The 72089-nt window shown below is 41.0% G+C and overlaps 4 protein-coding genes across 5 annotated transcripts; 3 read left to right on the top strand and 1 right to left on the bottom strand.

Moving 5' to 3' along the window:
• The first annotated feature begins 6701 nt into the window (after positions 1-6701).
• LOC311041138 (tubulin alpha-1A chain-like) lies at positions 6702-10729 on the top strand. The gene is made up of 4 exons (XM_084051643.1): positions 6702-6761; positions 7865-8087; positions 9067-9215; positions 9313-10729. Exons 1-4 carry the CDS (start codon positions 6759-6761, stop codon positions 10288-10290), a joined length of 1353 nt encoding a protein of 450 aa, XP_083907769.1. The 5' UTR covers positions 6702-6758; the 3' UTR covers positions 10291-10729.
• Positions 10730-12694: 1965 nt separating this feature from the next.
• On the top strand, positions 12695-20311 carry LOC311040439 (tubulin alpha chain-like; the record flags this gene model as incomplete). Of its 2 annotated transcripts, XM_084050728.1 has the most annotated exons (4): positions 12695-12750; positions 16587-16809; positions 18288-18436; positions 19085-20311. In XM_084050728.1, 4 exons carry the CDS (start codon positions 12748-12750, stop codon positions 20063-20065), a joined length of 1356 nt encoding a protein of 451 aa, XP_083906854.1. In that variant the 3' UTR covers positions 20066-20311. The 2 variants fall into 2 exon arrangements, with proteins under 2 accessions (XP_083906854.1, XP_083906853.1); XM_084050727.1 differs by lacking the exon at positions 12695-12750 and having other exon boundaries at positions 16581-16809.
• Positions 20312-24844: 4533 nt separating this feature from the next.
• Positions 24845-32219, top strand: LOC311040850 (dynein light chain Tctex-type 3-like). The gene is made up of 5 exons (XM_084051220.1): positions 24845-24983; positions 25685-25726; positions 29169-29292; positions 29951-30028; positions 31074-32219. Exons 1-5 carry the CDS (start codon positions 24957-24959, stop codon positions 31145-31147), a joined length of 345 nt encoding a protein of 114 aa, XP_083907346.1. The 5' UTR covers positions 24845-24956; the 3' UTR covers positions 31148-32219.
• Positions 32220-33381: 1162 nt separating this feature from the next.
• cybb (cytochrome b-245, beta polypeptide (chronic granulomatous disease)) lies at positions 33382-48364 on the bottom strand. Its single transcript, XM_084051183.1, has 13 exons — positions 48133-48364; positions 47382-47474; positions 46282-46392; positions 45152-45236; positions 44362-44507; positions 42565-42746; positions 41525-41657; positions 40828-40920; positions 40068-40321; positions 38439-38601; positions 37472-37618; positions 36472-36596; positions 33382-35944 (listed from the first exon to the last, which is right to left on the bottom strand). The coding sequence occupies exons 1-13, from the start codon at positions 48172-48174 to the stop codon at positions 35827-35829; spliced, it is 1692 nt and encodes a 563-aa protein (XP_083907309.1). The 5' UTR covers positions 48175-48364; the 3' UTR covers positions 33382-35826.
• Between the last annotated feature and the right edge of the window lie 23725 nt (positions 48365-72089).

The following is a 72089-nucleotide window of genomic DNA, read 5'->3' as shown; positions in this document are numbered from 1 at the left end:
AGACAGATGGAAAAAAATACTTAATGATTGTAGATTCTTTCTCAAGATACGTTGAAGTTGCCAAACTGGAAAGGACAACGTCTGAAGCTGTGATCGTGCATTTCAAGTCCATATTTGCCCGGCATGGCATCCCAGCGGTGGTGCGGTCAGATAATGCGGGCCAGTTTGCATCAGAAAGCTTCCACAAGTTTGCACGGGACTGGGGCTTCAGCCATGTGACTTCCAGTCCTCGTTTCCCACAGAGTAATGGGGAGGTGGAGCGAGCAATAAAGACAGTCAAAAAGCTGATGAAGAAGTCAGGTGACCCCTATCTCGCTCTCATGGCCTACCGTGCTACCCCACTAGCTAATGGATATAGTCCCACGAGCTCCTCATGGGGAGGAGAATCAGAACACCTGTTCCAGTCATCCCGTCCCTGCTCGACCCGGTGTGTGTGGACATGAGACAGCTGAGAGAGACAGAGCAAGCGTACAGGCAAAAGCAAAAACACAACTACGATCGACGACACAGGGCACACGACTTGTCTCATCTGCACCCGGGTGCACATGTGTGGATCAGAGACAGAGAGACACTATGGAACGAGGCACAGTGGTCTCTACAGCAGACACACCCAGATCCTACATCGTGGAGACACCAGGAGGAACCCTACGGAGGAACAGGTTTCATCTCTCTCCAACCCCAGTGGCTCCGGAATCTGCTACAGGCCCGCCTGACACATCGGCAGAGACAGACACCGCTCCAGCAGCAGCGACGTCGCCGCCTGTCTCACCAGAGGTCCAGGGTCAACATCTGCAGCAGTCACCAAAGGTCCAGGGTCAACATCTGCAGCAGCCCAGTCCAGCAGTGGTGAGCTGATACCCATCCAGGGTGGGGAGGCCTCCAGTGTACCTACATATGTATAACACTGAGTGAGCATGGGGCAGAATAATCCCCACGCTCCCTGGGATACAATGACTTTTCCTCACGCTAAATGCACTGTTATATTGTTCAGTCAAAAAAAAAAAAAAAAAAAGAAAGACTGACGGTTATGTCGTTTAATATTATTCTGTTTATTATACTGGAAAAGAAAGTTTTATAAGAAATGTTTTGATGTTAAGAAACCTCCAGAGAAAGAGACTCTATCCCAGAAAGGAGGATGTAGTATTGGCTTATACTGTTTGGTAGGAAGTAGGAACCTTTGTGGGGAACCTTTGTGAGGGAGCATTTGTGCACCGGGGGGGATACTCTAATAAAGTACACCAGACCTACAGTAGCATCGTGTGGCTCTCCGTCTATATATATATATATATATATATATATGTCACTGTACATTGTGGTACACATAACCACTCAACACTAGGGATAGTAGGGATGCCAGAAACTGACTGATGGAGCTGTTTTTTCCTTATCACCCACACAAAGTACCATACACTTTCTTAAAGGCGACAAAGAAAATTCAGATGCGGAGTCAAGCAGCCATGGGTTATAACGATTATATTCAGACAGAGAGACTGGGAAGGTTACAGTATCACAGGCGTTGCAAGGCATCATCGGTCGTGTCTCTCTCACGTTGAACAGAGAAAGCACTGGATTTTAACAGCATCCGTTAACATAAACATATGACATCATGGAAGACAGATCGAGCGTCCAGCCGTCGGAGGTGTAATCCTGAACACTATTGCATTCATCACAGTCCCCTTCACGCTTGCGACTTTTCCCCCCCTTTTTTTTCACAGGGAACTCTTCTTTGGACATGCTGCCGGGGGCGTAGCACCAAATTCTGGGCCCTGGGGGCAAAGATTCACTGTGGGCCTCCCTATGATTTCTTTCTCTAAAAAAAGACAAAAAAAAATAAATTCTTTTTTAGGCCCCCCTCCCTTACCTGGGGCCCTAGTAACTCTGGAAGAACACAAGTCTGCTGGCGGAGACTTGTGCTCCGTGGAGCACATTTTCTACAATAGGACCCAATTTCCTCATTGGGTCCTATTGTTTCTAGTTTAAACAATAGGACCCAATGAGGATTTAGAGGTGAAAAAAATAAAAAATAACAGAAAAGAAAAATTATTTAAACTAATTTCTTTATAAAACATACATGTGATCGTGCGATCACACTGGGCCTTGCAGGGGTTAACTCTGAGAGTGTAGCCTACAAATGGAACCAAATGGACCTTTACGGGTCCATTTGGTTCCATTTGTACACTCTCAGAGTTACAGACCCATAAGGGTCCATTTGGTTCCTAACTTATCCATCATTTAGCTGGGGACCCCCTGGAACTCCCTCAGGGGACCCCTGGGTCCCCTGAGGGAGTTTGAGAACCAATGGAGTAGAGCGACCCCGACCCTCGCCCATAGGGATGCCCCCCCTTGCACCCATCACCCCCGCACCCCCGCTTTGCCCCATCCTTCTCTCTTCTCTTCTTAAGTACGTGAGGTGAGGAATTTTCACTTTGCTGGAGTATTTCCAATTTGCAGCACTTTTACTTCTACTCCACTAATCTCAGAGGCAAATATTATGCTTTTACTCCACTATTATTTGAAAACCTTTGTTACTAGTTACTTTTTGATTATTACAAAACATTACCCACTTCAGCTCTATTGCTCACAATGTGACGCATTGTGAGCTTGTACATTTTGTACATTTGAAAACTTGTGGAATGGGACATTCTGCATAATGAGTACTTTTACTCAAGTAAATTTAGAATTCCTGACTTTTCCTTGTGTAACAGAGTATTTCTACATTGCGGTATTGATACGTTTACTTGATTAAAAAATGTGAGTACTAGTACAACTTTTTCCAGTACTGTAAATAAACATAACTTTGTATGTGGTTTGTCCGTCAGGGTAACCAGGATCTTTGAACAGTGCTTTTAGGATCAGCTGACAACCAAGTGTAAACAGTCTGCTGCCATGGTAACTATAGGAGCTTGTTCTTCAGTCCCAACAATGCAAGTGTTAAAAGTTTGTCCCAGTGTCTCTACGGTTACAATTCTAATGCTTTGGATAATGTTACAAGACGTTAGCATTCAGAAACATTGGTGGCATACGGTGTCTTATTTTTGTGTCTTAATTCTTTGTACATTTCATTGGGAGATTTGACCCCAAGCTTGAACGGTCTACCTTTTTTTTTTTTTTTTTTTACTTCTCATGACTTCAGTTTTGCTCCTTTGATTGTACAGTAGATGGAGACATCTTTATTTTAGTTATTGTATCCTTTAGTTTTTAGTTGCCAAAAAGATGATGAAAATTAATAAAAAGAAAATCATGATGATCATCAGAAATGAACTTATTGAAACATGGATATGGCATGTGTGGAAACATGCCATATGCATGTTTCAATAAGGTTAAGGTAAACCCATAAATGCTATTTAGAACCTAATGGATTAATAACAGAATGTAATGACAATGGCCGATCTACAACTCACAACGCGTCACGATCATCATGATGCATTGTGAGCTTGCAGATCGGCTATTTTCAATACTTAAGTGTGAAGTAGGGCATTATAAAAACAAGTTGAACAGTGGAGATAGGCTACAAGGTTTCTACCAGACAGCAATGATTTTGTACCACATTTTAAGCTCTGAATCTGTAAATGTTTCTCCATTTTGTTTCCTCAGAATCAATTATACAACTGAGGTGAGTAGTGTTAAACATTTACAGTATGTGCCTAGTGATGCTAGGTTTTCTGATACATGCAGCTGCTAAAGCTAACATGATTGAAAACTGCTTTATTAAAGGGGAATTTTGCCCCACAGTTTTCTTACCTTTTCTATGATGTTATGATAGCCTAGGATGAATGGTACAGTAGAAAGATTTCATAACTCGATCCCAGGTCCGCCACAGCTAAAAACGCTCGCCAATAGGCCTTGCGCTAGATCGCATATTTTGATAGCTTTTTTTAGTTTTTTGTTTGTTTGCACCAAACATCTGCACTAAGTAGGGGATTCTGTCTGTGTCTTTGCTATGGCAACTGCCTGGAGGCAACTGGAATGTGAGAAGGCCACCATAAGGTTTGTGTTGAGTTGATGGTTTCAGGTGTTTTCTCATTTAGATGATGAATAGATGGAGGTTTAATTGTGAAATGTGCTACGGTTAATCCCCAGGAGCCATGGCCCTGTACAGTAGGCACACCACAGCATGAAATGCCTAATAGCTTATTGATCCTAGATCAATCTTTGGTACTATTTAGTGTTTCAGTGTGTTGCTTGAGGTTGACTTGGCATTTCATCTTACAGCTTGGTGTCTTATTGAACAGACTCTCTCTTATTGAAAATAGATGATCTACAGTACAAGCTCACAACGTGTTGCAATGCGAAGCGTTGTGAGCTTGTAGATCTGCTATTTTCAAACATTTTAGTGCTTTTACTTTTAGTTCTTTAAGTACATTTTGATACCATTACTTTTGTACTTTTACTCAAGTAAATGTTTAATTCCGGACTTGTAACAGAGCACTTCTACATTGCAGTATTGATACTTTTACTTAAGTAAAACATTTGAGTACTTTTTCCACCACTGCTCCTGACTATAGGTTGCACGTGGCAGGTGTTGTTATTTGCTATTGCTGGCCTACCATTTGAAACGTGGTTGTGAGCCGCATTCTTACTTATGTGGGACAGACGTTTCATTGGAATCTTTTGTTTTGTCGTTGTCCCTCTCTGATAATTAACTGATTGTATTTTAATCTCTAAATTGTTGAAGGGGCCAAAAAAAAGGAGGACTCGCCTTACATGAGAAGCCCATGTTTTGAAAGCAATTTGGCCTGATAAAACTCGCACTGAAATGCACACACACACTTCCATCAGTTAGTGTTCTGTTACACTCAGGATAGAAGCATTCATCTCAGATGTCACCTGGCTTTGAGGGAAGCGCACGTTGAGGTTTTCCCCTATAGGCGCTTGTCATGTCCACCATCACGTTTGCATTGCAAATTAATCTCAACCCGCATGCAGTCACACAACAGTGATCTGTTGCTGCAGACTATACTCAGGTCACCAGAGGGAGATATCCATGTTCCTTCCTGAGAATGAATGTGATCCTACCTGTAGATAATGGACAATTGGTGTTTGAGTCAATGGTCTAACCTAAAGTTGAATAGAATTGTGTGAGTTGAAACTCATTAGTTAAATCAGGGGTCTTCAACAGGGGGTCCGGGACCCCTAAGGGGTCCTCAGAGTTACTACAGGGGGTCCACCAAATCTTTGTGTGATATATTATTTTTTTCCTTAACTTGAACCCTAGCATCCCTATTCTGAAGAGAACTTTAGCCAAAAATGGCAGATCTACAACCTCACAACGCCTCGCGCCGCGAGGCGTTGTGAGCTTGTATATCTGCTATTTTTGGCAAAGAGGTATAGGTGTAGAGGGGTAAAAAGAGCAGACCAAGTAAACAAAAAAACTTTAATCTGAAACTACATTTTATACATATAGAGGGGGTCCATGCTTCATCTCTCTCTCAACTAGGGGGTCCTTGGGCTGAAAACATTGAAGACCCCTGGTCTAACCTAAAGTTGAATAGAATTGTGTGAGTTGAAACTCATTAGTTAAATGATGACTTATGACCTGATCAATTCTCATTACTTCTCAGATACAGTAGCTGGTTAGAATTTCATGGCTCATTGGATTAATGCCCAGACAAGCGATAACATAATTGCAGTGGTGTATAAAGCAAGCAACCATGTACATTTACTCAAGTCCTGTACTTAAGTCCAATTTTGAGGCATCGCGACGCGTTGTGAGCTTGTAGAACTGCTATTTTCAAACATTTTAGTACTTTTACTTTTGGTACTTTAAGTATAGTTTGATGCCAATACTTTCGTACTTTTACTCAAGTAACATTTTGAACACAGGCCTTTTACCTGTAACAGAGTATTTTTTATATTATGGTACTGCTACTTTTACTTAAGTAAAATATCCCAGTACTTCTTCCACCCACTACATAATTGGAAGGTCACAGGCTTCCCAGATCAGGTCCTAGACACCATGCAGTTCATCTGGGATGCGGATGTACAATGAGTAAATTGGGCTTTAAATACCCCAAATCTAAGATGTTTTGAAATTCACATACATTTTTCCAAGTACGTAGCCTATACAGCAAGGACCCCCAGGGGTCCTTGGGGGGTACCAGAGGGTCCCCAGTAAAATGTGTTAATACAGCGTCGCAATAATTTCAACCTCTTTAACCACTTTTATACTTTGGCTATTCAAAAATAGCAGATATATAAGATCATAGCGTGGCACCGAGTGTCGCGCTATGAGCTTGTATATCTGATCTTTTTGAAAAATGTGTGCAAATCTTTGAATACGTATATTTTTGTTCAACTCAAATCTTTGCTTCTGGGGGTCCCTGGAACAACATATTTTGAGATGGGGGTCCGCGGCCAAATACATATCATTTTGGGGGTCCTTGACATGAATACGTTTGAGAGCCACTGGCCTAAAGTATATAGGCTAATCCCAGTGAATAATATTGTTTCTCGCAGACACATGGTGGGACAAGGGAACAATATATGGGTCACATTTCACAGCTGCCGTAATCTTGGTTGCCAGGCAGCCATCTGTGTGACCAACAGCCGTCATTCCTTCGATCTGTGCAGGAGAGCGTAGCAGCGGATTTTCTGTTTGCCCCGCTCCTTGGTCTCTGGTTACCACAACATGCCGAGCCGGTTGCCTAGCAACCCCCGGTCCTATAAAGGTGCTCCATGCACTTTTTACCTGACACAACAAAGGTCCCAGAGCCAAGCACATCACAGCTTAGCAAGAGACTACTTTGAAGCAATCAAACATGGTAAGGCCTTTTTCATTTCATGGTCAAATATTAATACAAATACTAAATGATAACGTTAGAATGCATGTTGATATTTGTGATGCAACAAAAGGATAGGCCTAAATGTTTCTATATTCTGTGAAAATTAAGTTGTCAATTTCTTAAGGCATTAAAGACATGCACTTCAACCTTGTGTACCTGTAGTATGTCCACTTCAAAATGAGCCGGCCACCATTTGGGGAAAGTGTCATCTTATGTTAGAAAACGATTGTTTGGGTAAAAAGCACAATTCATGTTAGACAGCTAACATGATCTTTGTCCTTTTTTGTTACCTATTACAAAGTGTCGTGTCAGATGAGGCATAAACTGCGGTTAGCAGGCAACAAAACCTAATTATAAGCAATTCTATTTTGATGATGAAGTAACTAACCTTTATGTATGACATATGTTTGTTTGTTCAGTAATACATATAAAGTAGGTCTAGCAACTATTTCTTAAAACTGACACCTTACCTTGGAAGCTACTGTACAACTCAACTCATGATGGACTACCATAATTATTTGCTATGGCCTAAGAACTTTGCTCACTTAGAATAAACGCATACAAGTATAAAACTATACTTGTGAAATATTTAATCATGAATATACTGTATACAGTGCGTGCGTGTGTGTATATATATATATATATATATATATATATATATATATAAAATAGCCGATCTACAAGCTCACAAAGCGTCGCATCGCGTAGATCGTCTATGTTTAAATGGCCCATGTATAATATAGAGCTAAAGTGGTTAATGTATGTTTCATAATATCGTAATTTATATTTGAAAAAGTAACTAGTAACTAAAGTTTTCAAATAATTGTAGTGGAGTAAAAGTACACTATTTGCCTCTGAGATGTGGTGGAGTAGAAGTAAAAGTATTGGAAATTAGAAATACTCAAGTAAAGTACAAATACCTCAAAATTTTACTTAAGTACAGTACTTAAGTAAATGTACTTAGTTACTTTCCACCACTGTGTGTGTGTATATATATATATATATATATATATATATATATATATATATATATATATAATAATAATGCATTTTTGTATGTAAACACTTCACTTTTCCCGTAGCGTGAATGTATCTCTGTCCATGTGGGCCAAGCCGGAGCTCAGATTGGCAATGCATGCTGGGAACTGTATTGTCTGGAGCACGGCATCCAGCCGGACGGTCAGATGCCCAGTGACAAGACCATCGGAGGCGGAGACGACTCCTTCAACACCTTCTTCAGCGAGACCGGCGCAGGGAAGCACGTTCCCAGGGCTGTGTTTGTAGACCTGGAGCCAACAGTCATAGGTAAATCAGTTGTTTTCAAAGTGAAAGTGATCTGGTAACAAAAAAGCATTCATTCATTATCCTGTCCATTGAACAGAACAATCAATGTTTTGGATTAACCCATTTAGACCGGGGAAGCATCTGTGTCATTTTACATTTCTTTGGGCTGTTCAAAAATAGCAGATCTACAAGCTCATAGCGCGGCACTCGGTTTCTTTTGAAACCGTGAAAGTTTGTGCAAATCTTTTTTAAAGCGATTGCTTCTGGGGATTCTACAAAATGTCTTCTAAATCCTAACAGTTTTTCCCCAAAATTATATGTATTTGGCCACAGACCCCCATCTCAAAATATGTTGTTCCAGGCAGGGACCCCCAGAATTTGAGTTAAAAATGTATATATATTCAAAGATTTGCACACATTTTCACGATTCAAAATAAATAAATAGCAGATCTACAAGCTCATAGTGCGGCACTCGGTGCCGCGCTATGAGCTTGTATATCTGCTATTTTTGAATAGCCCAAAGAAATCTAAAAATGACACACGGATGCGTTCCAGGTCTTAATGGGTCAAAACTGAAGCTGCGCCGTGTGCACTCAAAAGATACTTCTGTAAGAATTAAAACAGAATGTTCATTGTAACATCAGAATGCCAGGAAAGATCATGTTTTCTTGGTGATTGGGTGGAGGGACATACAGTATGGACAACTGCAGCCAGTAACTATCACATAATCACTCAGTAGGTATGAGTGATTATCAAGTATCCAGTTTCATGAAAAACCACCGACTCATTCTCGATGTTGACCATGGCGGTCGATATTTTCGACCCAAAAGTTAGCCATCTCTTCGAGACATCCTTGGAATGTATCTACTTTAAGTTTAATAAAAATGCGCCTGTTCTCAAGTTCTCAAGTCATTTTGTTGACAGACAGACAAACACATAAACAACTCAGCTGGTGGAGGTAACAGGCATGTTAAATATAATGGATGTTTTCCCATTACAGATGAGGTCCGTACAGGTACCTACCGCCAGCTGTTCCACCCTGAGCAGCTGATCACCGGCAAGGAGGACGCGGCCAACAACTACGCCCGTGGTCACTACACCATCGGCAAGGAGATCATTGACCTGGTTCTGGACAGGACTCGTAAGCTGGTAAGCTTTTATACAATAGTATGAAATCGATTTTTGATATTGTAATTAACTAGTTTGAACAAAATATGAAATGTTATTCCCTGTTTCATTTATTCAGGCGGACCAGTGCACTGGGCTCCAAGGTTTCCTCATCTTCCACTCCTTCGGTGGAGGAACCGGCTCCGGTTTCACCTCCCTGCTGATGGAGCGTCTCTCCGTCGACTACGGGAAGAAATCCAAGCTGGAGTTCGCCATCTACCCCGCCCCTCAGGTGTCCACGGCCGTGGTGGAGCCCTACAACTCCATCCTGACCACGCACACCACCCTGGAACACTCTGACTGTGCCTTCATGGTGGACAACGAGGCCATCTACGACATCTGCCGCAGGAACCTGGACATTGAGCGTCCCACCTACACCAACCTCAACAGGCTCATTGGTCAGATTGTGTCGTCCATCACCGCCTCTCTGCGCTTTGACGGCGCCTTGAACGTGGACCTCACAGAGTTCCAGACCAACCTGGTGCCGTACCCTCGTATCCACTTCCCTCTGGCCACCTACGCCCCGGTCATCTCCGCCGAGAAGGCCTACCACGAGCAGCTCTCCGTGGCCGAGATCACCAACGCCTGCTTCGAGCCAGCCAACCAGATGGTGAAGTGCGACCCCCGCCACGGCAAGTACATGGCCTGCTGTCTGCTGTACCGAGGCGACGTCGTGCCCAAGGACGTCAACTCAGCCATCGCCACCATCAAGACCAAGCGCACGATCCAGTTCGTGGACTGGTGTCCCACGGGCTTCAAGGTGGGCATCAACTACCAGCCTCCCACCGTGGTCCCCGGAGGAGACCTGGCCAAGGTGCAGAGGGCCGTGTGCATGCTGAGCAACACCACGGCCATCGCCGAGGCCTGGGCCCGCCTGGACCACAAGTTTGACCTCATGTACGCCAAGAGGGCCTTCGTCCACTGGTACGTTGGCGAGGGCATGGAGGAGGGAGAATTCTCTGAGGCCAGAGAGGACATGGCCGCCCTGGAGAAGGATTACGAAGAGGTGGGCACCGACACCCTCGCGGACGAGGGAGAGGAGGGGGAAGAATATTAGGCTTCAGAAGCAAACATCACAAAATCAATGACTGTAAGGTTATTTTTTTGTTCTGCCAGTTATGTTACAGTAATTCATATGGAAATGTAAGAAATAAACCTTCAATATTTTACATCAACTTTGTGACAGAGTAATGTCCCATTAAATCAAACATGATTTGACATGGAGAATCAAACAGCCAGACTCATTGTGCCGTGACTTTCAGAATTCAAGAAAATAAATGTTGTGTCAAATCTGTCTTACCATTGTTTCCAAGTTTAAATGACAATCAACATTATACTCTCTATAGAATGCTAACTTAAAGCTAAAATTGTTTTAAAAATAATCCAGTCACTCAGTGATTGCCTGCATTATATCGCCTGAGCAGTATACTATTCAGACTTTTCATAATCTGCTTAGTGTATTTTGGTGCACAAATATGTCCTTTCTGTGTGAATAAATTAAGCCAACTAACAACAAAACGAATCTCAAGTGACATGGTTCATCTAACACTCACTGCTTAGATTAGTTTTCTCTTATCAGGGTCAGTCGCGTAATGCCATTTAAATGCCTTGTGCACATGCAGTGGTGGAAAAGGTACTAAAATTCTTTACTTAAAAGTACCAATACTGCAATATAAAAAATACTCTGTTACAAGTAAAAGTCAAGAATTAAAAATGTACTTGAGTAAAAGTACAAAAGTATTATAAAACGTGCAATATTTGCCTCTGCACAATGGAGGGATTGTGAGTAGTTGAGTTAAAGTAGTTTAATGTGTGCATGACAGACAAGCACAATGTAGGCTACACACAAACAATGAGATCATTTTTATCTATTTTAAATTGAGGTATATTGTCAGATACATGTTTGGTGATTGTGTGGTTATACATCAATAACAAGTTAGTAGAGGTGGAAAACAAACAAAACAACAACATCATTGGATGATATTTGTTTTCAATGTTGGGTTGAGTTAAAACCCACCTATATTTTTACTTATGTACAATGTATATATTGTGTGGCAAAAATAGCTGATATAAGTTCAATGTGTCACATCGTGAGCTTGTAGATCAGCTATTTTTGCTATTTTAAATTTAGAAGATTGTTGTTTTTCAGAAAATGTTCACCAATAATGACATAGCCCAAAACATAGGGACAGCAGCTTAAATCAGTTGGTTCTCAACTTGTGACCCTATAGGGGTCCGCCAGGATGCTTGCAGGGGCTCCAAATGGACCCTATTACAGATCTGTAACTCAGAGAGTGTACGCATGGAACCAAATGTGTCCGTAAAGGTCCATTTGGTTCCATTTGTACACTCAGAGTATGGGGTCCTTTGAGAACCACTGGGTTAAATGATGGATCAATTCATATCCACAGTGGTGGAAAGTAAGTACATTTGCTCAAGTACTGTACTTAAGTACAATTTTGAGGTACTTTTACTTTACTGGAGTATTTCCAATTTTCGATACTCTTACTTTTGCTCTACTAAATCTCAGAGGCAAATATTATACTTTTACTCCACTACAATTATTTGAAAACTTTAGTTACTAGTTACTTTGTAGATTATGATTTCAAAACATACATTAACCACTTTCGCCCTATATACATTTCGGCCATTTGAAAATAGCCGATCTACAAGCTCACAATGCTACGCATTGTGAGCTTGTAGATCGGCTATTTTCAAAAGTTTTTTGTACATTTTCCACCACTGCATATATGGATATGGTTATATAAGGTCATACAGCATGAAATATGATCCTCTCAAGGTTAGGCCTCGCCCCTCTGCTTCCGGTGTCCTCCCTCTTTATTTGGTGTTTCGCCCAGGTGGGCGTGGTTTACGCCTAATCCCGAACCCTAACCCTAACCTTGGCTTTTAACCTCACAAAAACTATGCCCTAAACCAGGGGTTTTCAACGTTTTCAGCCCAAGGCAAGGACCCCCTAGTTGAGAGACAGATGAAGCATGCAGGGACCCCCTCTATATTGTATAAAATGTAATTTCAGATTAAACTTTTTTTGTTTACTTGGTCTGCTCTTTTTTACCTCTTCACCTATACCTCTTTGCCAAAAATAGCAGATCTACAAGCTCACAACGCCTCGCAGCGCGAGGCGTTGTGAGTTTGTAGATCTGCCATTTTTGGCCAAAGTTCTCTTCAGAATAGGGATGCTGGTTCGAGTTAAGGACAAAAATATTATATCACACAAAGATTTGGTGGACCCCCTGTAGTAGGCTAACTCTGAGGACCCCCTAGGGGTCCCGGACCCCCTGTTGAAGACCCCTGCCCTAAACCCTAAATTTAACCTCACAAAAACTATGCCTATAAACCTAAACCTCAAAACCACGCCCACCTGGTCGAAACACCGGGGAAATAGAGAGTCCCGTGTATATAAAGGCTGCTCGGAGCGCCTCAGCCTCATTCAGCCTTCATTCACCGAATCCTCAACGTCGGCAAGAAGGGAAGCATAACAACCTGTTCAAAAATGGTGAGTGTTAAGCAAATTAAATCCTATTTCCATAGAAACAAGAATTAAGGGACGTTTAGCCCTGCTGTGTTTTAGAAGTCTAAAATGTGGTGTAGGGATGTTTTAGTTTGACTATAACGGTCGTTAAAAGGTGATGCCTGGACGATTTCAGTTAGAATCAGGCCTATTATAGCAGCATAGGCTATATTCTTGAATAGGAATAATGTTTTTTTTTGTTATTCTAACTTAACCCATTCAATCCGGGAACGCATCTCTTGTCATTTTTTAGATTTCTTTGGCTATTTAAAAAATAGCAGATCTACAAGCTCATAGCAGTGCATCTGCTTTTTTTTCTGTTTTTTTTTTTTTATTGTGAAAATGTGTGCAAATCTTTGAATATATACATTTTTGAAAAGAGAACATTTGTAACTCAAATCTTTGCTTCTGGGGGTCCCTGGAACAACATATTTTACAAAGATTATATATATTCAATGATTTGCACATTTTTCACAATTTTTCAAAAAATAGCAGATCTACAAGCTCTGATCTAGTATGTATATCTGCTATTTTTGAATAGCCAGATAAAATGGTCTTCATCCCTCTGCAGAGGCTGGAGGATGGCCTTGAGAGCCACATGGTCTGAGCACATTACTACATGTAGGCTACTGTAGGCCTACTACTGTACTACTGTACTACTTATCTGTAGTAACATAAAAGAATGTTTGTGAAACATCTAGGCATTTTTTTAATCAGGTTTTTGCGTTCATTTAAAACGTGTGTCCTTGCGGTGCGGTGATGCATGTAAGTGGAGGGAAAAATCAATGCGGGTGTTAATGTAACGTTACACGAACTGTCTGGAGGAGAGGCGCAACGTGATGCCGCACACACGCACACACACGCACACGCACACGCACTATGATGGATACATGGACCTTTGTTGGTGGGTGGTGGGGGGGGGGCTGGCTGTCTCTATAGCATTTGGGGGGGGAAAAGCAGGTAAGAGTACAGATACGATTAACATCAGTATATGGGAATATAAGTAAACGTTTTACAAATAAAAAAAGACAAATAAAAACAGGGAGACTCAAGTCTGACCTTGCCATCAGCAAAATGATACACACAGTCACCAGCTGTCTGTGTGTGAATACACACCACCACCACACCAGCACTTTGTTGTGTACTGTAAACACAGATGGCATATTGTGTGTAGGTTTAGAACACAAACACACTGGCAGAATACACAACCTGTGTGTATGTGTAATACTGTCTGTATTACACAAAAATCTATCGAAATCTTTCAGGGAAAAAAAAAAATCTTTAAAGAAATTCATTTTTTTCTGAAATTGCATATTTTCAAGTAGTGAAAATAGCAGATCTACAAGCTCACAACGTGTCGCATCCGGCTTGTAGATCGGCTATCGGCTATTCACTATAGTGCTGGGTCCGGTGTGTATTCACCAGTACAAGTCAATAGGGGTGTATTAACTACGAAGCAACTATTTTAAATGTATCTCACCACCAATATTTGGAGTTACAACAAAGCAAGGTAAATGCACAGCCCAAACCTCTACCAAAGTGTCAGAATGATGATGCTATCAGCATCTGTGTTGCCAGCTATCAGTGTTGCCAGCTTTTGCTAAAGAAACAAGCGTCCAGGTCTATGAAAACGAGACCAAAAGAAGCGACTATAGGCTACATAAGCACTTCAAACCTATATTCATCGGCTATTTCCCCAACAAAATATTGCAGCGCAAATCTTGTATGGCGGTCCCTGGCTGAAAATATTTTCAGATGGGGGTTCCACGGACAAATGCATATTATTCATTTGGGGGTCCATGACATGAAAATGTTTAATGAGAACCCCTGGTTTAAACAACATTAGGAAAACAAGCCCAAAATAAGCAACTATTAGAAACATGCCCAACAACCTGCAATAATTTACAAGCAGCTTTACAGAAAAAACAAGCCCATAGTCGCTGACAATAAGCAGACATGGCAACACCGATCAGCAGTGGGGGGTAGGGCAGATACTAGGGAGTGGCTTTTCTTTGTAGCACAAGGTTTCCATGATCCGCTGACACAGCCTATATAGCCTACTGTGTCCATTTTGTGGGGGAGGGGATGGGGATGGGCGTGGGTATGGGGATGGGGATGAGGATGGGGTCGGGCTGATAACACCACACCGGCTGCTGCAGGGAAATTCTGCAAGGTGACTCAGCCTGCATCATGTATTTGACTGGCAGATGAGTCCCTCCCCGTGGCCTGAATTAAACATGACCTAATATATATGCAATTACAACGGCGGTCTATGTTTCCTTTAGTCCCTTTTAAGATACGCAAGTGGATACGTGGCGAATAAATATTTCATCTGTGTCATGCGGCACTCAGTGGCCCATCCCGTAATGGGATTATATGACACATATACTGGTCAAAGAAATAAAATGATGATAGACGTGGTACTTGTGAAGTAAAACGTCATTATGGCTTTTTAGATGGGGAAAGGTTTAACATGTTGTAAATGGATTAATACAGTCTTTTGTTTGAGTTATACGTGACTGCATTTCACATGTTCACTCTTTATGTTCATAATCACATTTTTTTGGGACATTTGTGAGGTTTTACGCTACATTCAAGATCATAGTTGGGCTGGGCAATATGGACGATCAAATAAAACATAATTTTTGACGTACTACCTCAAATTCTGTATTGTGGGGATGACTATTGCTGCTTCTGCAAAATATTTACACAATGAGATTTTTGCTACAATAATCAGTAATGCCTAAAGAGAAAATTTGCAACGGTTGAGCTAGAATAATCCGGTAATTAGTAACTTTTTACTGTAGTGCAGTCTTTAACCCATTAAGACCTGAGGCGATTCTTAAAAATGTTTTCTGAACAAAAAAAAAAACAGGATTTTTCAAAAATAGCAGATCTACAAGCTCATAGCGCGGCACTCGGTGCCGCGCTATGAGCTTGTAAATCTGCTATTTTTGAATAGCCAAAGAAATCTAAAGTGACACAGATGCGTTCCAGGCTTAAAGGGTTAAAGCCAGGAAAAGATGACACTTGAGGTCATATTACGACGATGTCCAAAATCCCTGACAATTCTAGTCTCAAATCATGATATTGATGTAGCATTTTTGTTTTGTGGCCTTTTATTCTAATGGAACTATTTTGCTGCTTGCTTTGTTTAAAAATGGGCCAGGCGGACGCAACGTCTTGAAGTGAAATTGAAGTCAGGCTGTGAGGAATATTTTAAAAACCCGATCTGGGTCATCAAGTGCAAACTTGGTTCCTCTTGCACGACTGCAGAGCATATCTGTAAACTAGACGTGTTCTTTTCATGTTTATGAGTAGCCTACATAGTGGTTTTCAACCCTTTTCATATCAAGGTCCATTATTTATTCGCCATTTGAGCCACAGGACCACCATTTAAATGGTAGACTCTCACTCAGACCCAAAACTTTGAATATGTTGTTATTGGATAAGATTTTGTCCACAATTCCATCCATGCTGTGTTGATGTTGGTACCATTAGGAGAGAAAACATGCACACGTTGAACAACGTAACAATTCTTCTACATTCTCTAATTGTGTAGACTTCTTGCACATTAAGTAATGCAGATGTTTAACATAATTTGGTTTCATTTTACGCTCTCAAGAGTTAAAGATCTCTAAGGGTCCATTGTGTTACCAACTCTCCATCATTTAGCTGAGGACCACCTGGAACCCCCTCAAGAACCACTGGTGGTCCCCGGACCACTGGTTGAGAACCACTGAGCCTTCATAATAACGAGGCACACAGGGACAATATTTATTGAGACAATAACATGCTCTTAATTTCTCCCCCTTATGCAGCGTGAGTGTATTTCAATGCATGTGGGCCAGGCCGGAACCCAGATGGGCAATGCATGCTGGGAGCTCTATTGTCTGGAGCACGGCATCCAGCCCGACGGTCAGATGCCCAGTGACAAGACCAGGGGCGGAGGAGACGACTCCTTCAACACCTTCTTCAGCGAGACCGGCGCGGGGAAGCACGTTCCCAGGGCTGTGTTTGTAGACCTGGAGCCAACAGTCATAGGTAAGAAGAGGTCAAAAGGAAAGCCGCTTTTTCACCAGGCAGATATTTCTGTTACAGGTTGATTCTAAGGCAGGGGGGTGATGCAACTTTGATGATGGAGAGGGCCACTATATTTCCACACTCACTCCAGAGGGCCACATTTCGGGCAGACGCCTCTTATCTCCGTATTTTAACTTTTTTTCGTAAATTAATTCTATGTCACACAAAAGTAGCAAAAATAGCCGATCTACAAGCTCAAAACGCGTCACAGTGCGACGCGTTTTGAGCTTGTAGATCTTTTGCTGTTTTTGAATTGGAATCCAGATTTCTTTTTGTTGCTATTTTTGAATTGGAATCCTGAAAAGTAACAATTTTATTTAATTTTAAATGCATTTAGTTATACTTATGTTAACTTTATGAACTTAAATACAAATACATTGGACATAAAAAAGACACTTGAATTGTAATACTAGTCATTAAGCTACTAATATAGACTGAGATAATTAAAGCGGGTCATGTTTGTTTGGAATTGTAATAGATGAAATCAATAATATATCAGTATTCCGATATTAACCTGCGGGCTGCATTAGGTGAAGGTGGGGGCCGCATGTGGCCCCCGGGCCGCCAGTTGCCCATGTATGATCTAAGGCCTGCCACAATTATTACATAATCGCCTGATCGTGTTCATGTGAGATAATCGCAGTTATTTTGTCACAATCGTTTCCGTGTTTAAAGGGCAAGAGCACTTTGGTAGAGGTTTGGGTTGTGTTACCTTGCCATGATGTAACTCCAAAGGTGGACAAGAAATCAAAAATAATTGCTCCATTGATTAGAAATTGATAATTCAAAATATGCTCCTCATTGACTTACATTGTACGGTAAAACAGCTCTCAAAGTCACTCTTTTAGCACATAAACGAACACAAACAAAGTTGATTCAGACAATATAGAACATCACCAAACCCAGTACTGTTTGTTTTTTAAATTAAAATGTTAACTTCCCATTGATATTGCTATTTCTATTAAGAAGAAAACCCGGACTGGATCCGTGGATCCGGATCTTCAAATAGTAAAATCAGCAGGAAGTTGACATTTTTATTAAAAAAATAAACAGTACTGGGTTTGGTGATGTTCTATATTGTCTGAATTAGCTTTGATTGTGTTCGTTTACGTGCTAAAATAGTGACTTTGAGAGCTGTTTCAGCGTACAATGTAAGTCAATGAGGAGCATATTTTGAATTATCAATTTCTAATCAATGGAGCAATTATTTTTGATTTCATGTCCACCTTTGGAGTTACATCATGGCAAGGTAAATACAAAACCCAAACCTCTACCAAAGTGGTCTTGCCCTTTAAAAGTGTTCATACATTTTCAAATATAAAAATAGCAGATCCACAAGCTTACAACGCGTCACACGTTGTAAGCTTGCAAGACTGCCACATTGCCTCGAGCGAACGATGCACAGACTAAAAGAAACATGCGTCCATGTCGTCCCACAGACGAGGTCCGTTCAGGTACCTACCGCCAGCTGTTCCACCCTGAGCAGCTGATCACTGGCAAGGAGGACGCGGCCAACAACTACGCCCGTGGTCACTACACCATCGGCAAGGAGATCATTGACATGGTTCTGGACAGGACTCGTAAGCTGGTAAGCCATGCCAATTGACATACTGTATGGCCTGCTCTGTGTGTTAGTGTGTGTTGTGTTTTTCCTGGGTGTCTGTGTACGTCTGTTAACTAGGCAACAGTAGGCCTGGATCGCTGGCGTACCGGTCCAGTCACCTAGGCTCAATGAAACCTGACAGCGCGTCGCGGGTTTGCCTCCCGATTGCCGCGCTACGAGCTTGTAGATTTACTATTTTTGAAAAATCGTGAAAATGTGTGCAAATCTTTGAATATATATTATATTATATATTATATATTATATATTATATATATTATTTTAAAGCGAACATTAACTCAAATCTTTCCTTCTGGGGGTCCCTGGAACAAAATATTTTGAGATGGGGGTCCGCGGCCAAATTCATATCATTTTGGGTCCTTGACATGAAAAAGTTTGAAAACCACTGATATATAAACATACGTTTTTCAGAAAACCGTTCAGAATTTAGAATACATTTTGCAGAATCGGAACCTCAGGCCTCAATGGGTTGATGTAGTAATATGGTCATCGCCTGGCATTGTGCACACATGAATTACAAAAACAATACTAGTGATGTTGTGACATGTAGAACATGTGGAGACTGGTGTTACAGGGGAAGGCCAGAGCTTGATCAACTCTTTGTTCTTCGTTTAGGCGGACCAGTGCACTGGGCTCCAAGGTTTCCTCATCTTCCACTCCTTTGGTGGAGGAACCGGCTCCGGGTTCACCTCCCTGCTGATGGAGCGCCTCTCCGTCGACTACGGGAAGAAATCCAAGCTGGAGTTTGCCGTTTATCCTGCACCCCAGGTGTCCACGGCCGTGGTGGAGCCCTACAACTCCATCCTGACCACGCACACCACCCTGGAACACTCTGACTGTGCCTTCATGGTGGACAACGAGGCCATCTACGACATCTGCCGCAGGAACCTGGACATTGAGCGCCCCTCGTACACCAACCTCAACAGGCTGATTGGTCAGATTGTGTCCTCTATCACTGCTTCTCTTCGCTTTGACGGCGCTTTGAACGTGGACCTCACAGAGTTCCAGACCAACCTGGTGCCGTACCCTCGTATCCACTTCCCTCTGGCCACCTACGCCCCGGTTATCTCCGCCGAGAAGGCCTACCACGAGCAGCTCTCCGTGGCCGACATCACCAACGCCTGCTTCGAGCCGGCCAACCAGATGGTGAAGTGTGACCCTCGCCACGGCAAGTACATGGCCTGCTGTCTGCTGTACCGAGGCGACGTCGTGCCCAAGGACGTCAACTCGGCCATCGCCACCATCAAGACCAAGCGCACGATCCAGTTCGTGGACTGGTGTCCCACGGGCTTCAAGGTGGGCATCAACTACCAGCCGCCCACCGTGGTTCCCGGAGGAGACCTGGCCAAGGTGCAGAGGGCCGTGTGCATGCTGAGCAACACCACGGCCATCGCCGAGGCCTGGGCCCGCCTGGACCACAAGTTTGACCTCATGTACGCCAAGAGGGCCTTCGTCCACTGGTACGTTGGCGAGGGCATGGAGGAGGGGGAGTTCTCTGAGGCCAGAGAGGACATGGCCGCCCTGGAGAAGGATTACGAAGAGGTGGGCACCGACAGTGTCGGAGAGGGAGAGGAGGAGGAAGGCGAGGAGTACTAGAAGTACTTGTTGTTTGCTCCAAGACGGTGCACATGATATCCAAGTTCTTCAAGGTCATCGTTATTATCCCAGTTTGACATGTGTTGTCTTCATTTTGCCGTTTTTTCCCCAATACATTGTGTTATGATGTTCAATTCAATAGCACAAGGCTAAACACCCCCCAAAAATGTTAATGGATCGGACATGTTTTATTAAGAAGCACATTCCTGCCCCCACCCTTTTAATAAAGAAAAGTACTTCAAGCAATTATCCGACTTGTGTTTTCACTGGGTTACTGTTGTAGAATCAGCAATCAATCCACAGAATCTGTGTAGAATCAAGTGATTAATGTTCTTCTGTGTAGAATCAAGTGATTAATGTTCTTCTGTGTAGAATCAAGTGATTAATGTTCTATCATTAGCAAGGAGTTGTTGGAATGGGTGCCATTAGGACAAGTTCATGTAATTCCCCCGCTAAGTGATTTTGTTTTGTGAAATATGTATATTGTAGCCTGGGCACCTAGGCTGCAATGGGGTGCTCCTTCCATTCCGACATCTCACCACTCCGACTAGTGGCTTCCGCGTGCGGTTAAGGTTAGGGTTAGGGTTAGGTATAGGGTTAGTCAACGTCGGAAAGGCGACATGTCGGAAAGGAGAAATGCACCCGGCTGCAATGCGGCCGGCCTGGCAGCGTGTCACGGGTTCGAGTCCCGATCCCGACGACTTTTGCTGCGTGTCACACCCCATCTCTCTCTCCCCATTTCCTGACAGTGTACTGTCCTATCAATAAAGACATAAAAGCCCAAAAATAAATCTTTTAAAATAAAAACTATATATATATATATATATATATATATATATATACATATATTCGTTGCTGTCCGGCAGGAACCAGCTAACTCCATTTTTCCGCTTTTGCATTTTTCCACCATAAATCAGTGCTATTGAACGCCCTTTACGTCTGTGTTTTGTTTAAAAAGATATTGAACCAATGCCAAAAAGCGCTTCTGACAAAACCAGCTAACTCCATTGGATCCTCAAGCTTTCTGCAAAACCAGCTAACTCCACCAAAGGAGGGTGGAGTTAGCTGGTTTTGCTGACTCCAGGCTCCACCCCCTTTTGACCTCCAACCTCATTGTGAGCTTAGAGGTCCATTTAGCTGTTCTTAACTCCATTTTTTGTATTTGTCATTTCCTGAAAAATGTATATCTTGACTTAGAGTAAGCTGGCTTCTGCCGGACAGCAGAGTAATATATATATATATATATATATATATATATATATATATATATATATATATATATATATATATATATATATATATATATATATATATATATATATATATATATTTCTGATAGCAATTCTATCAAATCAAAAGATGCTCATACCAGGATGCAGGACAAACAAGTGAAATTGGAAGTGATGACAAAGAAATGAGCAGACAAAATTGGAGCTGGAAGATAAAATGTGAAGCTGATAAATGGGTCCTCTCTCCTGATTGGCTGAAAATGTATTTTCTCTATTTGCGAGATTGGGAGACTCTGTTACTGAACAAACACTGTAGCAATGATTACTATCTGGGGCCTGTTCCTCAAAAGGTGAATAAACTAAGCCTGGACTTAAGCCAAATCCAGACTTGACAAAGTCGGGTCCATATAAGCCTCGTTTATTCCGTTCCTCGAAGCAAAGCCAGGCTGAAAAGGAGCGACTTTGTCGAGCTAGGCCTTGTCAAGCCAGGCTATGTCCAGTCAGGATAATGAAGCCAGGCTTCACGTATTTCTATAAAAGACCATGAAAGTCGATAGCAGAATCCTTGAACTTGACCAATCATGGAGTCCAAAACCAGAGCGGCGTTCCTCTCTGTGGCTGAACAGCAGCATTGCAGCAGCTCATGAAATCATACAAGGAAGTAAAATCTAAAATGTATTATAAGCGAGAAACGCGACCGCAATAAATAGATCCAGGGAGAAAGCGTGGCAAGGTATTGCAAGCACACACAGAGTGTGTGTGTGTGTGTGTGTGTGTGTGTGTGTGTGTGTGTGTGTGTGTGTGTGTGTGTGTGTGTGTGTGTGTGTGTGTGTGTGTGCGCGCGCGACGGTACGGGACGGCAACGGGACGCACGGGACGGGACGCCGCGGGGGGTTGACCGCGACTGGGGGCCGCGACGGGATGAGCGGGGGACAGGGGGACAGGGGGACGGGGGGGGGACGGGGGGACGGGGGACGGGGACGGGGGGGGGGGGGGGGGGCGAGACACTCAATAGCCCCACATTTGCAAGACCACTTTGGTAGAGGTTTGGGTTGTGTAGTTACCTTGCCATCATGATGTAACTCCAAAGGTGGACAAGAAATAAAAAATAATTTCTCCATTGACTAGAAATTGATCATTTAAAATATGCTCCTCATTGACTTACATTCAGTGAAAAAAAAAATCTGTTATATATTATCAAACATCTAACAACAATATGAACTAGTGTTAACAGAGTGACAATGACATCCCATGAGTCATTGTGAAACAATTATGATTCATGGTCACACACTATTTCAGTAATATAATTAATTTGATTATATCTGATTGTATTTATTTCATTTTATTTGAATGCAAGGTCATTAAAATGAGTCCATATTCAAACACATGTGTTGAATTAACTGTGGAAAAACTTGAAGAACAAGGCACTGGATTAAGTAAGCTTGGCTGTTAGCCTGCTCCTGACCAGGCTAACTTCACAGCTAAATTGCCATGGTAACTAAGGTAGGATTGCTTCAATTCTCTTTTGAGGAATCGGCTCATGGCTAAACTTAGCCCGGGTGAACTAGCTAAACTAATCTTCAAGCTAATTCAGCTTTTGAGGAACCGATTCAGCCCTAATCCTGGCTAAATTAAGCCAGGATAGGTGTTAAAGCCAGGCTTAAGCTTTAATTCTCTTTTGAGGAACAGGCCTCAGAATGTATAGTTTTAACCTTTTATCAAAAACACTTGTTTTTAAACCCAAAATATCACTTACTCTTTCGACCTTATAGCAGCATCTTTGAGCTAGCAAGTGCAGCCAGTGTCTGTGTCGGACCATTGCATATAAAATGGCTAGAGGACGCCCCCTACTGACATAAGAGAATACTGTGAACATTTCACATTCTTACCTTCAACGTATATGCCTTTAAACCTTCATAACATAAACTTCTGTTGAACAATTTTAGTATGCCGGACAAAACGAAGGAGCCAGCTGTGACAGATCACCCAACTAACTGCAAACCTATAGCCCTCACTGGAACTGTTTGATTCAAAGATGCAGTGAAACGTTTTTAAGCAATGAACACCATTTAAAGTTGATCTCAAAATGTGATTCAAATTCCCATTATTCAGTGGTGTAAGGTTACTGAGTACATTTACTCAAGTACTTAACTTAAGTACAAGTCTGAGGTACTTTTAATTTACTGGAGTATTTCCAATTGTCTATACTTTTACTTCTACTCCACTACATCTCAGAGGCAAATATTGTACTTTTACTCCACTACAATTATTTGAAAACTTTATTTACTGTACCAGTTACTTTGCAGATATAAAGTATTATTATAAAACATACATTAACCACTTTAGCCTTATTTTATACCTAGGCTATTTGAAAATAGCCGACGGGTTGTGATCTTGTAGATCTGCTATTTTGAAACATCTTAGTACTTTTACTTTTGGTACGTTAAGTACGTTTTCATACCAATACTTTTGTGCTTTTCTCAAGTACATTTTTAATTCTGGACTTTTACTTGTAACAGAGTACATTGCAGTATTGATACTTTTACTTAAGTAAATAATGTGAGTACTTTTTCCACCACTGTAAATGAACTAGCCTGGGCAGCATTCCATTTTCGGGTATATGATCCGGTCGGAAAAAAAGAAAAAGTGGCCGGATAGGCAGAACCGGAAAGACGTCTCACCCCAAAATAGGTCCGTGCTAATAAAATCCTTGATACGGCATTGTTTAGCTTATTTTTTAAATGTAAATGTGCGTGCACTATCCGGAGACTATTTAGCGTCGGTATTATCCCAAGGGGAAATTCTATTCCATTTAAACCGCAAAACCGGATAGGCAGAACCGGAAAGAGGATTATTTTTTCTTTTTTTTTTTCAGTAGGCGTGGTCTAGACCGGATCATATGTTGTCTTCTGGAACGCAGACCAGGCTTTCCTCCGAGGTGGAAAGACTGGTGATGCGAGGTTATAAATGAACAGGGGCGACAGTGAAAACCAAACGCGTCGATAGGGGGCAGCATCAACACATCATAGTCATGAATGTGTTTCTCCTTTTTTCCCACCAGTCGTTGACCTCCCCTAACACCAGGAGGGAGTGTTGCCATGTCCGCTTATTATAGGCCACTTTGGGCTTGTTTCTAAAGTGTAGTTACTTATTTGGGCTTGCTTCTAAAGTGTTAAATTATTATCTAACCCAGTGGTTCTCAGATATTTTCAATGCAAGGAACCCCCAATTTCATATGTATTCGTCCGCAGACCCCCTCATCTAAAAATATTTTGTGTCAGGGACTCCCCCATACAAGATTTGTTGCAAAATTGACCTATTTTATTTATCAGGATCTGCTATTTAAAAAAGAATGCTATTTGAAAAAAATAAATAGCAGATCTACAAGCTCACAACGCGTCGCGATCGCGATGCATTGTAGTCGTGCCGTTGTGAGCTTGTAGATCTGCTATTTTCACAAAGTCACTTCTTTTTGGGCTCGTTTTCCTAGACTCTGGTTGCTTATTTCTCTCGCAAAAGTCTGGCAACACTAAGCAGCGTCGATCAGGAAGTCATCTGCATAACATTTGTCTTCAGATCATATAGTAGGAATCTAAAGCAACAACAACAACAAGCTACTTCTAATCCTACTGGTTTTCATCTGAACCCTGGAGACAGACAGAATGGAAGAATATCATCCCAGCGATGAGGTTTGAATTGGATGTTTAATACAGTCACATTTTCAACATGGACATAATACATGTTTCTATGTGGTCAGACCCTCAGACAGAGAGCCTTGGTCATCAGCCATGACCGTCTTGGATAATCTTCAAAATAGTGTTTGCACTTTCTCCCTTTTTGGCCCGTACGTCTACATAAACGTTCAGATTTCAAATATAAGGTGCTTACCCCATGACCACGGATGTTACAATTATGTACGGGCCCTCAGAAGTACCCGTATCGTCCGTATTGTTCAATATAAAGCATTTTAATCCGATCGGTGACCATTTTCTCATAAGAATTATTATGTATCAGCGTGCAATACACCTCCCAACCGATAGGCTCACGCAGTTGAAAGCATATGGAGAAAATGACCAACAATCGGATTAAAATGCTTTGTATTGAACAATACGGAAGATACGGGTACTTCTGAGGGCCCGTACATAATTGTAACATCCGTGGCCATGGGGTTAGCACTTTATATTTGAAATCTGAACGTTAAATGTAGATGTACGGGGGAATTAGGGAGAAAGTGCAAACACTATCTTGAAGTTCATCCATGACGGTCATGATGACAGTCGACCGATTTTTGAAAAAGTCAGACTATAAAATACAACTATGAAACAAGGCTAATATATACGAATTATTATTATTATTATTATCATCATTTCATATATGTTTTTTTTTGCAGGGCTCATTCAATGCTGACGACGCAAGTAACACCGTTAAAGAGGTATTAAACATATTTCATTTTAGCTGTGTGTCATCACGGTCGTGATGCTGTGTGCTGTCCCATTGTCAGTGGTGGAAAGTAACTAAGTACATTTACTTAAGTACAATTTTGAGATATTTGTACTTTACTTGAGTATTTCCAATTTCCAATACTTTTACTTCTACTCCACTACATCTGAGAGGCAAATATTGTACTTTTACTCCACTACAATTATTTGAAAACTTACTAGTTACTAGTTACTTTTCAGATATAAATTATGATATAATGAAACATACACTAACCACTTTAAACCTATTTTATACATAGGCTATTTGAAAATAGCAGATGCGACGCGTTGTGAGCTTGTAGATCGGCTATTTTCAAATATTTAGTGCTTTTACTTTTGGTACTTTAAGTACATTTTGATGCCAATGCTTTTGTACCTTTACTCTAGTAAATTTTTAATTCTGGACTTTTACTTGTAACAGAGTATTTTTATATTGCAGTATTGGTACTTTTACTTAAGTAAAGAATTTGAGTACTTTTTCCACCACTGTCCATGGGCCAGACTCACTCAAGGTGGCAAAGGTTGCTTATCATTTTTGAGAAGCTCTATGTCTGTAGTAGCCCTAGAATGTCTGTGATCTTACATACGTTATATACAATATGTTTGAAATACATGAAATGTATGTAAGATGACAGACATTCTAGGGCTATGTCTGCAGATAATATTTTTTTGTATGATAACCCTTACTGAGTCACAGCTAAATGAAGTTACCCTCCCCCATTGAAAATCTGCCTTTTAGATGCGGGACGGGTGCATATCTTGGTATTGGCTCATGTTCAGGACATATCTAAATATTGTTTACTATAGTGTTTGGTGTCATTTTTAAGGGGACACTTTAAAGGACAACTTTAGTTTTTTACAACCAAGGTTTATGTTTTAGATTGTAATTAAAGTAAATAAAATATGAGTGTTACATTTTTTAAATGTACTGCTTTCTATAGTTTTAGCAATTTTCGCAATCTTTTTTACAGTGGGCGGGGGCATTCTGTCCGGTGGCTAAATATATCTTTTTTTACACAATAACCTGTCGTTTTCTTTATTATTATTTACAGTAGCTCTTCTAGCCCCCAATAACTCACATCTGGCCATCAAAGACCACAGGACCTTTTTTATTGTGTAAAAAAGGCATATTTAGCCACCGGACAGAGTGCCCCCGCCCACTGTAAAAAATATCGCAAAAATGACCAAAACTGTAGAAAGCAGTAAATGAAAAAAAATAACACTCATCTTTTATTTACTTTAATTACAAGCTAAAATATAAACCTTGGTTGTAAAAAAACTAAAGTTGTCCTTTAAGCTTTCATTCAAGCCCTTTTGTGAATATGTATGACAAGTACAGTGGTCACTGGAGCTCTTCAAACCTTTAATAGCACAAATGTTTCCACCATTTTCGCCTAAACCATATATTTTATTTTAGTCCTGTGGCATCAAGAAACATCACAGGCACAAACCACAATAACTGGAATACTGACATGACACTAAGGATTCAGGAAATATATCATTTACCCATATTATTTAATTCTGAGGTGGTGATTTTCAGCCTTATATTAAACAAGCACTTTTTATGAGAAATAGACAGGGTCATAGGCCTATATGAAATAACATCACTTAACCTCCCAAAACATTGATACAAAAGGTTTTTCAATTGATTCTGCTACCTCTACACATGCTGCCTTGAGAACATCCAAACAAATCCAGATAACTGGTCAAACATTGGCCAAATTGTCAAATAATAAGAAATAGGCAAAAATTGTGAAAATAACAGATCTACAAGCTCACAACGCCTCACAAAGGAGACTCTTTGTGTCTCCTACCGGAACCGCTGCCGCCGGTCATCAAAATTGGCTTAGGAATGTGACAAACACAAAAACAATATCCATGAATTCAAGTCTCCATGGGGTGACTAATCGATAGCAAAAAGAAAGTCATTTTGGGGGTGAACTATCCCTTTATTGTTGCACACTGCAGACAGCAACTAAAGAGTACAGTTTCCTCTTGCATAGGAGCTGATGTCGGATAATGTTGGTCCATTAATGTAATCAATATCTGGAATGAGAGCATTTACAGATGTCTTTTCAACATCAACGTCTATATCCAATCTTCAGTACTTTTACTTCTACTCCACTACATCTCAGAGGCAAATATATACTTTTACTCCACTTCAATTATTTGACAGCTTTAGTTACTAGTTACATTAACCACTTCAGCCCTGTATTGCATTTCGGCCATTTGAAAATAGCCGATCCACAAGCTCACAATGCGTCGAACTTGTAGATCTGCTATTTTCAACAGATATATACATTTGAAAACTTGCAAAATGGGACATAAAGAATAATGAGTACTTTTACTTTTGTTACTTTAAGTACATTGAATGATACCAATACTTTTGTACTTTTAGTCAAGTACATTTTTAATTCAGGACTTTTAATTCCGGACTTGTACTTTTTTTTCCAGCACTGCTCTTTATTATATTGTGTAATGTTGTGTTTATGATCTGTTCTGTTATGTTCACACACAGCTATTAATAGTATCAGTAGCCAAACACAAGTGAGGCTCAGTTTTATTGACGCTTTGAGATTTGCCTGAGGTGCTTGCAACAACCAGTGACTACCACATGACTGTAAATACACGCACTGTCCCTTTAACCCGTTAAAGCAGGGGTCTTCGACAGGGGGTCCGGGACCCCTAGGGGGTCCTCAGAGTTACTACAGGGGGTCTGCCAAATCTTTGTGTGATAGGATTTTTAATTTTACCTTAACCACTTGAACCGTAGCATCCCTTTTCTGAGGAGAACTTTAGCCAAAAATAGCAGATCTACGAGCTCACAATGCCTCGCAAGATTTGAGTTAAAAAATGTTGCTTTAGAAAAATAATAACATATATATTCAAAGATTTGCATTATAGCTAAAATCTAAAATGACACAGATGTGTTCCCGGTCTTAACCCATTGAGACCTGAAGCCGATTCTACATGTCTCCTAAATCTCAACAGTATTCTGAAAAACGTATGTTTCTATATCAGTGGTGCTCAATCTTTTTCATGTCAAGGACCCCCAAAGTTATATGTATTTGGCCACGGACCCCCATCAAAATATTTTGTTCCAGGGACCCCCAGAAGCAAAGAATAGAGTTAAAAATGTTCGCTTTAAAAATATAATATATTCAAAGATTTGCACACATTTTCACGATTTTTCAAAAATAGCAGATCTACAAGCTCGTAGCGCGGCACTTGTAAATCTGCTATTTTTAAATAGCCAAAGTATAAAATATGGGTAAAGGGGTTCAAATGATTGTGACGCTTTAGGAGACCCCCTGGTACCCCCCCCCCCCCCAGGACCCCACTTTGAGAACCACTGTTCTAAGTGTGTGTGTGTGTGTGTGTGTGTGTGTGTTGCAGTGTATTGACAACATCATAGGTGCGGTAGATTACAACCAGAACCTGGTTAACAAATGGACGGCCAGTATCGTCGAGGTGTCCCTCGCCCAGCTGGTCAAACTGGCCAAGGCCTACAAGTACATCGGTATGCTGTGTGTGTGTGTGTGTGAGTGGGTCTTAAGCAGTGGTGTAAAGTAACTACTGTAAGTACATCTACTCAAGTACTGTACTTAAGTACAATTTTGAGTTACTTTTACTTTACTGGAGTATTTCCAATTGTCTATACTTTTACTTCTACTCCACTACATCTCAGAGGCAAATATTGTACTTTTACTCCACTACAATTATTTGGAAACTTTAGTTACTTTGTAGATATAAATTATTACATTATAAAACATGCATTAACCACTTTAGCCCTATTTTATACCTATAGGCTATTTGAAAATAGCCGATCTACAAGCTCACAACGCGTCGCATCGCGACGCGTTGTGAGCTTGTAGATCTGCTATTTTCCAACATTTTAGTACTTTTACTTTTGGTACTTTAAGTACATTTTGATACCAATACTTTTGTACTTTTACTCAAGTAAATAGTTTACTTGTAAACACTTCTGCCATAGTAATTGCAAATGGCGTCCCTGTGCCTCAGGAAAATCAATCGTGTGTGTGTGTGTGTGTGTGTGTGCGTGCGCACGCTGCTTTCCTGATGTTTTTTTTTTAAAATCCTGTCCTCAATGCATGATGTAATATGCCTTAATGAGTGAGATGTGGTTGATATGACACGTGGCACCTCTGTGACTGCAGTGACGTGCGCTGTGATGCAGAAGAGTGGTGCGGGACTCCATGCGGCCAACTCCTGCTACTGGGACACCACCACAGATGGTGAGAAACGACCCATTTTAAGTGATTAGTATTATTTATTTATTTATTTATTTATTTATTTATTTATTAGTGTCTTGTCATTTGTCCTGCTATGACCTTGGGGGGAGGGTTGGGGATTGGGGGAACAAGTTGTCATATATACAACCATATGCATGTATCTTGTATGAAAAATGGAAAAATAAAAAACAAAGTGTTTAAAAAAAAATAAAAAAGTTAGTCGCAGGGTTCTACCCCAAAAAAAAAAAAAGAAGAAAAAAAAAAGAAAGAAACGACCCATTTTAACCCATATGAACTCATTCAGTGCCCAGCTTATTTATGGAATTTTGTCTCTGAGCCAAAATTCATTGTAAAAAAAAAATCACACCCTGTGTGAAGAGAGTGGTGCCTTTGATGAGCCCCGTATTGATGTTGTCATCAATGTTTGTTTATTGGACGTACATACATACGGACGGACGGACGGACACACAGACAAAGTCAGATATACTGTAGGAGTGGTTGGCACCACTCAAAAAAGTGCTTAGGAGCCGAGATACAGCCAACAAAGACTGAATGGAGCAGCAAATCTTCAAATCATCATATCTTGGGTTCTGAACATGTTTTTCCAACATGTTTTTTTGACGTCTTAGACGTCCAGTGGCACTGAATGAGCTAAGAACGGGAACGCATCTGTGTCATCTTCAGATTCCTTTGGCATAAAAAAAAAACTGCTATTTTTGAACAGCCAAATAAGTCTTAAAATGACACGGATGCGCTCCTGGTCTCCATGAGCACTTTCTACTTTTGTACTTTTACGCAAGTAAATTTAGAATTCCGGACTTTTACGTGTAACAAGAGTATTTCTACATCGCAGTATTGATACTTTTACTTAAACAATTTGCTGAGTTTTTCCACCATTGGTGAACACAATGTGTTTCATTTAGTTTCGGAAAGAAAGAGAGGATTTGTGTTTTCAATTTTTGAAAAATGGAGAAATGTCATTGACAAGCTGTTGCATGGACTTGTGTTATATACTTATAATCTCTCTTTTTGTTTTCTCTCCATCCAGGAAGCTGCACTGTAAGATGGGAGAACCGTACTATGTACTGTGTGGTTAGTGTCTTCGCTGTGGCAGTAGCATAGGAGGGGACACACTCACACACACACACACACACACACACACACACACACACACACACACACACACACACACACCCAAACCGCTCAAAGACAATGCAATGCGTTCCCACCGCCAGCAGGGGGCCCCCAAGTGCCACAGATTCTGCAGTACATACATCTTGTTGACTGGCTGTCCTTTCTTTATACCCTAAAAACTACCCTGAGACAGTTCAAGGAGAGATGCTGTGTTTATATTTCTTTTCTTTCTTTCTTTTGGTTCCTTCTTTCTGGTTATGTAATCATGAATGTGTAAAGAGACGAACCAAGGTTGCTTTGAGGTTAACCGAAAGGAGTTGCTAGGGAAGAAATGGCCAATTCAAAGGATGATGTTTTCTTACCACAGTGCTTTAAAAGCTTGCATCGAAGGTCATTATGCATCAGTTATATTCTTTAGTATAGTTATATTCATGTGGCCTCCATCAGTGAACAATACGGTTTTAGTGCACTGAAGTATTTCGTCATCTGTTCATTATATCAGTGGTTCTCAAACCTTTTCATGTCAAGGACCCCCAAATTGACACTTATTAGCCTGCGGACCCCCATTTGAAAAGATATGCCAGGGAGCCCCATAGGAGAAGATTTTCACGGCTCTAGCAGTGATTCTCAACCATCATAATTTCAAGGACCCCCAGATCGACATGCATTAGGCTACGGACCCCCATTTAACGGCATTTGTATCTCTGGGACCCCGATTTATATTGTACAATCAATGTTAATTTAACTCTGAGAGCGTACAAATGGACCGGACGGGTCCATTTGGTTCCATTTGTACACTCTCAAGAGTTTCAAACCCATAAGGGTCCATTTGGTTCCTAACTATCCATCATTTATCTGGGGACCCCCTGGAACTCCCTCAAGGACCCCTGGGGGTCCCCGGACCCCACTCTGAGAACCAATGCATTATATCATGCACTACTGACATATTGAAAAGATGGTTAGTGCCATGTTGCATATACTGTTGTGCCATGTTGAAACGATGGTTAGTTAGGTTTTATAAAGTTAGGAGTGGGAGGCAATAAACTGGAGTTGAAAACAATCCTCTAGTGTGAGTCATTTGTTTTGAACTAATATTACTCCAGCCTGGTTCCAGACGAATCTGCCATTGCAATAAAAAAAATCACACCCTGTGTGAAGAGAGTGGTGCCTTTGATGAACCCCGTATTGATGTTGTCATCAATGTTTGTTTTTTGGACATACGGACAGACACACAGACAAAGTCAGATATAGGAGTGGTTGGCACCACTCAAAAAAAATGCCCTCTGCAGATTTGGTCTGGCCCCTCTCAATAGAGATTGGATTTCTCTCCCTCCGAAGTTGTTGAGGGACCAATCAGGGCCCAGTATGGAAATACAGGGCGGGTTTATCACATTTTTTTTTATTTGGCCCTCGGCAGGTTTCATACAGAGAATATTTTGTACTTAAGTAAAAGTATCAATACTGCAATGTAGAAGTACTCTGTTACAGGTAAAAGTCCAGAATAAAACATTTACTTGAGTAAACGTACAAAAGAATTGGTATCAAAATGTACTTAAAGTACCAAAAGTAGAAAGAGCTCATTAGGCAGAATGTCCCAAATGTCAAGATTTCAAAGTCTAAATGTCTAAAAAACCTTTGAAAATAGCAGATCTACAAGCTCACAATGAGCTTGTAGATCTGCTATTTTCAAATAGCCTATAGGTATAAAATAGGGCTAAAGTGGTTAATGCATGTTTTATAATGTAATAATTTATATCTACAAAGTAACTAAAGTTTCCAAATAATTGTAGTGGAGTAAAAGTACAATATTTGCCTCTGAGATGTAGTGGAGTAGAAGTAAAAGTACAATATTTGCGATGAAGTGGAGTACAAGTACTGAAAACTGGAAATACTACTGCAGTAAAGTAAAAAATGCCTCAAAATTACAGTACTTGAGTAAATGCACTTGGTTACTTTACACCGCTGGAACCAATGAAAAGTATTAAAAAGCGCTTCTGACAAAACCAGCTGACTCCATTGGATCCTCAAACTTTCTGCTAAACCAGCTACAGTAAGTCCACCAAAGGGGGTGGAGTTAGCTGGTTTTGCTGACTCCAGGCTCCACCCCCTTGAACCCTCATGAACAAAACCTCCTAACTCCACTTTTTGTCTTGTTTTGTTTTTATTTCCTGAAAATTGAACATTTTGGAGTGAGCTGGTTTCTGCCCAACAACAGAGGTATAGAAAATGGCTTTATTTTCTCCCTTGAGTTATTTAAATTTGGGAAATATATTTTCATAAAATATAAAATACTTCTCTTAAGAATTCATCACCATACACATAATAATAATACTGTTAAAACCAGGGATTAGTATACTAATATAACACTTTATTCTTTGTAATTACAGTTCACAAGTTTCAAGTAAGGAGGATACAAAAAAAAGACTTTGCATTTGAAACAGCTTGACCTTAACCCATTAAGACTGGGAAAGCATCTGTCATTTTCTTTTTTAACCATTATCTTATACTTTCGGTATTCAAAAATAGCAGATCTACAAGCTCATATTGGCCACCGAGTGCCGCGCTATATTGTAGATCTGCTATTTTTGAAAAATCATGAAAATTTGTGCAAATCTTTGAATATACCGGTATATATTTTTCAAAGAGAACATTTTTAACTCAAATCTTTGCTTCTGGGGGGGGTTCTAATGTCTTCTAAATCTTAACAGTTTAGAAAAAAAACTTCTGTTGCTATAATATCAGATTCAAACTGTTTCATGTCAAGGACCCCCAAAATTATATGTATTTGGCTGCGGACCCCCATCTCAAAACGTGCTGTTCCAGGGACCCCCAGAAGAGAAGATTTTAGTAAAAACAAAAGTTTGCTCCAAAACATATATATATTCAAATATTTGCACGCATTTTCTCGATTTTTCGAAAATAGCAGATCTACAAGCTCATGAGCTTGTAGATCTGCTATTTTCGAATAGCCAAAAGTATAAAATAATGGTTAAAGTGGTTACACAGAGATGCGTTCCAGGTTGTAATGGGTCAACAGGTGCACAGTAAGGAGTAAGGACACAGCAGCAACATGTGAAATAGGAAGAGTTTTGAAACCAACAGTTTGACTAATGTGACGAAACAAAAAGAGAGAAGAGGGGTTATGTCGTAAATACTGACGGTCATTTCTTTACCAAATTGAGAACTGAAAAAAAACGAAGACCTTGTGAAACGACTTGGTAGAAGTTTAGAACAGACCGGCAACGCATCTGTGTGTAATTTTTAGATTTCTTGGGCTATTCAAAAATAGCAGATCATACAAGCTCATAGCGCGGCACCGAGTGCCGCGCTATGAGCTTGTATATCTGCTATGAAAATGTGTGCAAATCTTTGAATATATATATTTTTAAAGCGAACGTTTATAACTCAAATCTTTGCTTCTGGGGGATTCTACAAATGTCTTCTAAATCCTCACCATTTAAAAAAAAAATGTATTTGGCCGTGGACCCCCATCTCGAAATATTTTGTTCAGGGACCCCCCCAGAAGTTGTAACAGAGTTGAAAATGTTTGCTTTAAAAAATATCTATCCAAAGATTTGCACACATTTTCCAAGATTTAAAAAAAAAATAGCCAAATAAAAGTAAAATGACACAGTTGCGTTCCCGGTCTTAAGGGCTTATTAACCCTGAAGTTCCGTTTGTACACGGCCGTGTGAAGCGGCACACAGAACTAGCTCTTCACACATTGCATGAACTCAAAGAAAATGTTTTGTGCTATTTTTGAAAAATCGTTGACATTTTTGCGTTTTTTTTTTTTTTGGCATTTTCTTTTTTAAAGCGAGCATTTGTAACTCAAATCTTTGCTTATTGGGGGTTTCCCTGGAAGAACATATTTTGAGATGGGGGGGGGGTCCGTGGCCAAATACATATCATTTTGGGGGTCCTTGACATGAACAAGTTTGAGAACCCCTGATATAGATAACATTTTGTCGAATCCTCAGAAGCAAAGATTTGAGCTAAAAATGTCCGCTTGAGAAAAATATATATTCAAAGATTTGCACACATTTTCATGATTTTCCACCAAAAATTGCAGATGTACAAGGTCATAGCGGTGCCGCCCTATGAGCTTGTAGATCTGCTATTTTTGAATAGCCAAAGTATAAGATAATGGTTAAAGTGGTTTAAATGTAAAAGTGAGAGATGCTTTCCCTGTCTTAATGGGATACCAGAGCCGTCAACGTTCATTGATCGCCTGCCGTTATTGCACGTGGGAGAAGACTCCCCTCAAGGCTTTCTGAGCGGGAAAAGGTTGTCCGCTCCACATGGCCGTTTGGCGCCATTATTCCACTGAGCTTGTATATCTGCTATTTTTGAATAGCCAAAGAAATCTAAAATGACAAGAGACGCGTATCCCGGATTGAATGGGTTAATATAACTGTGGCGGGACCCTTTTTTAGGGGTTCCATTTTTCACACAGATTTTGCTGTGTTGTTGTCCTGAGAGAAACCCAGAATTATGTTTTGCTTTTTCGCGGTGGATGGCTAGAATAGCTACCCCGCGGGTACTCTTCTTGTCTTGTTCCCCCCCTGGCACGGGAGTTCAAAACCCACTGAACTGCCCTACTGGTTTGGTAGGATGGGGAGGCGGCGGGGTGTTGGTTAGAATCCTGGGACAGTTCTTGGTTTGTTCTAGAAGTTCTCTTTGTTGAAGATGAACGACGAACCTCCTTCGTTGTGAGAGACACTCTGCTTGGCCAGGGCCTTGCCCAGCACGGCCGGGCCACACAGGAACACCCCCACTTTGGTGCTGAGGACATACACACACATACATGGAAATAGTATCATTATTATGCATTTTTTTAATGTCATTATAATTACATTAAAAATATATAATTACAAAATTATAATAATAAATTGTGGAGTGGAGCTTGCCATATCCCTTCATTATTATGATATATATATTGTCAGGTGGGGGTCCGCGGCCAAATACGTATCATCTTGGGGGTCCTTGACATGAAAAAGTTTGAGAACCACTGCCCTATTAGTTCCAGCTTTTGTGTCGTAACACGCAGCCAGTGGTGGAAAAAGTAAAGAAAAATCTACAAAGTAACTAGTAACTAAAGTTTTCAAATACTTGTTGTGGAGTGAAAGTACAATATTTGCTTCTGAGGTGTTAGCGGAGTAGAAGTAAAAGGATTGGAAAATTGGAAATACTCAAGTAAAGTAAAAAAAAATATGTAAAAGTTTGACTTAAGTACAGTACTTGTGTACATCGCTCATTTGCTCCACTGCTTGCAGCACTATAATAGCAGAGAGAGAGAGAGAGAGGCTCACCCCGGGTGTTTCATAGCAATGCAGCCAAACTCGTTGTCCCAGTTGGGCTTCCCGTAGAGTGTCTTCTGCTTGAGGCCGGTGATGGGGTCGTTCTCCGCCTCGTGGTGGACCCTGAAGTGTGCCGCCTGAAAGGACGCAACCATATCGATTGATTGATTGATTGATTGATTGATTGATTGATTGAATACGTTCGTTCATTACTTTATTATTATCATTTCACCGCACTGGTTCTCAATGTGGGGTTTCTGGGGGGGTTGGGGGGGTTGTTCCAGGGTGTCCCCAGCTGAATGATTGATAGTATAGGACAGGGGTCTTCAACAGGGGGTTGAGTTACAAATGTAAAAAATTTATACATATTCAAAGATTTGCAAAAATGTTCACGATTTTTCAAAAACAGCAGATCTACAAGCTCTACAAGGCTCACAGCCTTGACATGAAAAAGAACCGCTGGCCTATACCAGTACTCAAGTAAGAAAAAATCCTCTGTACCTCGGTCCCCTTTAAAACAAATATACATATCCAAAGATTAGCACACATTTCTTTCAAAAATAGCAGATCTACAAGCTCATAGCCATGACATGAAAACGTTTGAGAACCACTGCATGGCCTATATACCAGGGGTCTTCAACAGGGGGTCCGGGACCCCTAGGTGGTCCTCAGAGTTACTACAGGGGGTCCACCAAATCTTTGTGTGATGTATTATTTTTTTCCTTAACTTGAGCCCAATAGCATCCCTATTCTGAAGAGAACTTTAGCCAAAAATAGCAGATCTACAAGCTCAGCTTGTAGATCGGCTATTTTTGGCAAAGAGGTATAGGTGTAGAGGGAAAAAATAGAAGACTAAGTAAAAAAAAAACTTTAATCTGAAACACAATTTTATACAATATAGAGTAGGGGGTCCCTGCTTCATCTCTGTCTCTCAGCTAGGGGGTCTTTGGCCTGAAAACGTTGAAGACCCCTGCTATATACAGTAACTCAAGTAAAAAAAACAACTTGGTACCTCAGTCTCTTTCCAGCGGGTGAGGTAGATGTTGTAGCTGAGGAAGTCGGTCACGCCCGCCTCCGCCATCTGGTCCTCCAGGGACTGCAGCAGGTCGGCGAACCACTCGAACGCCTCCGTCTCCGGACACAGCCAATAGAAATAGATCTAAAAGGGGTTTAGAGAGGGCGGAGTATATGACACAGCCAATAGAAATAGATCTAAAAGGGGTTTAGAGAGGGCGGAGTATATGACACAGCCAATAGAAATAGATCTAAAAGGGGGTTAGAGAGGACGGAGTATATGCCTTACAAACTAACCCATTAAGACCTGGAACGCATTCTGTGTGTCATTTTTTGATTTGTTTTGGCTATTCAAAAATAGCAGATCTACAAGCTCATAGCGCGGCACCGAGTGCCGCGCTACGAGCTTGTAGATCTGCTATATATTTTTTCAAATTGGAAAATGTGTGAAAATCTTTGAATATGTATTTATAAAGCGAACATTTGTAACTCAATTCTTTGCTTCTGGGGGATTCTACAAATGTCGTCTAAATCCTATGTTTCTATATCAGTGGTTCTCAAACCTTTTCATGTCAAGGACCACCCAAAATTATATATCTTTGGCCGCGGCCCCCCTTCTCAAAATATTGTCGCATTCCTAAACCAATAATTTGATGACCAGCAGCGGTTCCGGTAGGAGACACAAATCTGCTACCGGAACCGCGGCCTACCGGTCGGCTGGTCATAGGAATGCGACAAAAACAAAAAAAGAACTCCATGAATTCAAGTCTCCATGGGGTGAAAACATTGTTTTTTTTGGGTGAACTAACCCTTTAACATGTTGTGCCTAGGTTTCCCCTATAGGCTGGGGGCGTAGCAAGAGCCACGCCTTACAAACTAAAGAGACTACTTTTTTGGGGCGGAATATAACACAATGAAAAGCTAGGACAATGGAAACGCAGTCCTATATCCTATTATAGTCTCACCTTCTTGGTGAAGACGTCTTGGTTCTTCTGGGCGCGTTGGTACCACAGGGACTTGAGTATGGAGGCGAAGGGGGTGACGCCGATGCCGGCGCCCACCAGCATCACCACCTCGTAGCGGAACACGTCCTCGCTGGCCGTTCCAAACGGCCCGTCGATCGCTACCCTGAACGTACCGAGAGAGAGAGAGAGAGAGAGAGAGAGAGAGAGAGAGAGAGAGAGAGAGAGAGAGAGAGAGAGAGAGAGAGAGAGAGAGAGAGAGAGAGAGAGAGAGAGAGAGAGAGAGAGAGAGAGAGAGAGAGAGAGAGAGAGAGAGAGAAATAGATTTATACACTTGAAAAGTTATGAAATGGGACATTCTGCACAATGAGTACTTTCTACTTTTGGTACTTTAAGTACATTTTGATACCAATACTTTTGTACTTTTGCAATGAATTAATTTTCTCTGTGTGTGTGCGTGCGTGTGCGTGTGCGTGTGCATGTGCGTGTGTGTGTGTGCGTGCGCGTGCGTGCATTGTAATTGTCAACCGTTGTGTCAGTGTAAGTTACTGTGGGAGTGTTGTGTAGTCGATGCGTTGCTCTGAAACATCCTATTGCTCCACCAGAGTCCCTCATGTTGACCAACAGGAGGAGATGCAAGGGCGTATCGTCATAGAGGCCAATGGGGCCATGGCCCGGTCTGGAAAACTCTGCTCCCCCACTGCCCCCAGGGGAAAAAAAAATAAAAAATCTACATAACAACATTAGCACGCCTTTGTTTTCAAATCGGGCTTATTTGCATTCGGCCGGATAGTTAATGGGTGGCCATTAAAAAACGGTTTCCCCGTCAAACCGGTTCTCTTGCCAGGTAAACAGTTGTTTTATTGTGTTTTATTCACGTCTCTCTCTTGCATTAACGCTGATGGTAATTCTCAATAGACTGTCACTTATCAGCCGTCGTTGCGCGAGCCCCCCCCCGCGAGGGGGCGGGGGCGGGCGGTTTAAGAATCTGGCCCGGTCCACGTTAGAACCCACCATACGCTAGTGAGGAGATGGTGGTTTGTATTGGGCAACGTGCTAAACGGGCCATCGTCGAAGAGCGGCACCTGAAATCTCATTCATTTGCCGACCGAAAAAGTACTGAAACGTTTTAATTAAGGACAATATCAATACTGCAATGTAGAAATGCTCTGGTAAAAGGAAAAGTCCGGAATTCAAAAAGTACTTGAGTAAAAGTACAAAGGTAATGGTATCAAAATGTACTTAAAGTTCCAAAAGTAAAAGTACTCATTTGCAGAATGTCCCATTTCAAGTTTTAAAATGTATAAAAAATATTTTGAAAATAGCAGATATACAAGCTCACAATGCGTCGCATCGCGAGCTTGTAGATGGGCTATTTTCAAATGGCTCAAATTTATATAGGACTGAAGTGGTTAATGTATGATAATTACATTCTTTTTTTAGCAGCTTGCTTTAGCAAAGCTGCTCTATAAACGGGCCGCCATAAAGGGGGCGGAGAAAGGGGCGTGCACTTCCGTTCATATTATTTACCCAGGAAAGGGGTTGTGGCTGTGGAGAAGGGGGGGGGGGCGTGGCTGTGGAAAAGGATAGGGGCGTGGCCTGTAGTAATCGTATGACATCATCAATTTATACCTGGGCAGTTTCCAGGCCTCCTGGGTCTCGTCCTTGTGGCCGCCGCAGGCCTCGTACAGGGCCTGCGTCCAGTCGCCCGCCAGGCGGATGTGGATGCTGAAGTTCTCGTCCTCGGGCGAGGACGACAGGGTGAACGGGTGCCACTCCAGGTGCGAGATGGAGGGGCACTTGATGAAGACGTACTGGCCCACCTCCGAGCGGAAGCCCTTCTTCTTCATCTGCAGCTCCAGAGTCTTGGACGGGTGCATCACCACCTGAGGAGGGGAGGGGAGGGGAGAGGAGAGGAGAGGAGGGGAGCGAACATTTGTAACTCAAATCTTTGAATATATATATTGTTTCAGCTCTCGGTTTCATTCTGTACTCGGTGCCGTGCTATGAGCTTGTAGATCTGCTATTTTTTTGAATAGCCAAAGTAGTTGTAATAGTAATAGTGTCTCAGTCAGAGAAGGCTGATGGCCATGCATGTGCTCACATTAGGAAGTAAATAAGTTTGCTTCCTGTTTCTATTTTCAATTCTATTCTTAAAGCAGAAAGCTACACTCAGGGCCCTATACTTCACCGTATGGTGGTGAACAGCGAAGCTAGCTGATGTACAAGCTCACAATGGGTGCTCTTTGGCATGCTTGTCGAGTACATCTGCCGAGGGGCCACATGAAAGCTATATGAAAGCTTTTATCGATCTGCCATCTTCTGAGGCTCTATACACAGTGGTTCAAAGCCCTGCTCTAACACACAGTAAGGATGAAGGTTGATCACATACCTTGGTGATGACCACCTTCTGAGTAGAGCGATAGAAACGGACCATCCGCTCGGTCACGTAGATGATCATAGGCCCGATCACCCACTTCCACGTCTGGACGACGACAAAAAAACACATGTTTTGTTAGAGCTGCGTTATTGTAACCAATCTGTATGGTAGAGTGGTGTAAAGTGACTAAGTACATTTACTCAAGTACTGTACTTAAATAAAATGTTGAGGTATTTTTTACTTTACTGGAGTATTTCCAGTTTTCAGTACTTTTACTTCTACTCCACTACATCTCAGAGACAAATATTATATTTTTTCTCCACTACAATTATTTGTAAACTTTAGTTACTAGTTACTTTGTGGATTTTGATTATTATTACAAAACATACAGTACCCACTTCAGCCCTATATACATTTTGGCCTTTTGAAAATAGCCGATCTACAAGCTCACGATGCGTCGCATTGCGACGCATCGTGAGCTTGTAGATCGGCTATTTTCAAAGGATTTTTATACATTTGAAAACTACATAATGACTACTTTTACTTTTGTACCGATACCTTTTCACTTTTACTCAAATACATTTTGAATTCTGGACTTTTACTTGTAACAGAATATGTCTACACTGCAGTATTGATACTTTTACTTAAGTAAAAAAAAATGTGAATACTTTTTTTCCACCACTGCTTCCTGTCTACTTATATAGCTCACCCCTGGGGGGTTCCCGGCGAAGTTGGGCACGGGGCAGTCGGTTCCGTTCATTCCCCATTCCTGGAAGCGGTCCTTGCAGTCGGCGGGACGGTGCAGCAGCAGGTCAGATTGCACCTGTCCCCGCACAATCCTCCTGTGGTCAGGGAGCACAGGAGGAAGTCGTACTGAGTACTGGGATAGCTAATAGAAGTATAGGTATGCTTATACAGCAGTTGAACCCCACATTATTTTGGAGGGTCCCTTTATATGATTAAAGGGATAGTTCACCCCCAAAATGACTTTTTCGATCGATTAGTCACCCCATGGAGACTTGAATTCATGGTTACTTTTTTGTTTTTTGTCGCATTCCTAAGCCAATAATTTGATGACCGGCAGCGGTGTCTCCTTCCGGTCCGCTGGTATCAAATTATTATCAAATAGTGTATGCAGGGTCTCTGCTCATTTCTTAAGGTACAATTGAATGACTTTTAAGACCTTTTTTATTACCAATTTGGCAAAATTGTCAAAGAAAGAGGCAAACGTTGTGAAAATAGCCAAACTACAAGCTCACAACACCTCCCAGTGCTTCGTGAAAATGTGTGCAAATCTTTGAAAATTCGAACATTTGTAAGTAAATCTTTGCTTTTGAGGATTCTACAAATACGTACGTATGTATGTTGCTATAATCAGTGGTTCTCAAACTTTTTTGTGTCAAGGACCCCCAAAATGATTTGTCCATGGACCCCCTCATCTTAAAATATTGTGTTCCAGGAACCCCTGCAGTAGCAAAGATTTGAGTTCAAATGTATATTATATATTCAAAGATTTGCACACATTTTCCCGATATTCTTCTCCAAAAATAGCAGACCTACAAGCTCATAGCGCGGCACTCGGTGCCGCGCTATGAGCTTGTAGATCTGCTATTTGTCAATAGCCAAAGAAATGTAAAATGACACAGATGCGTTCCCGGTCTTAAAGGGTTATTCGCTAAGTAAAATGTCATGCTGGCGACAGACGGCCTTAACCTGCAGGAGATCAAACCTTGGATAAAAAAACCTTACCCGAAGCCGTGGAAGACCAGGCCGATGAAGAAGACGACGAAGAGGTGGTGCGTGTACCAGAAGACCTCGAAGTAGGAGCGGCGGATCACCTCCATGGACGAGGTGATGATGAGGATGAGGGCCAGCGTGATGGCCACGCCCGTCAGCCCGGCGATGGTGGTGAACATCACGATGGTCGGGCTCTGTGGGAGGAGGAGGAGGAGGAGGAGGAGGGGTCACACAACAATCGGCTTCATTTACGGTCTGTAGAAACCAATGGTGTGGCTTTGTCCCTGTTTTCTCCATACATGGGCATGCCCCCTTTGTCCTTAGGCCCCAGCCATAAAAGTCTGTCCCCCTTTCGTCCATATATGGGCATACTGTACACAGGCTGACACGTCATGTGAAGTCCGGCTAATAAAAGTCTGTCCCCCTTTCGTCCATACATGGGCATAGACACATGGGCATCTGCCGGTTCTGGCAGAACCAGGTCTCCTGGTCTTTTTTACAGTCTACACAGTATGTATAAAACGCACGTTCACACCAGCGTGGCCGATTCCCAGTTGGACCACATGCTTCTGCTTTTGGTCACAGAGTGACGTCACTGAGGCAACTGGAGAGGTTGTGTGCCTTTTGGTTCAGGGACCTGAGGACTCACCGCACTGTGTGTGTGTGTGTGTGTGTGTGTGTGTGTGTGTGTTGGTAAAACGCATATCATGATGATTGAAAGGAGACTTTAAACTATAGCGACTGGAAGCATATAGTATTTATGACAATGTTTATTAAGGTAAGAAAATGAAGTCTAAAGTTCGTCAAAAACCCATCCACTTGCATTAAGATAAATTCTTTCTGACACCAGCACGGGTAAAACAGCTAAACTACAGGCCATTCATAGTGTATGAACTGTCATTTGAACTCTCTTCCTATTTCGATTCAATTTCAAAGCAGGAAGCTGGGCCCTTAGTTTTATACTGTGTGACTGCGAAGGGCTTGATAATTATGCTATATATGCCAGTGGTTCTCAACCTGTGGGTCAAGACCCCATTTTAAAGGACTTTTAAGACCTTTTTAATACCTCAAAAAGAAAAAAGACCATTACTGCATCAAAAGTAAACGACAAACCATACTATAAAAACTGGTCCAAACATTGGCCGAATTGTCAAATAATAAAAGAAAGTGGCCATTTAAAAAAAAAAATTGCCGATCGATCGGCTATTTCACAATATTTATCTGTGGAACTGAAAATGTAATGCCTCAACTCCTACATTTCCAAGTGCTTGTCAGGGTGGGGGTTCCCCAGTTCAAATATGATTATTTTGGGGGGGGGGGTCACTGCCTGAAAAGGTTGAGAACCACTGCTATATGCTACTGAAAATAGCACATATACAAGATCACAATTCGGTGTGTGTGTGTGTGTGTGTGTGTGTGTGTGTGTGTGTGTGTGTGTGTGTGTGTGTGTGTGTGTGTGTGTGTGTGTGTCTCCCCCCCCCCCCTCTCTCTCTCTCTCTCTCCCCCCCCCTCTCTCTCTCTACCTCTACCTCTCTCTCTCTCTACCTCTACCTCTCTCTCTCTCTACCTCTCTCTCTCTCTCTCTGAAGGTGCACTTCCTGTTAAGAGTTTTTATTAAAAAACAACAAAAACAACACAAATAACAGCTGAGAACATACAGTCTCGTAACCTTTACTTATAACCTACCTGTTCTGTTACTACGCATTTTAATAAAGTAATCAATCAATCAATCAATCAATCAATCAATCAATCAATCAATCAAGTCCTAATGATGTTCAGGTGTAGGATTGGTAGGAAGTTGGAACTCACAGTCTCGTTGTTCCTGAAGACGTTCAGGAAGGATTCGTTGGGGTTGTTTCCGACCTGAGACAGGGCGAAGGGCAGCGTGTTGTTGGCGCTCAGCGCAGCGTCCCAGAAATACTCGAAGTTGAACAGGTGAGCTACGATGTGGACAGCTGACCCAACAAGGTGAGGGAAAAAAAGGGGTTATTTGTCTTTGTTTTGTTTTAGTTCATTTGCTCAGTGATGAACAGTGGTGGAAAAATTACTCAAATGTTTTAGTTAAGTAAAAGTATAAATACTGCAATGTAGAAATTACTCTGTTACAAGTAAAAGTCCGGAATTCTAAATGTACTTGAGTAAAAGTATAAAAGTGTTGGCATCAAAGCATACTTAAAGTACCAAAAGTAAAAGTACTTATTATGCAGAATGTCCCATTTCAAGCTTCAACAATTTCAAGCGACAATGCGTCGCAATGCGACGCATTGTGAGCTTGTAGATCTGCTATTTTCAAATGGCCGAAATGTATATAGAGCTGTAATGTATGTTTTGTAGTAATAATCAAAATCTACAAAGTAACTAAAGTTTTCAGATAATTGTAGTGGAGTAAAAGTACAATATTTGCCTCTGAGATGTAGTGGAGTAGAAGTAAAAGTACTGAAAATTGGAAATACTCCAGTAAAGTAAAAAATACCTCAAAATTGTACTTAAGCACAGTACTTGAGTAAATGCACTCAGTTACTTTACGCCCACTGTCAGTTTTTATCACAACAATCTCGTTATCGACACCATTGACCGTGTGCGAGACATAGAAGCCCACCTGTCTGCAAGGCGATCATGTAAGCCACCAGTTTGTGAAACGTTATGTTCTTGTCGAGCTGGCGAGTGACCGTACGACCGCAACACTGAAACACAAGGAGACAAAGAGGACAGGCCTGTGGTCAGTTCTCCATTTAAACAGTGGTGGAAAAAATACTCAAACTTTATACTTAGTAAAGTAAAAGTATCAATACTGCAATACAGAAATACTCTGTTTACGAGTACAAGTCCGTAATTCAACATGTACTTGACATTATAAGATGGCACAATTTTCACGATAAAAAAAAAAAAGAAATAGCAGATATACAAGCTCATAGCACTCGGTGCCGCGCTATGAGCTTGTATATCTGCTATTTCTGAATAGATTACAATCTAAAATGACACAGATGCGTTCCAGGATTGAATGGGTTAAAGGGACAGTTCACCCCTAAAATGACTTTTTTCCTATCAATTAGTCACCCCGTGGAGACTTGAATTTAAGGATATTATTTTAGTTTTTGTCGTATTCCTAAGCCAATAATTTGATGAACGGCAGCGGTTTCCGGTAGGCGACACAAAGAGTCTCCTTTGTGTCTCCTACCGGAACCGCTGCCTACCGGTCCGCTGGTCATCAAATGATTGGCTTAGCGACAAAAACAAAAGAAATAGCCATGAATTCAAGTCTCCACGGGGTGACTAATCCAGGGGTCTTCAACAGGGGGTCCGGGACCCCTAGGGGGTCCTTAGAGTTACTACAGGGGGTCCACCAAATCTTTGTGTGATATGATTTTTCTTTTTACCTTAACCACTTGAACCCTTGCATCCCTTCTCTGAGGAGAACTCAGAGATCTACAAGCTCACAACGCCTCGCAGTGCGAGGTGTTGTGAGCTTGTAGATCTGCTATTTTTGGCAAAGAGGTTTAGGTGTAGAGGGGGGGAAAAAAGAGCAGACCAAGTAAACAAAAAAAGTATCTGAAAACGCAATTTTATACAATATAGAGTAGGGGGTCCCTGCTTCATCTCTCCCTCAGCTAGGGGGTCCTTGGCCTGAAAACGTTGAAGACCCCTGGACTAATCGATAGGGGGAAAAAATGTCATTTTGGGGGTGAAATATCCCTTTAAGGAAGGGGAAAGCAACGTAATTATAGAAACCTGAATGGTGCCACGCATTATGGAGAGCAGGTTCCTGCACACGGGCAACAGGATCAGCATGCAGTTGAAGTTGAGGACGGCCGCGGGCGCCCGGGCCCAGGGCAACGCTTGCTGGGGAACACAAGGGAGATAAGAGAGAGAGAGAGTGTTAAGCCATTAAGACAGAAGCGATTCTTAAAAATGTTTTCTAAATCCTAACAGTTTTTTTGAAAAAAAAAAGTTTTGTTTTTGAAAAAAAATTAAAACGTTTTTTGAAAAAGAAAAAAAAAGTTAAAGATTTTTCAAAAATAGCAGATCTACAAGCTCATAGCGCGGCACTCGGTGTCCCCAGAGGACAGTAAAGTGACAATTGAAAGGGATAGTATAGTTCACCCCCAAAAAGGGCTTTTTTCTATGGATCAGTCACCCATGGAGACTTGAATTCATGGATATTATTTTAGTTTTTGTCGGATTCCTAAGCCAATAATTTGATGACCGGCAGTCGTTCCGGTAAGAGACACAAGGAGTCTCCTTTGTGTCTCCTACCTACCGGAACCGCAATCACTGGTCATCAAACAAATTATTGGCTTAGGAATATAACACAAATTCCATTTCACTTCTGCTCAGGGCTCAGCCACCTGGGCGGCCAGTGGCATTCCCCCAGCCGTCATAAGAACAGATGTGTGGCCTCAAATACCGAATGACATCCTCCTACAGACAGACCTACTTCCCTATCTTTAATCTCCCCAGCCCTGCCGTTTGGGGGGGTAGGGTTAGTGAGGCCCAGGGTTCAGTTTGTTAAAATAAAACACAGAGGGGGCTTCTTGTGAGCTTATATAATCGGCTATTTTGTGAAAAGAATGAATGATCAGAGGGAGAGATATCAAAAGCAGAGGCATCGATTTCTCCCACATTACTCAAGCAAAGCATTGTTGTTATCATTATTACCTACACTCTGAAAAATAGAAAATAACTGATTTTTGGTGAACGTCATGGTTGTGTAAAATAAGCTGTTTTACCCCCATAAGACAGACCTACTGTAGGACACAGACTCGTCCCCTGCCCCCTATACCGGAGGATTAGAAAACAGTCCCAGAACAAGATGAAAAAGACAAACTTACCCCCAGAAGTACCCTGGAATAGAACCATCTCTCTGTGAGGAAATTGAAGTAGAATTGGACAAACAGGTATGTGTTGATCGCCATCCATACGAACTGTAAACACACATTACAAAGCAGTTTGTATAGTGGGCCGTGCAGTGAGAAGTTAGATACGGTGTGCATTGAAAACAAAAACAGTAAATAATAATTATATATATATATATATATCCAGATCAGTGTGTGTTCTTAATTAACCCATTCAATCTGAGAACGCATCTGTGTCATTTTAGATTTCTTTGGCTATTCAAAATAGCAGATCTACAAGCTCGTAGTGCGGCTATTTTTGGAGAAAAAAAAACGTGAAAATGTGTACAAATCTTTGAATATATATATATATATATATATATATATATATATATATATATATATATATATATATATACACATAACTCAAATCTTTGCTTCTGGGAGGTCCCTGGAACAAAATATTTTACAAATGCTTAAAAAAATATATATATATTAAAAGATTTGCGAAAATGTTGCGAAAAAAATAGCAGATCTACAAGCTCATAGCGCGGCACTCGCTATGAGGTCCTGACATCCAATTCAAACACAACTTTCATAACTCTTCCACCTAACCCTATACTTCCACTACTACTTTTACTTAAGTTAAAACAAAAATATTAGTACTTTTTGCACCACTGCTCAAATCCTAAAACACCTGGAATGTAGCAACGTATACAGCAGCTACAAACACATCCTAAATACTCACAATGACAAAGATGGACAGTCCGTCGTTTGCGGCAAAGCCCATGGTGACTGCTTTTTTGTGTGGGTGCGTCTGACAGTGAGTGTATGTGTGTGTGTGTGTGTGTGTGTGTGTGTGTGTGTGTGTGTGTGTGTGTGTGTGTGTGTGTGTGTGTGTGTGTGTGTGAGTGAGAGAGAGAGAGAGTTCTAGTGAAGCAGATAAAGACAGGAGGAGGAGGAAGTCAGGAGAGTGTGTGTGGTGGCCGACATGCTCTGAAGCAAGGCAGGTGGAGTCATCACTACTTTTATAGCCTAGTTGCCGGGTAGCAAATAAGGAAGTGTGTTTTATTCCTTTTCTCTCAAAGGGGAGGGGCTGTTCTCAGCAATAAGCCCTTTGCATGGCAGCCATATTGGCCACTGGTGGTTAAAAGTACTCAAATTATTTTACTTAAATAAAGGTAGCCTATCAATACTGCAATGTAGAAATACTCTGTTACAAGTCCGGAATTAAAAATGTACTTGAGTAAAAGTATTGGCATCAAATATGATTATAGTACCAAAAGTAAAAGTACTCATTATGCACAGTATACCATTTCACAAGTTTCCAAATGATCCTTTGAAAATAGCAGATCTACAAGCCCAATTTCTTGCCAATATGACTGCTATGTATAGGGCCTATATTTGCATTTAATTCATGCATTGTCAAGGCAAAAGTTAACCCTGAATATAGTGAATATCTAGTCAAACTAGAAAAAGTGCTCCTCGGAGCACAGGTCTCCGCCAGGTCAGGTACGTTATTCTGGCCTCCTGGTGGCGCTATAATAGGCCAATGTGAAAATGGTGCCATTTATTCTTAGGTCTTTCACAGCATTCGGACACTGCATTCATGATTTGAGGCATTTTGATCCAAAAATGTGTTTTGCTAAATTAGACTTGCTGGTGGCGCTATAACAGGCCAATGTGAAAAGGGTGGCATTTCTTCCTCGGCCTAGTGGGAATGTGCGTGTGAAATTTCACGGAAATCGCAAGCTGCGTTCATGGTTTGAGGCAGTTTGTTCAAAACGGACCAATCCTGCAAACTTTGGATGGCAACCTTAACCAATGAGGATGTAATAAGGGAAATCGGACAGATCAGGGTTGATCACATGACTATAGAGATACTGTGTACCGATTTGCATGACGTTTGGTTAAAAACTGTAGGAGTAATGTGAAAAAATGGGTTTTGCACAAATCGGCCTCCTGGTGGCGCTATAACAGGCCCATGTGAAAGATTTGAGGCAGAGGTTCTGAATTGGCATCCAGGGAGTGTGTGTGCACAGTTTCGCAGTGACCGGGCCAACGGTGCCGGAGATTAGGTGGTAACACACGGACACACGGACACACACACGGACGGAGGGTAAAACATACTCTCTCGCCATGCCTTTCGGCCTGGCGGAGACAATAAAAATAAAAATGGCAAAAAAGTTTAGGGGACAAATAACTACATGAATGTACAAAAGCTAAATTAAAACAGCTAAAGGTTTATAGATGCAGGGCCCTATCTTGCGCCCTGAACTTTTTTGGCTTTTTTATTTTATTTAGAAAACATTAAAATAGTTCAAATAGCCGATCTACAAGCTCAGAAGGTGTTGATGTAGATCGGCTATATTCACTATTTTAAAATGTTTTTCAAAATAGTAAAAAATGCTTAATAGGTTTAGGCATAAGGGGTAAGGCAGTCACGCAAGATAGGGAGGTCCCTTAGGGTAAAAAATGGGCCGAAAAAATACATAATATACATTAGTGATGTGCGGGTCGGGTTTTTTCGTGACCCGCCCCGCCACGGAACCCAACCCGCCTCGACCCGCCCCGCGAACCCATATATAAATCTATGGCTCAACCCTCCCCACAACCCGCGGGGGTCGTACCTATAATTCTGTAAAATCATGAAGGTTAGAAAATAATCTTCACCCAAGTGTATTCAAACTGTTTTATTGTTATTATTCTTATTAGGAATAAAGACAAAACAAGAGCATGTGATTTTTTCTTTTTTTTGCGTGTGAGAGCGGCTGACCCGCTCACCCACAGCCCGCATAATTGCCTCTGAAATCCTGACTCGACCACCCGCGGGACCCACGGGTTACGGGTCGGCCCGCTCATCACTAATATACATATATATATAAAAATACTGCTGTCCTCGCATAATGTCATGTGTGTAACCACTTCACCCATTAAAACCGGGAAAGCATCTGTGTCTATTAAGATTGTAACCATGATTTTATACTTTGGCTATTCAAAAATAGCAGTAGATCTACAAGCTCATAGCGCGTCACTTCGTGCCACACTATGAGCTTGTAGATCTGCAATTTTTAGAAAATCTTGAAAATGTGTACAAATCTTTGAATATACATATTTTTTAAAGCGAACATTTTTAACTCAAATCTGTGCTTCTGACGGGTCCCTGGAACAACATATTTTGAGATGGGGGTCGACGGCCAAATACATATAATTTTGGTGGTCCTTGACATGAAAAAGTTTGAGCACCACTGATATAGAAACATACGTTTTTTCAGAAAACTGTTAGGATTTAGAAAACATTATGTAGGATATTAAAGACATAGTTCAAAGTTGAAAATGAGTGGTGTTCCCCTTTTAAGCACCAAAAGTGAAAGTACTCATTATGCAGAATGTCCCGTTTCACAAGCTATCATAATACGTGTAACATTTATTACATTGATTAAATAGCCAAAGTAGGCCTGAAGTGGTTTATGTATATTTTGTAATTATAATCAAGTAACTAAAGTTTTCAAATAATTGTTGTGGAGTAAAAGTACAATATTTGCCTCTGAGATGCTATATAGGGGAGTAGAAAGTAAAAGTATTGGACATTGGAAGTACTCCAGTTAAGTGAAGATACATTTTGGGCAGTGGTGGCCTAAAGGTTAGAGGAGCGCCCTCGTTGCCAGAAGTTTGCCGGTTTGAATCCCCGGACCGGCAGGAAAAATCTGGGTGGGGAAGTGAATGTTCACCACTGAAGTGCCCTTGAGCAAGGCACTGAACCCCAACTGCTCCAGTGGAGCTGCGTAGTGGCCAACAGTATACTCAACTCAACTCAACTCAACTTTATTTATATAGCACATTTAAAACAACCACAGCTGCCACAAAGTGCTGTACAGTGCATAGGTAATACAGTATGTAAAAACAGAGATTAAAAACACAGAATACAAAGACAAACACAGAACAAGAAAAGGAGGGGGGCTAGTTCAGAAAAAGAGGTCTCATGCTGTGTTAAAAGCCAAAGAATAAAAGTGCGTTTTAAGCGAGGATTTAAAAATGGCCAGAGAGGGGGCCTGCTTAATCTGCAGGGGAAGATCGTTCCAGAGCTTGGGGGCAGCGACTGAAAAAGCTCTGTCCCCTCTAAGCTTCCGGTTCGCCCACGGGACCTCCAGCAGCATCTGGTCAGCTGACCTGAGGGAGCGGGCAGGAGTGCGGGGGGGGAGGAGCTCAGAGAGGTATGGAGGGGCGAGACCATTTAAGGCTTTAAAAGTAAAAAGCAGAACCTTGAACTGGATTCTAAAGTGCACGGGCAGCCAGTGGAGAGAGGCGAGGATGGGAGTTATATGCTCTCTCCTACGCGTGCCAGTTAGCAATCGGGCAGCAGCTGAATTAGTATAAGACTGTGGTTGTACTTGTCAGCTCCCAGGTTTTAATGTGTCTGTCTGTCTGTGTGTTTCTATGTCCAGGGCGTTGCTGAAAATGAGCACTTGTGCTCAGCTACTACCCTGGGTAAATAAAGAACAAAAAAAACAAAAAAAACTCAAAATTGTACTTGAGTACAGTACTTGAGTAAATGAACTTAGTTAATGTCCACCACTGCATTCAGTCACTGAGTCCACTCCCAAGGGATTTACTACACACCCTCTAAAGCCTATATAAGGGTCAAAAGAGGATATGACTTTAGCTTAACCCATTGATTGAGGCCTGAGGTTCCGATTCTACAAAATGTCGTTTTTTGAAAAAACGTATGTTTCTATGTCAGTGGTTCTCAAACTTTTTCATGTAAAGGATAGCAAAATGATATGCATTTGGCCACGGACCCCCATCTCAAAATATTTTGTTCCAGGGACCCCCCAGAAGCAAAGAATAGAGTTAAAAATGTTCGCTTTAAACAATATATATTCAAAGATTTGCACACATTTTCTCGATTTAAAAAAAATAGCAGATCTACAAGCTCGTAGCGCGGCACTCGGTGCCGCACTATGAGCTTGTATATCTGCTATTTTGAATATCCAAAGTGTAAAATAATGCTTTTTTAGCTCAAATCTAAAAATACACACAGATGCGTTCCAAGTCTGAAAGGGTTAAATCTATTCCGCACTTCCTCCTTTTGTTCTCAAGAGATTCACGCAATACCAGTGGCTGTGGAAATAATGGAGAAAAAAAAACACAAATGAGGAGAAATGCAAACAAATGGTTAGTTCATATTGGCCCAACCACACAGCCTGATTAGAGGAAGTTGTCACTGAATGGCGACATATAGTTCATTTGATGTGGAGGAAGTTGTATTTTCACCGTAGCAATAACAAAGCTAACTGTATGAGTTTAGTTGCCACAAAGCTTCCCGTTTCTCAGAAAACGGAGCACTCTCTTCTTCTAGACGTACTATTAATGCCACCACTTTATTATATTAACTATATATCAGTGGTGTAATGTAACTAAGTACATTTACTCAAGTACTGTACTTAAGTACAATTTTGAGGTATTTTCTTTTACTTTGCTGGAGTATTTTCAATTTGCAGTACTTTTACTTCTACTCCACTACATCTCAGAGGCAAATATTGTACTTTTACTCGACTACAATTATTTGAAAACTTTAGTTACTACAGTAGTTACTTTGTAGATTTTGATTATTATCACAAAACATACATTAACCACTTCAGCCCTATACAGTACATTTCGGCCATTTGAAAATAGCCGATCCACAAACTTGTAGATCTGCTATTTTCAAAGATTTGTAAACATTTGAAAACTTGTGAAATGGGACATTCTGCATAATGGGTACTTTCTACTTTTGTACTTTAGCATATTTGGATACCAATACCTTTGTACTTTTACTCAAGTAAATTTTGGATTCCGGACTTTTACTCTTAACAGAGTATTTCTACATTGCAGTATTGATACTTTTACTTGAGTAAAAAATTTGAGTACTTTTTCCACCACTGTGGAAGATACCTCAAAATTGTACTTAAGTACAGTACTTGAGTAAATGTACTTAGTTACTTTACACCACTGCAACTCTGAGAGGGGATTTTGCGTCATCATCAATCACCGATTTTGCCATTATATCAATGGACTATCTTCTGTTGGGGATTATTTCCAATAAGCTGATTGTTTGCGGTATACCACTACGTGTCCTGGCTTGGAGAAAGCCTTAAATACCACACTCTCTGATGAAACAGAGGCTTACGTGTAAGGCAAACACATGGTTCTGACCGCGGTTGCCAGATCTCCTTATTATAATTTCCCCGCAAGATTTTATTTGAAAATAGCCGATCTACAAGCTCACAACGTTGTGAGCTTGTAGATCTGCTATTTTCAAATAGCAGATGCATATGTTTAAAGTGCTCATGTGGCCCATCGTCGCTTCTTTTGGGCTGGTTTTCCTAGACCCTGGTTGCTTGCTTGTTTCTCTCACAGAATCTGGCAACACTGGTTCTGACATGTAAAAAGGAAAAGTGGAGCGGAAGAAGTGAAGAATACAAAGGCACTAAAGATTAAAGTCTGAGATGACGTCAACAATCTGGCTCCCAAGGCCTAATCCTCTGTGAAATCTGATCTAATGACCGGCAGTAATAAGGATCCACTGCAATTTCTACTTTTCTTCATGGTGGCAGTGTATATTGGCACAAGAGATGCCTTCTGAAAGTGTCTCAAGAGATGCCTTTTGAAAGTGTCTTTCAAGCTGTGGTGGAAAAAGTACTCACATTTTTTACTTAAGTAAAAGTGTTAATACTGCAATGTGGAAATATTCTGTTACTTAAAAGTAAGGTATTCAAAATGTACTTGAGTAAAAGTACAAAGGTATTGGTATCACAATGTACCAAAAGTAGAAAGTTCTTATTGTGCAGAATGTCCCATTTCACAAGTTCAAAATGTATGCAAATCTTTTGAAAATAGCAGATCTATCTATCTATCTATCTATCTATCTATCTATCTATCAGGTTTTTTATTTAAAACACTGTTGCTATATATATATATCAGTGGTTCTCAAACCCTTTCATGTCAAGGACCCCCAGACTTTTTTTTCAAAAATAGCAGATCTACAAGCTCATAGCGTGGCACTCATAATGTTTAGGTAGAGTGGAGAAATCTCGTGTCAGGACTTGAGGGGACAGCTTGTGTTTGTTGTAATTGTGCGCCATCTTGTGTAAGTGTCTCAGTCGAAGCTTGAATAGATATTCCTAGCTGGGCACCTATTGATGTGAATAAAATATAACATTACAGATGGTAGATAGCCCTGTAGGAAACTGCAGATCTACTATAATTTATCTTAACCCATTAAGACCGGAGAACGCATCTGTGTGTCATTTTTAGATTCCTATGGGCTATTCAAAAATAGCAGATACACAAGCTCATAGCGCGGCACTGAGTGCCGCGCTATGAGCTTGTAGATCTGCTATTTTTGAGAGATAGTAAAAATGTGTGAACATCTTTTGAATATATATATATTTGTAAGCGAACATTTGTAACTCAAATCTTTGCTTCTGGGGATTCTACAAATGTCTTCTAAATCCTAACATTTTTTTTTTAAATGTTGCTATATCTTCTTAAAAAAATTCTTGTGAAGGACCGCCACAATTATATGTATTTGTCCCCCCACCCCCATCTCAAAATATTTAGTTCCAGGGCCCCCCAGAAGCAAAGATTTGAGTTAAAAATGTTCGCTTTAAGAAAATATATATCCAAAGATTTGCGCCAATTTTCACGATTTAAAAAACAATAGCAGATCTACAAGCTGATCTATGGCAGATCAGCTTGATCTACAGTATGGCAGATCAAACAATAGCAGATCTACAAGCTGATCTATGGCAGACAAGCTGATCTATGGCAGATCTACAAGCTCATAGCGCAGCACTCTGTGCCGCGCTATGAGCTTGTAGATCTGCCAAAGAAATCTAAAAATGATGCGTTCCCGGTCTTAATGGCTTAACATCAACGTATCCAAGACATGTACACTCAGGCTTCGTCTTGAGTGCATGTCAACCAGATCAAGGATTTGTCAACCGGTGGTGAATTATGCATATTGTGATGCATGTATGGCACTTTGCTCAATGCATGCTGGGAATATACTCGATTGGTGAGGGTGTGTGTGTGTGTGTGTGTGTGTGTGTGTGTGTGTGTGTGTGTGTGTGGGTGTGGGTGTGTGCGCGTGTGTGTGAGAGGTTCATGGGCAGTAGCTTTGCTAAAGGACTCATACTTGTGCATGGTTTACAATAGCCCTCTGATCCACCAGGATATTGTGTGTAAAACCTTTAGCATTTCACATACAGGCATCGATAGAATGTAAGTGAATGCTAAGGATGAATTTGAGTTGTGCGTACGTATGTGTGTTGAGGTTGTGGCAGGTTTGATATCATTGGTAGTTTGTAAGATGAGCCAAGAATACATGTGTACTCACGCATAGGCATTTTTTGCCTCTGCCAGCAGGGGCGGCAAAGGAAATATTTGAACATGTATTATATGTTTTTATATATGCAACATACATGTTCTTCATATATGTGACATATTTGAAATTGCCGCCTGTGTATATGTCTCTACATATGTGCATATACTATATCCATATATGAGGCATATATGTGGACATATATAAGCTATATATGAGACATATATTTTCTATATATCCACATATATGCACATATATGAACCTGAATATGGCATATATGCAGCATATATTCTGCATATGCTTGCCATATATTGGCAAAAAACATAATAATCAAAACGTTTTTTCTTTTTAAATCGGCCAGCAGCTAGGAGGGGCAGTTTCCCCCCTCGTCCCCCCTATCGAATCGCCACTCTACTCACGCACGCGCACACACTCACGTACATGTACACGCAATGAGACGTACATGGATTTACTTTCTATCATTTTGAGGCTCCCTTCACAGCGTTACATGCTTTATACTATTTTATCGTTTTAATATTTAGGCCAACAACAGCCTGTGTTTCTGATTTGTACTGTACCATTAGTGCATGTCCAAAATCCCTGCTGAATTTGTCAAGTAATCCTTTCTAATCCCGGCATTATTGATTGCGTTTCAGCAGAACACTTGTAGATCACTTAATTTGCAGACAGAGCAAAAGTAGCCTGGAAACCAGAGGAATCTGCTGGTGCAATTAAACAAAGAAAGTCGACAGACTATAGTGATATTAGTCTGACCATGCCAAGCAGCCTAGAGCTAAAGCAGTTGCTATTCAACCACACCTTAGGCCCAGGCCTGGCTTATCCAACGGGCTTTAGGTGCTGAAGGCACAGGGCACCAACCTTGGGGGGGGGGGGGGGGGCACCAAACGGCGTGGAGAAAGTGAAAGAAGACAGAGCTATCAGCGAAAAGTGCCGAAATGTAGAAGCAGCGGCTGCTAAAGGAGCACTACGACATTGAAACGTGCCGGTGAAGCATCATTTTTTTCCGTACTAAGTTTTTGATCTCTCAACCAAGAGATCTGGCATGAAACCTGTACTGTACATATAATGCGACTTTGCTGTACGCCCAGAGGCGAGCATGTTAATGTATACCACAGCTGACACGTCTACTACATCTCGGTGAGCAGGCGTTGAAATATGTATGTCTCTGCTCCTCCTCCCCGGGTTACACTTTAGCTGGCATTTTTCACCTCGATCAAGCATCTCTGTAACTCTCTGAAGCTTGGATTAATCATTCAATGGGAGAGGCCCTTCAGCAAATTTTAGTCATTCCTTTTCACTTACTATACAGGGCAGTTACATGGGCAGTCATACAAACTCCCACGCGTTTGACGTCAGGAAAGCAGTGGTGTAAAGTAACTAAGTTACATTTACTCAAGTACTGTATTAAGTACAATTTTGAGGTATTTTTGAGTGGTGCCGAAGGCAACCACTCCTATATCTGGCTTTGTCCGTGTGTCCGTATGTATGTATGTATGTATGTCCGTGTGTCCACCAAGCTAACATTGGTCAAGCATCACGTGACACGTGACAATATGTTGAAAGGGTGTGCTTTGATTGGCTAGCGAGACGCATGACGAAATAGAGACCTATAAATAGGTGTGTCACTTCGAAACATTGTTTACATGTTTCGAAGTGACAAGAACATTTCTAGAAAACTATGGTTAAAGATAGGGTAAGTGATTTCCTTTGGTTAAAATAGCACGGGTCTGCTGGCATATTCTAGTCTGTTTTCTATGTCTGTCCACAAACATTGATGACAACATCAATACGGGGGTCAATACGGGGCTCATCAAAGGCACCACTCACTTCACACAGGGTGTGATTTTTTTTACTTTAGAGGAGTGGGGGGGGGTTGTCAAGGAGGGCGGGGGGGACTGAACTTTTTCCTCTTCTACCCCATTTGAACGTAGTTTACAGTGCAAGTGCTGACGTTTTACCATTGTGATAATAGAGCCTGCCTGCTTGATCAGGGGATGCATTGAATTCACTGCATTGGGGCCCCTGCTTCATCTGTCTCTCAACTAGGGGGTCCTTGGGCTGAAAACGTTGAAGACCCCTGGTGTATATTTTTTCCCACTCCGTCTCTGCATATGAGACCAGTGGTTGGTCACTTTTAGACGCCCACTCCTCCCACAGTGACCCATGACATTAATTAATTTGGTCAGATTGACAGTTCAGGGACGAATGAGAACAAAGAAGAGGTTTACATTTTTTTTTATTTTTAAAGGCGTTGCAGATCCGGTCTGTGTGAGCCTCATGTGTGCAAACCGAGGCAGTAGGCGGGCTCTAGAGCAGATCTGAGCAATGAGAAGTAAATAGGAACCGTTCTCCCGCAAATCCACCATTTGATCGCCTGGTGGTCGGCATTTGCGGGAGATTTATGCTAATTCCCGGGAGACTCCCGGAACTTCCGGGAGAGGTGGGGTGTCTGAGTATGATCGATCGCCTGATGGTTGCTAATCACGGACGGTTTCACTGTGCTTCCGCAACCAAAAAAATGTCATCGGAACCTCCCGTTCGCTTGCTATCCGCTGTTAAAAAGAGCATGTTTCGCCAAAAAATACATAGTAAAACACAGGAGCCAAGATACAGGTAATTTCCCAAATAAATTAACCAGGAAGTGAATGGAGCAGTAAATCTCCTGGTTCTGTCAATAAAATCATTATTTTATTATTATTATTTTTTTGGGGGGGAAAACGTAGATTTATGCGATTGGCGGTGAACGGTTGTATTTGCATTGACCTAGATCTACATGATTGGCAGGGAATGTGTTAATACATTTGAAATAAAACACACACATGATTACTGCTGATTACCTGTTCATTGTTTTCTTTTCTTTTCTTTTTTTGTAGTTTTTTTCTTTTTTTCAAACGGAGACAAAGTGGAGAAAGTATATAATTGTATACTTGTGCTTTTGTAATTGTTCCCTAAAAGAGAAAAAGAAAAAAGTATCATAGAAACGTGCCAGACAGAATCCTCTTTTATGAAACATGCACTATCTCTGCTCCCTCGTAATCATCCAATCATCATCATCTAACAAATCATCTAATAATCATCTCACTAAATTCAGGAAAATGATCAGAATGAAAATTATCATAAAAATAGCACTGCAGAGCGTGACTTGGAATAAATTACATGTCTGAAAAAGCCCCAAGACAGTTCAAATGGATGTGCATGGTGGAAAGTAACTATAGTACTCAAGTACAATTTTGAGGTATTTTTGTACTTTACTTGAGTATTTCATATTTCCAATACTTTTACTTCTACTCCACTACATCTCAGAGGCAAATATCATACTTTTACTCCACTACAATTATTTGAAAACCTTTGTTACTAGTTACTTTGTAGATTTTGATTATTACAAAACATACATTAACCACTTCAGCCCTATATACATTTCGGCCATTTGAGAATAGCCGATCTACAATGCGTCGTGATGCGACGCATTGTGAGCTTGTAGATCGGCTATTTTCAAAAGATTTTTATACATTTGAAAACTTGAAATGGGACATCCTGCATAATGGGTACTTTTGCTTTTGGTACTTTAAGTCAATTCTGATGCCAATACTTTCATACTTTTACTCAAGCACATTTTGAATTCCGTACCTTTTTTTTACTTTTAACAGAGTATTTCTACATTGCAGTATTGATACTTTTCCTTAAGTAAAACATTTGAGTATCTTTTCCCACCTCTGTGTAGGCCTATGTGTCATGAAAGATGCATACAGGCAGCCGATATAGCCGAGGGGTTTATCAATCTGCTCACCTTATGATGGAAATCCACACTGTCTGTTTGTTGTGACACATTTCTACTTAATCCCCCCAGTTCAGTCCCACATAATTCACAGCCCACCACAACAGAGAAACACACACACACACACACACACACACACACACACCACGCACACCCACACACGCACACACACACACGTGATGTTAATCCGTTAAAGACCGGGAACGCATCTGTGTCATTTTAAGAATTCTTTGGGCTATTCAAAAATAGCAGATATACAAGAACATAGCTATGAGCTTGTAGATCTGCTATTTTAGAAAATGTGTGCAGATTTGTGCAAATCTTTGAATATATATATATCAATTTTTTTTTAAAGCGAACATTTTTAAATCAAATCTTTGCTTCTGGGGGGAACAAAATATTTTGAGATGGGGGGGGTCCACAAACACACACACACACACACACACACACACACACACACACACACACACACACACACACACACACACACACACACACACACACACACACACACACACACAAATACATATCATTTTGGGTGGTCCTTGACATGAAAAAAGCAACATTTCTTTTCAAAAAACTGTTAGGATTTAGAAGACATTTGTAGAATCCCCCAGAAGCAAAGATTTGAGTTACAAAAAAATATATATATCTATTCAAAGACTTGCACACATTTTCACGTTTTTAAAAAAATTAAATAGCAGATCTACAAGCTCATAGCGCGGCATGAGCTTGTAGATCTGCTATTTTTTGAACAGCCTAAAGAGTTCTGTGTCGGTTTTTACAATTCTTTGGGCTATTCAAAAAATAGTTCCCGGTCTTAATGGCCGTGTGTGTGCGTGCGTGCGTGCGTGCGTGTGTGTGTGTGTGCGCATGCAATGTGTGTGTGGTGCGTGCGCGCATGCAACTTTTATATAACACCCCAGTGTGTGATGTAACTCGTCACTGACCTGCCTGTGGGCCTAACGGTATGTAATGACAGTGAAAGCGTGGCGTGTCTCCATCTCCTACAAATCTGGGATTAGTTCAACGACCTGTGAAGATCATGGCCCTGTGAAAGGCCCGGGTCCAATCAGGAAACAACCTGTTTCTTGTCCACCTTTGGAGTTACATCGTGGCAAGGTAACTACACAACCCAGACCTCTACCATGGTGGTCTTGCCCTTAAACCCATTAAGACCTGAGGCCGCTTCTAAGCATTTTCTAAATCCTAAAAAAATATATATTTATTTTTTCTTCACGATTTAAAAAAAATAGCTGATCTACAAGCTCATGAGCTTGTAGATCTGCTATTTTTGAATAGCCAAAGAAATCTAAAGTGACACAGATGCGTTCCAGGTGTAGGACAACTTAGTTTTTTTACAACCAAGGTTTATGTTTTAGCTTGTAATTAAAGTAAATAAAAGATGAGTGTTACATTTTTTTCATTTACTGCTTTTTATAGTTTTAACAATTTTCGCGATCTTTTTTTTTACAGTGGGCGGGGGCATTCGGGCAGGTGGCTAAACATGTATTTTTTTTTTACACAATACAAAAGGTACCGTGGTCTTTGATGTGAGTTATTGGGGGCTAGAAGAGCTACTGTTAGCCACCTGCCCGAATGCCCCCGCCCACTGTAAAAAAAGATCGCGAAAATTGATAAAACTATAGAAAGCAGTAGGCCTAAATGAAAAAAAAAAAATTACACTCATCTTTTATTTACTTTAATTACAAGCTAAAACATAAACCTTGGTTGTAAAAAAAACAAAGTTGTCCTTTAAGAGCCAAAGCTTTATGTCAAACACCTGACAATAGTATTGGCCATTTGAACTACACTGTATATGACCCTGTTGACCATATAGATTTAACATGATGCATTCATTGCTATATGAGCTTATCAGTGGTCATACTGGGTTGTTGAAATGTAGTGAGACCCAGTGGTGAAAATAACTACATGTATTTAAGTACCTTACTTAAGTAGCCTACAATGTTGAGGTGTTTGTACTTTAGTATTTCCAATTTCACTTTCACTTCTACTCCACTACATCTCAGAGGCAAATATTGCCACGCACTGTGAGCTTGTAGATCTGCTATTTTCAAAGATTTTTTATGCATTTTATACATTTGAAAACTTGTGAAATGGGACATTCTGCATAATGACTACTTCCTAAGTATATTTTGATACCAATACTTTTGTAACTTTACTCAAGAAAATATTGAATTCCGGAAGAAGTACTCAATTTCTTTACTTGAGTAAAAGTATCAATACCACCATGTAGAAATACTGCGTCAAAATATACTTGAGTACCACAAGTACAATTAACCATTATAAGTTTCCAAATGTATCAAACAAATTGGAAATACTCCACTTCAAAATGGTACTTTAAGTGCAGCAGGCCTAGTTGAGTAAATGTACTTAGTTACTTTCCACCACTGATTATTATTATATGACCACTTCTGTCACGTTTCACTGTTTACTACGGCGGACCGACAAGTCAGCGGTTGGCCTGACAACGAGGTATCCAATCAGAGCGCGACCATACCTCCGGGATATGGGATGGAGCAGAGTGGAGCCTCTAATAGCCTACTACACAGTGGTGTAAAGTAACTGTACATTTTCTTACTGTACTGTACTTTAATTACAATTCTGTGAGGTTTTTGTACTTTACTTGAGTATTTCCAATTTCCAATACTTTTACTTTTACTCCACTGCAATCATTTGAAAACTTTAGTTACTAGTTACTTTGTAGATTTTGATTATTATTACAAAACATACATTAACCACTTCAGCCCTATATACTTTCTATATTCAGCCCTATATACTTTCTATATATAGCAGATCTACAAGTGAGCTTGTAGATCTGCTATAATGAGAACTTTTATACTTTTACTCAAGTACATGTTGAATACTTGGACGTTTACTTGTCTAAGGGTGCGCTCCCACCGCACTTTTATTTTACCTCTGGGGCAGAATCTGCCAATGCTTTGTCAATGCAATTGCGTGGATTCCTGGTCTTGCAGATTTTTTCCAAGAATCCACGCATTTGCATTGACAAAGCATTGGCAGATTCTGCCCCAGAGGTAAAATAAAAGTGCGGTGGGAGCGCACCCTAACAGAGTATTTCTGCATTGCAGTATTGATACTTTTACATAAGTAAAACATTTGAGTACTATTTCCCATTGCCATTCCATTGTCATTAGGCTTTCATGGGCTTTTCAATCCTATTTAGTCGACCTTGTGTTATAACCTGTACTTTCATGTGCTTTCCCCCCCCCTGCAAACTTCTAAATAAAGTATTTCAATCAATCCACCACTGCTGCCAGTGACAACTATATGTATCCAATCACAGCGCGACCATACCTCCGGGCTATGGGATGGAGCAGCGTAGTGGAGCCTCCAGTCAGTCCATATACTAACGCATGACAACGAGTGATCATCTCCGTTCCATTATCAGCAATAACACTTATGGTTTATCAGCTAGCAACGATAAGGTTTCCGGTTGCCTTCAAAATAATATTTTTAATGTTTTTTAAAAGACACAAATCTATTTTAAAAATACATTTATGATGTATGTATTTTAAATGGCTCATACTAGAACACTTCTAAGTGCCACGTTTTTTTTTTTCAAAGACTATACATTTATGTATGTCTTTTTTTTCCGATGGTTTTCAATGGCTTCTGTTTGCTCTAGAGCAGTGGCTCTCAACCAGTGATCCGGGGACCACCAGTGGTCCTTGAGGGAGTTCCAGGGCTCCCCAGCTAAATGATGGATAGGAACCAAATGGACCCTTATGGGTCTGTAACTCTGAGAGTGTACAAATATAACATTTGTACACTCTCAGAGTAAAATTAACATTGATTTTACAATATAAATTGGGGTCCCAGAGATAGAAATGTCATTAAATGGAGGTCTGTAGCCTAATGCATTGGTTCTCAAAGTGGGTCAGGGGTCCTTGACAGAGTTCCAGGGGGTCCCCAGCTAAATGATAGAATAATAACCAAATAGACCCTTATATGGGTCTGTAACTAGACCCTAACGGGTCCCTAACGGGTCCATTTGGTTCCATTTGTACACCCTCAGAGTTAAAATAACATTAATTGTATAATATAAATTGGGGTCCAAGAGATAGAAATGCCATTAAATGGGGTCCATAGCCTCTAATGCATGTCAAACTGGGGCCTGGGGGTCCTTGAAATGAAAATGGTTGAGAATCACTGCTAGAGACGTAAAGAATCTTCTCTTATGGGGCATATCTTTTCAAATGGGGGTCTGCGGGCTAATTAGTGTCAATTTGGGGGTCCTTGACATGAAAAAGTTTGAGAACCACTGGCCTAATGCATGTCAAACTGGGGGTCCTTGAAATTAAATGGTTGAGAATCACTGCTAGAGCCGTAAAAATCTTCTCTTATCGGGGGTCCCTGGCATATCTTTTCAAATAGCGGTCCCTGGGCAAATGTGTGTCAATTTTGGGGGTCCTTGGCATGAAAAAGGTTGAAAACCACTGCTCGAGAGGATACTCTTATTCTGAGTATATCGTCCACCGGAAGTCGTATTGCTGCTCACGGAACACAGCTGTGGTGATCACGGTCCACAGTGCTGACTGACGCCCACTAGTCATAGTGGACTCAACTGTTTAATGTACAGTTGTTACAGTAGTGTCTAGTAGGCTATTATTTATTGATTTCTGTTCACTGTGTGGACAGCAGCCAAAAGAAGACACGCGTGCACATGCCTGCATGGGCTGTTCGTTAGGTTAATTGCCTTCGGGAATCAGGAATGGAAGGATTGAACTCTTAACTATCAGAGCGCACACAGAGCGCACTCTGTTTTAATGAAAGGATTCAACTCTTAACTATCAGAGCGCACTGAGGACTGTCTTAATCAAAGGATTCAGCTCCAACTAACTGTCTGCAAAGCGTGGCTTCACTGGCTTGTGTTCTGCGAGGTAAGAGGAGATGCACTCTTATTATTATGTAGACCGGGGGTCTTCAACAGGGGGTCCGGGACCCCTAGGGGGTCCTCAGAGTTACTACAGGGGGTCCACCACATCTTTGTATGATATGATTTTTTTTTTTTACCTAAACCACTTGAACTCTAGCATCCCCTTTTCTGAGGAGCACTTTGGCCAAAAAATAGCAGATCTACAAGCTGAGGTATAGGTGTAGAGGGAAAAAAGAACAGACCAAGTGAACAAACAAAAGTTTAATCTGAAACACAATTTTATACAATATAGAGGGGGTCCCTGCTTCATCTCTCTCTCTCAGCTAGGGGGTCCTTGGCCTGAAAACGTTGAAGACAGTTTTAAAGCGCAGCTCCAGACTCATTTCTTCACTCATGCTTTTAGTTGATTCTGTTTCTTCTGAATCTCTGTGTTGTTATTTCTGTCTTTATTGTTTTGCTTGACCCTCTGCCTTTTATTTGTAGCCATTAATTCTTGCCACTGTTTTTTTTGCCATTGCTCTATTGTTGCCATTTCGCTAATGTTTTGTTTATTGCTCTGTGTTTTGTTTTTTGTCTTACTTGCTCTGTAAAGCACTTTGAGCTGCATTTATGTCATGAAAGGTGCTATATAAATACAGTTTATAATAATGATCATAATCATAATAATAATAATAATAAGAATTATTATTATTATTATTATTATCATTATTATTCAGCAGTGGTGTAAAGCAACGGTTCTCAAACTTTTAAGCGTTAAGGTTAAGTGATTTTGGTTAAAATAATTGTTAAATAGCTCTATATTGTGATAGTACTCATTGAGTGTTTGTTCAGTAAAAGGAGTCTCCCATCCCATTATGTCTCTCCAGCTCTTTATTAAACAGAAAATGCATTTTCAGTTCTCTCCTCCTGATTGGCTTAAATGTTGTTAAACCTGAAAATGTACTATATTCTGTTTACTTAAGAGCTGGAGAGACCCCTGTGACCGAACAAACGCTCTGTCTGTAGCAATGATTACTATCAGAATATAGTACTTTAACCTTTTTGGAAAAAAAAAAATATATATATCACTTACCCTACCTTTTACTCTGACAGTGTACAAATGGACCCGTTAGGGTCCATTTGGGTCCATTTGTACACTGTCAGAGTTACAAACTTGCAAGGGTCCATTTAGACCCCCGAACCACTGGTGTTAAAGTATTGGTTTTCAACCTTTTTTTCATATCGAGGACCATTATTTATTCGGATCACCATCTGAGCCTATGTTATTGTTAGGCTGCATTGTGAATGTCTGCAATAATGATTAAGTATAGACCAATTATTTGTTTAGCAACATTGAGACTGGACGCACAAGTGATTGTTTCATGCAATCAATTCTCAACTCGTTGTTTTGGGGTGCGCTGGTTTCAGCACACACCCCAACCCCCTCTTGTGTGTTGGCTAGTGAGGCGCGTCCGAGACCTGACAGAATGGGTTTCATTGCGCGCATACTGGTTGCACGCATACTGGTTCTTATCAGTGTGACATCGTCTGTTAAGGGGGTCTATTTGCCTGCTAGAATCCTGGGAAAGGGCTGATATATCTAGTCACTCTCTTCTTGTAAGCATTCACCTCCGTGGCATTCTAATTTGTCACTAATCACCCATTTTTGAGTGGTGCCAACCACTCCTACATTTGACTTTGTCCGTGCGTCCGTATGTCCGTCCGTATGTTTGAGCACGGCTGATGTTGTCACGTGTCACGTGACAACATATTGTTGCTGATTGCAACACAAGGATGCAACCAGTTACACTTTCAAAGGCACCACTCTCTTCACACTGGGTGTGATTTTTTAATTGTGACCCCCCCCCTTTCAGATTTGCAGTGGTGGAAAAAGTATTAAAATGTTTTACTTAATTAAATGTATCAATACTGCGATGTAGAAATGCTTGTGTTACAAGTACAAGTCTGGAATTCAAAATGTACTTGAAGTACCAAAAGTAGAAAGTACTCATTATGCAGAATATCCCATTTCACAAGTTTTCAAATGTATGAAATGTATAAAAAAATCTTTCGAAAATAGCAGATCTACATCTACATCGCCATGGGTCAAGGATTCCACACATCTTACAATCCACCTTTTCTTTGCGCTTATACATGTTCTACCTGTGTGAGAGGTGATGGCAGTTGTGCAACAGGTGAGAAAAATGAAGTGAGAAGGAACAAAATAAACGGTGAGAATTGCTGTGATATTAACATGCAAAAAGTCAGGATACCCAGTCAGAAAGTCAGAAGAGAGGAGACATATATCAGCTTACGTTTTTATAGTGTTCCAGTTCCAATTGTGTCTGCTCGCCTTTAACCCATTAAGACCTGAGGCCGATTCTACAAAATGTCTTCTAAATTCCAACAGTTTTCTGAAAAGCCTATGTTTCTATGTCAGCGGTGCTCAAACATTTTCATGTCAAGGACCCCCCAAAATGATATATATTTGGCCGCCGACCCCCCATCTCAAAATATGTTGTTCCAGGGACCCCACAGAAGCAAAGATTTGAGTTACAAATGTTCGCTTTAAAAATATATATATATTCAAAGATTTGCACACATTTTCAAAAATAGCAGATCTACAAGCTCGAAGCGCGGCGCACTATGAGCTTGTAGATCTGCTATTTTTGAATAGCCAAAGTGTAAAATAATGCCTGTTCTGTGTGTAAGTGTTTTGGTTGTGTAGCCTCAAAAACAACCAATTTGAGCTTAATGCTATTTAGTCATGGTAAGTCACAAGATGAATTCCTGGGTGAAATCAAGATGAATCAACATCCATTGATTTAGTAACTTTAGAGGTCACTCCAAATTGAACCATAATTCAATCATGAGTAAATTTGCACTATTAGTGGACAACCAGAACTGAAGGTTGTTGATTAACTCTCAATTATGTTTTCCACTATGAATCGGAAACGCACGCCAAGGCTCATCTTTAACCATTTTCAACCTGGCATCCATATTTTTTTAATGAGCTTGTAGATCGGCTATTTTCTTAGCATGGCAGTATATAAACCTAGCCTGGAATATAAATCAGGCTTAAAGGGATAGTTCACCCCCAAAATGACTTTTTTTCCATCTTGAATTCATGGATTTTTTATATTTTTTTGTCACATTCTTAACCCAATCATTTAATGACCGGCAGCGGCTCCGGTAGGAGACACTAACCGCCGGAACCGCTGGTCATCAAATTATTGGCTTAGGAATGCGACAAAAACTGAAAAAAATCCATTAATCCAAGTCTCCATGGGGGTGACTGGTCGATAGAAAATAAGTCATTTTGGGGGTGAATTATCCCTTTAAGTGGTTAACAAGGAATTGGCTATGGCACGGAGTGCAACGACTGCAAGTACATGAGAGGATAATTCCTTGTTTCAGCGTGCGTGCGTGCGTGTAGCGTGTGTGTTTGACACCCAGTGTTGATTTTGTCAGCAAATTTTGATTTAGTTTCAGTCATAGTCTTTTGATTAAAATTCCATTTAGTTTTAGTCATATTTTAGTCATCTGAAATGTTTTACTGTTAGTTTTAGTCGACTAAATATCATAAGATTATAGTCGACTAAATCTACAGTTGATTTAGTCGACTAAAATGTATTGTGGTGGTGCCTTGATGGCGTCGTGATGGCTGATTTTACACTTGGTTGCATGCTGAAAATAGCCGATCTACAAGCTCACAAAGGCGTCGCGCCGCGACGCGTTGCGACGCGTTGCGACGCGTTGTGAGCTTGTAGATCTGCTATTTTCAGAGCGCAACACACGAGCACAACCAAACTACTGGATCTCTTCTCCACTCGTAAAATGGATACGATTTTGTCCACAATTCCATCCATGCTGTATTGATGTTGGTACCATTAGGAGAGACAACAGGCAAACGTTGATCAAAATAACAATTCTTTTATTGAGTAATGCAGATGTTTAACGATCATTTAACTCTTGAGAGCGTAAAATGAAACCAAATGGACCCGTAAGGGTCCATTTGGTTTCATTTTGCGCGGAGAAGCGGAGAAGCGAAGGAGAACTTTAGCCAAAAATAGCAGATCTACAAGCTCACAACGCCTCGCGCTGCGAGGCGTTGTGGGCTTGTAGATTGGCTATTTTTGGCAAAGAGGTATAGGTGTAGAGGGGAAAAAGAGCAGACCAAGTAAACAAAAAAAGTATAATTTACTTGAGCACCTGCCCCTCAAAATGTCTGTGCACGCCACTGGACAGGTGTCCCTTATTTTCATCTCTGGGAGTATGGCAACCCTAACCTTGCCATACCTTAGCTTTTACTGAACTGACGCCACTGAATGACGAGTATGTGAGTGGACGCTTAGGATAAATGCGAGTTGTATGTGTGTGTGTTGAAATTTTGACAGACTTCATATCGGTGGTGGAAAAACTTAAGTAAAAGTATCCATACTGCAATGTAGAAATACTCCATTACAAGTAAAAGTCCGGAATTCAAAATGTACTTTATGAAAAAAAAAAATCATTTTTAAAACGAAATGGGACAATTCTGCATAATGAGTGCTTTTACTTTTGGTACTTTAAGTACATTTTGATACCAATACTTTTGTGCTTTTACTCAAGTACATTTTTAATTCCGGACTTTTACTTGTAACAGAGTATTTCTACATTGCAGTATTCATACTTTTACTTAAGTATAATAACACTTTAGTACTTTTTCCACCACTGACCTCAATGTACACTGTGATGGGTGGGGTGTCCAGGACGTGGAACCTCATTTTAACAGATAAGATGTTATCCATTCCTGGATCTGCCATGACAGTTGGGACAGAGAACACACTATGTCTCTGTGCATTTTGTTTTTTGATTCTCTTTCCCAGACTGTCTGCTCCGACACACCTTCCCCAAAATTATATGTATTTGGCCGCGGATCTCAAAGTATTTCGTTCCAGGGACCCCCACCCCCCCCCCCCCCCCCCCGCCCCAGAAGCAAAGATTTGAGTTACAAATGTTCGCTTAAAAAAATATGTATATATTCAAAGAATTCGAATTACGAAATGAGCTTGTATATCCGCTATTTTTAAATAGCCAAGGAAGTCCAAAATGACACAGATGCGTTCCCGGTCTTAATGGGTTAAAGGTATGTAACTCTGGGAGTGTGCAAATGGAACCAAAGGGTCCATTTGGTTCCATTTGCACCCTCCCAGAGTTATGGTGGTCCTTGAAATTACCACTGGTATTGTAATTGTACAGCAGACGAACCAGCTCTGACAGTGTAGATAAAAAAAAACGGTTCCCCGGAAACAGGGTTCCAAATGTGATGAAACCGATTTCCGGGGTCCTCGATTGTCGGATCCGGTTCCTCCAGGGTTGCGGATCCCAACCCTAGGAAACAAAAGACATGAGCCGATAATTTTGTTCCAGGCAGGGACCCCCCCAGCGGCAAAGATTTGAGTTAAAAATGTTCGCTTAAAAAAAAAAAAAAGATATATATATTTCACGATTTTTCAAAAAATGGCAGATCTGCAAGCTCGTAGCGCGGCACAGCTTGTAGATCTGCTATTTTTTTTAATTGCCACAGACATCTTAAAATGACACTGTATGCGTTCCCCGGTCTTAAAGGAGGAGTTCACCCAAAAAATAACTTATTTTCTATCAATTGCACCCTATGAAGCCTTGAAACCATGGATTCTTTTTTGTTTTTGTCGCATTCCTAAGCTAATAATTTGATTCCCGTCTCCTACCGGCTAATGTATCCGGTAGGAGACACAAAGTAGATTATTTGTGTCTCCTACCGGAAATACACACGGTCATCAAATTATTGTCTTAGGAATGCCACAAAAACAAAAATAAATCCATGAAATCAAGGCTTCATGGGGTGTGTAATTGATAGAAAATATGTCATTTTTTGGGTGAACTCCTCCTTTAATGGACTAATGCGTTTGGTCCTTCGTCCTGTTTATTCGGAGGGAAAACATGAGACTCATCGTGCGTTTTGTCCCCAAGCTTTGTCCTCGGGGAGACGTCTTGTGATGCGTGATTCAGTTTTCATCACAAACACCCACCCAGAAATATTGTTCATCCTCTCTCTCTCTCTCTCTGTCTCTCTCTCGTCTTTTGTTCGACTCCCGCTCGCGCCCTGCAGGGCCGGCGCCCTGCTGTGAGCGCGTGCGTGCGTGCGTGCGTCCGTTTGAGTTCCGTAAACCATATACAGGCTACAATACACAGCATTGTGTGCAGTGGTGGAAAAAGTACTCAAATGTTTTACCTAAGTAAAAGTATCAATGCTGCAATGTAGAAATACTCTGTTAGGGCGCGCTCCCACCGCACTTTTATTTTACCACTGGGGCAGAATCTGCCAATGCATTGTCAATGCAAATGCGTGGATTCACGCAAGAGCAGATTTTTCCGCTTGTCGCGCAGACCTTGCGTTTATCCGCTCTACACGAAGAAGCATAAAACTGCTGGAGGCAGGAGCTGATTTTCCCCCTCTGTCCAATCGGGTGAGTCGAAGGCGGACCGTCCCAAGACTCAGGAAGCAACATGGTGCTCTCAGTGGACCAACTGGTTGTAGCTGTTGCATCTCACCCAGTACTTTATGATTTGTGCACTTGGGGTTCGTACATCTACATACACATTCAGATTTAAAATATAAAGTGCTTACCCCATGGCCACGGATTTTACAATCATGTACGGGTCCTCAGAAGTACCCGTATCTTCCGTATTGTTCAATAAAAAGCATTTTAATCCGATTGGTGGCCATTTTCCCATAGAGTTATAATGTACCAACAGTGCAATACACCCCTCAACCGCTATGGTCGCGCATTTGAAAGCATACGGAGAAAATGACCACTGATTGGATTAAAATGCTTTTTATTGAACAATACGGAAGATACGGATACTTATGAGGGCTCGTACATGATTGTAATATCAGTGGCCATGGGGTAAGTACTTTATATTTTAAATCTGAATGTGTATGTAGATGTACGAACCCCAAGTGTGAAAGTGCAAAGATTTTTTTTTGTCTAGTGGCTAGTGTCTAGTGGCGGTGCGGGCTACGGGGACGGTCTTGAATGTGAGTGACAGATGCGTCACAGCGTTTTTTTAGAATCAGCTGGCAGCAAAAAACTGTGGCCGCGCACAACCTGCGTTTAACAGCGGCCAGCCAACTTTTGGTGAGAGCGCGCTCCCACCGCACTTTTATTTTACCTCTGGGGCAGAATTTGCCAATGCTTTGTCAATGCAAATGCGTGGATTCCTGGTCTTGCGGATTTTTTCCAAGAATCCACGCATTTGCATTGTCAAAGCATTGGCAGATTCTGCCCCAGAGGTAAAATAAAAGTGCGGTGGGAGCGCGCCCTTACAAGTAAAAGTCCGGAATTCAAAATGTACTTGAGTAAAAGTTCAAAAGTATTGGTATCAAAAATGTACTTAAAGTACCAAAAGTAAAAGCACTAAAATGTTTTAAAATAGCAGATCTACAAGCTCACAACGCGCCCCGATGCGACGCGTTGTGAGCTTGTAGATCGGCTATTTTCAAATAGCCTAGGTATAAAATAGGGCTAAAGTGGTTAATGTATGCTTTATAATGTAATCATTCATATCTGAAAAGTAGCTAGTAACTAAAGTTTTAAAATAATTGTAGTGGAGTAAAAG

This window comes from Gymnoscopelus microlampas, assembly GCF_963454915.1.
Source record: "Gymnoscopelus microlampas genome assembly, chromosome: 24".
Lineage (NCBI taxonomy): Eukaryota > Metazoa > Chordata > Actinopteri > Myctophiformes > Myctophidae > Gymnoscopelus > Gymnoscopelus microlampas.
The sequence above is the reverse complement of the archived record's forward strand: the minus strand, read 5'-3'. Positions and strand labels throughout refer to the sequence as shown.

Excerpts from the sequence above, each read along its gene's own strand:
- LOC311041138 (XM_084051643.1), top strand. Across the intron at positions 8,088-9,066 it reads CCTGGAGCCAACAGTCATAG|ATGAGGTCCGTACAGGTACC; the intron begins GTAAATCAGTTG and ends TTCCCATTACAG. Across the intron at positions 9,216-9,312 it reads TGGACAGGACTCGTAAGCTG|GCGGACCAGTGCACTGGGCT; the intron begins GTAAGCTTTTAT and ends TCATTTATTCAG.
- LOC311040850 (XM_084051220.1), top strand. The coding sequence starts at position 24,957 with ATGGAAGAATATCATCCCAGCGATGAG. Across the intron at positions 25,727-29,168 it reads CAAGTAACACCGTTAAAGAG|TGTATTGACAACATCATAGG; the intron begins GTATTAAACATA and ends TGTGTGTTGCAG. Across the intron at positions 30,029-31,073 it reads CTGGGACACCACCACAGATG|GAAGCTGCACTGTAAGATGG; the intron begins GTGAGAAACGAC and ends CTCTCCATCCAG.
- cybb (XM_084051183.1), bottom strand. The coding sequence starts at position 48,174 with ATGGGCTTTGCCGCAAACGACGGACTGTCCATCTTTGTCATT. Across the intron at positions 42,747-44,361 it reads TCTTCAGGAACAACGAGACT|AGCCCGACCATCGTGATGTT; the intron begins GTGAGTTCCAAC and ends CTCCTCCCACAG. Across the intron at positions 41,658-42,564 it reads CTGGTCTTCCACGGCTTCGG|GAGGATTGTGCGGGGACAGG; the intron begins GTAAGGTTTTTT and ends CCCTGACCACAG.